Source organism: Corvus hawaiiensis, chromosome 3 (assembly GCF_020740725.1).
Source record: "Corvus hawaiiensis isolate bCorHaw1 chromosome 3, bCorHaw1.pri.cur, whole genome shotgun sequence".
NCBI lineage: Eukaryota > Metazoa > Chordata > Aves > Passeriformes > Corvidae > Corvus > Corvus hawaiiensis.
In genome coordinates, this window is record NC_063215.1 from 55,166,504 (window position 1) to 55,232,567 (window position 66,064).

General features: G+C 41.3%; 2 protein-coding genes and 1 long non-coding RNA gene across 14 annotated transcripts in view; 2 read left to right on the plus strand and 1 right to left on the minus strand.

The window, feature by feature from the left end:
- Positions 1-3,689, plus strand: part of RNF146 (ring finger protein 146) — an 11,078-nt gene extending 7,389 nt beyond the window's left edge. For all 3 annotated transcript variants that reach the window (XM_048296217.1, XM_048296219.1, XM_048296218.1), the window contains one exon: positions 1,917-3,689. In XM_048296217.1, the coding sequence (XP_048152174.1) occupies positions 1,918-2,976 (1,059 nt within the window). In that variant the 5' untranslated portion in view covers position 1,917 and the 3' untranslated portion in view covers positions 2,977-3,689. The remainder of the gene's footprint in view (positions 1-1,916) is intronic.
- Positions 3,690-8,292: 4,603 nt separating this feature from the next.
- Positions 8,293-50,667, minus strand: ECHDC1 (ethylmalonyl-CoA decarboxylase 1). Of its 10 annotated transcripts, none has more exons than XM_048296207.1 (6): positions 50,597-50,667; positions 41,460-41,681; positions 35,924-36,066; positions 31,081-31,133; positions 29,054-29,134; positions 8,293-8,966 (listed from the first exon to the last, which is right to left on the minus strand). In XM_048296207.1, the coding sequence occupies exons 2-6, from the start codon at positions 41,677-41,679 to the stop codon at positions 8,561-8,563; spliced, it is 903 nt and encodes a 300-aa protein (XP_048152164.1). In that variant the 5' UTR covers positions 41,680-41,681; positions 50,597-50,667; the 3' UTR covers positions 8,293-8,560. The 10 variants fall into 10 exon arrangements, with proteins under 10 accessions (XP_048152164.1, XP_048152166.1, XP_048152167.1 ...); XM_048296209.1 differs by lacking the exon at positions 50,597-50,667 and adding an exon at positions 49,802-50,015; XM_048296210.1 differs by lacking the exon at positions 50,597-50,667 and adding an exon at positions 49,395-49,487.
- Positions 50,625-53,528, plus strand: LOC125322479. The gene is made up of 3 exons (XR_007202018.1): positions 50,625-50,710; positions 50,819-50,881; positions 52,865-53,528. It is a non-coding gene; the product is annotated as an uncharacterized LOC125322479 (long non-coding RNA).
- The last annotated feature ends 12,536 nt before the right edge of the window (positions 53,529-66,064 follow it).

A 66,064-nucleotide genomic window follows, 5' to 3' on the forward strand; every position in this document is an offset into this window, starting at 1 on the left:
TAGTAAGTTTCTTGGTGTAAACTGTGACATTTGCTGTAAAAATCTGTTGCAAAATACAGCCTCAGAAGTATGAGGCTTCCAAAAAGCAACTTGTTCACAACATTGTTAGAATGGATCTCACAGATGTGTGCTGTGCAGTAAAAACACAGTTACCAGCTGGTAGGTAATGCTGTGTCTGTATCTGGCATGCTGATTTAAGAACTGTTAGCAGATTTGTCATTAATCTCAGGAAAAAGAAATTCAGATACAAAACTGAAACATAGGTGGATACAATTACATATTACTTCAGGAAAAAGCATTTGAGCTGTAGAGCTTTTAAAAGAATTACTTGATTAAAAAAAGGATTAAAGGGGAATTGGTCTTTCAAGAGGAAATTATAGTGATAGAAGGGAACAGACAGCATAGAGAAAAATATTTTAAGTAAACAGCACATGATCTTTTTTTGTAAAGATAAATACAGATACTGAACCTTTCCCCCCCCCCCCCCCCCAGCAGATATTTATAAGATTTTTAAAGCAGTGGAGGCTTTTACAGTAACACTAGGCATTTTCTCTTGAAAATTTTGTTAGAAATGTGTATAACACTAGAACAGGCTGTCCAGGCAGCCTGTGGTATCTCCATCCTTGCAGGTTTCAGAAAAACGCACCTAGACAGTGATCAGCCACAGCTGATCTAATCTAGTATTATTGTTGGTGCCATGTGGAGCAGGAAACTGGACTTAGGTGACCTTTAAAGGTCCCTTTTGACCCACGTGCTTGTGGTAGTTTTGCACGAAGTATTCCTAGCTGTCTGTACAACAAAGACTACTTTCACTGAAAGGCTGTTTTGTTGAATATCAGTCTTGAAGTTCCTTGGGGATTTTAATTGGAAAAAGACACCTTTTCAGGTCCCATTCCCCAAAGCCATTCTTCTCCCTCATTTGGTATCTGGTGTTTGGTTTTGATTGTTAATAAATAAAAGGAAAATTACCATGAAAGAGACCGTGAAAGATTGCCATGGCAAAAATGTAGTTGAGAAGGCATTTGCATATTTAGGCTAGAATTTTTCAACTACTTAAATCTTACACAATGCCAAAGTGATGCAGTTTTGCATTCCCCATTCCCTCACAGTTACAAAATCATCTTTAATAACAGAAATAAGATATGGCCAGAGAAAGTAAAGGCAATAACTTCACAAGCCAGTCAAGTCAGAGTTGTGTGTCTTCTGCAATACACTGCTGCTTCTGCTGGTCTGCAGTGATTCCTTTCGAGAGGCACTTGCATATATCAGGGGGTTCACTTAATGTTTAAGAAAAAGGAATCCAAGGTATCTTTTGAAAAGGCCACCTCCATTTTCAGATCTGGTTATTTCTGCAGCCCTGTGGTTGTTCTGAGCTCAGTTTGAGGGATAGTGTACATCCCTTAGTGCATGGGAACTAAGGAACAGAGTGGGGGAATTCTTCAGCTGGGTGCTGCTGTCAGGCATATTTTCTACTGTGTAAACCTAGTCTGAGATGCTGTTCAGGCAGTCCCTTAATCAAGCAGACAATCACCTGTAGTCTGAAGAGGGATTGTTTAAGTTCAATTCACAGCCACGTCACCTCTTGTGGAAAGAACCATCGTTTCTTTCAATTTCCTGAGGAGGCACCAAAATAACTGGTTGGCTGAAGGTTCATTAATCAACACTACTTCAGAGAATGAACAGAGGAAATAACAAAATTTATTTTCTAACTTGGGATGTTAACATGCTGAAAATTAAACAGGTAAAATATTGGTGATTAGCAAAAGAAATTTTCCCAGTTGATTTAGTCTGTCACCTCAGGAAACAGTAACTTACCTTGAGGTAAACATCTCATTCCATGGATGTTGAGGTGAAATGTAATGCGAGGTGCTAGTTTGACACAATAAACTGATTTAAATTTCTTTGATCCTCTGCAGGATGGCTGGCTGTGGTGAAATAGATCATTCAATCAACATGCTTCCCACAAATAGGAAGACAAATGAGTCATGTACCAATGCAGCACCTTCCCTGCAAGTCCCTGAATGTGCTATCTGTCTGCAAACATGTGTCCATCCCGTAAGTCTGCCCTGTAAACATGTTTTCTGCTATCTGTGTGTGAAGGGAGCTTCTTGGCTTGGGAAACGATGTGCGCTCTGCCGGCAAGAGATTCCCGAGGATTTTCTTGACAAGCCAACCTTATTGTCACCCGAAGAACTCAAAGCAGCAAGCAGAGGCAATGGAGAATATGCTTGGTACTATGAAGGTAGAAATGGCTGGTGGCAGTATGATGAACGTACCAGCAGAGAGCTGGAAGATGCCTTTTCCAAGGGTAAAAAGAGCACTGAAATGCTAATTGCTGGTTTTTTATACGTAGCAGACCTTGAAAATATGGTTCAGTATAGGAGAAATGAGCATGGACGTCGCAGAAAAATCAAACGGGACATAATAGATATACCAAAGAAGGGAGTGGCTGGGCTGAGGCTGGACTGTGACAGCAACACTGTCAACCTGGCACGAGAGAGCTCCGCTGACGGTGCGGACAGCACACTGACTCCAGGGGCTGCAGCTGTGCAGCCTCTAGCATCCATTTCCGTGAGGCCCCTGCCAGCACTAGATGGTCAGCTTGTGAGTCCTTCAACGCCATCACCCGATGCAAGCAACTCTTTAGAGAACTCTTTTGCCCACTTGCAAATAAATGGAGACAGTATGGCTGAAAGGAGTCACAGGGTAGAGGGAGAAGAAGACCATGAATCATCATCTTCTGGTAGGGTGCCAGCCCCCGACACCTCTGTTGAGGAGACCGAATCGGATGCCAGCAGCGACAGTGAGGATGTGTCTGCCCACCTTCAGCAACGCCCATCCTCTGGTCAGCAGAGACACTTGAATGCCAGTGCAAGCCAGCCAGGAGCAGATAGACCAGGGGCAGGGGGTGGGGTGGCAAACACAAGTGTAAGATCTAGAAGGCCAGATGGACAGTGCACAGTCACTGAAGTTTAAATCTAGAGCCATGTGAAAAAAAATACTCAGTTGTAATTTTCTGTAAATTTTCTGTCCACATTGGCATTGCACTCAAACCTAGCAGCGTGTTTGGTGGGAGGGTGGGGTGAAGGGGGGAAACAGATTTGGCCTGTTTTAACTTAAGTCTCTTAACATGTCTCAGCTGGAAGACTGTTTAGGAAACTGGGTTGTCCTGTTAATGGTTTGAAAGCTGTTTAGCAATGCCCAGTTTTCTTGAAAATGTCTTGTGTTTATTTTGTAGCATTTTCCCCTTGAAGATACTCTATCCTTTTTTGGCCAATGTATATCTGCTGTACAACTTGAATTGTCTTCATTCTCTTGACTGTTGCATTAAGTGTCTTACTACTTTCTGCATGGATTGATGTATGAAAAGAACACTAAAGCAATGTGGAATCAGGCAAGGTGTTGGGTGTGAGCAGGATGCTTAATTTAATGTGAGAAAATAGATGTGAGTTTGGAGTTAAAATGTGTTTTTATTAGACAAGAGCAATCATTTACCTTTTTTCAATGGTAATGTAAAAACGCTGTTAACTTGTGTTGCAAATCCTTACCTTTACACTCTCCATGGCTTTTTCACTGGCTTTGCCATCTAGTCCTTGTAGTTTTGTTTTTGGAGATCTTTCTTGATCTGTCTCGTTTTTGTTACAGAATTTATAATTTAATAAAACTACATTTTATCAGTAACAATCTCAGATATGTTTCCAGTTTAATTGAACTTCACTGAAGGAATTTCAAAGAAAATTCTCATAAAACAGCTTACGGTGTTTACCAAAAGGGAGGACTAGTTCTGAGTGGCATCCTGAAGTTCTTGCATCGCTGACTGGCTGTCTCTCAAATACAACACAGTAGGATTATCATCTTTTACTGAAAAATCATGAGTTGCAAGCTTTAGTACACAGACATCTGAAGAGCTGATTAACTCACTTCACTGTTGATGGCAGGCAGAAGTATCAGCCTTATTTTAACAGCAGAAATGTTGAAATAAAAGAGTGTAAGTTATCAAAGTTGACCCTATAACAAAGGACATGGACATTAAGGACTATAGTGCTATTTATCTCTTCATAGCAAAACTGGTGGCAGCACAGAAAGGGTACTGTTGTATTAGCAATGTAGGAGCTGCATTTCTACAGACTTCTGAATATTAGAAGCCAGATCTTAAGAAACACAGCTTGTCTTTTCTGTCCCTGGCAGGTATTTGACATTTTTTTCAGATTGAGAAATGGCATTAGTTGATTCTAGACTCAGTCTTCAAAATAAAGCTAATTAAACTCCAATGCTTAGTATATATATCCCAGAATAGAAAAGGACAGTAGCTGATACATAGGTACTACTGATCTTAAGACAGAAGTTGCTTTAGGCAAACAACCATTTGAAGGGAATTAAAAGGGCTGATTTTTAAAAAGGGTAGATTTAAACTTTTATAATGTTCTGACTGTAATGATGGATGACATGCCTGATCTTGGACAAAGCTGTGCCCCCTCCTCTGCCTGCAGGTGATATCAGTGGGTCAGGAAAGTGCAGACAAGATTAGGATGAAATAAGGAAGATTTCCTTCATTCTCAGCTAGGAAGAGATGCTCTTGATCACAGGTTTTCACTATCATCTTCCAGTCCCATAAGGAAATAAGCCAATTACATGGACTTCAGAAGGAAACTGGATGGAATGCTTTTTTCTGTTAGTTGCTAGCTGTCTTACTTCTCTGATTTGAGTTAGTATCCAGTGGCTCTAACCAAAGTCTGACTTACTGAAGGCTTTTGCAGCACAAAGAAAGAACACTTCAGCTATGTGCACACACTTTACTTTAAGTGAGAGTATAGGTTGAAAAAAAGCAAGAAACAAAATAGAGGAACATGACTCACTATATACTTAATTTAAGGATTTGCAGCCCAAACAACCCACAAATAATTCTATCAGTGGTTATCCTTGGGGTTTTTGACCCAAGTAGAGAGTTCAGCCCCACACCTGTGATGCTGCTTTTGGCTTCTGCTGGGTGACTGCAGCTGTGAAACACTAAAATTAGTTAAAGTGAGGCTGGTGAGAGCTTAATAGCCAGTCGTCAGAGTGGCAAATGCACTCCCCAGATCAAGCTAGGGAAAAGTAGTAACCGATAATTCCCATCTTATATTTAAACCATTACTTTCAGTAGGAAATGTGTTCTCTGCCTATTTTAGCAAAGCCACAGCCACACTGCATTATGTGGTTGGCTGTAATTACATGCACTATGTGATTTTTGACTTGTACAGCATAGCCAGAGAAATGCACAGTGGAGCAGAAGGGAAAATGAAAAAGGAAATTTAAATACTATAAAATCTACAGCATCTCATGATTTCCAGAACAGATAACCACAGATACAGGAATCCTATTTCATGGCTACAAAAGATATAAATCAGATAGTGAACCAAGCATTCTGCAAGAACACCTTGTTTATCTAGATTGATCATTTGGTAAATATATTTCTATCAGCAGCAAGTAAGATAGAAGCATCTGTATTGCTAAAAGTGATCTCCAGTATCCAACCTTTACAAGCTTGGTACAGAATCCACACCCCTATTAAACCCTTGGGTTGTCCCAGTACACAGGAAAAACAAGACAGACATTTCACAATGCAATAGGAAACTTAGTTTGCTGAGGAGGAAGCTGGCAAACTAGCCCCTAGGAAGTAAAAATGCTGGCATGCTATTTAATTAGGAGACTGGGACTATCACTTTGGATGTTTCTAATTTATTTTGCTCATTTAGTGCTTGTTTGTCTTTAAGCCATTTCAGAAGGGAAAAAAACCCCCTGAGATGAAGCTTGACATCTTTAATAACGTAAAGGAAATACAAACACTTATCAACTGCTGGTTAAAGGTATTTGTCACTTTCAGATGATAAGAAAGTATTTTGTGAAATAAAGCATTTAGTTTTCAACTGGGTAAAATGGGATTCCATTTCATCTCAGTCTGGAACTCTCATCCTAGCATTCATGGTAATTTAGTTGGGCTGGTTTCTGTATGAAGGACTCATCTTCCTTTTAGAAGAAAATAAACCAGAGAATATGGTATTAGACTACTAACCTGTAGTGATCTTCAGAATGTCCTGTACCTGTGTTTGGTATATTTATGATACCAACAAAATGGGTTTCCGTAACTGTTTGTAAAACTGTTCTGAATGTGTCTTGGTCTGTACTAGTTAATTACTTGTCCTGTTTTCTTAGAAGCAGACACTGGCCTTTGATACAAATCAGAGAGGGTGGCTGGGGAAATACATTTGCTGAAATGAGAAGCTCGTTGTCTAGAAATCAAAATGGGAAGAGATGCCCCATAGGTGTAGTTACCATTCACTTACTGCCAGCACAAATCTGGTTCAAAATGTGAAAGAAACCAGATTCTGCCTTTGTCCTACAATATCCTCCCTTTCAAATTTCTATTACCCAGTACACAGAATACACTTACAAGCCTAATACACTAAAGAAAAAAGATTCAAGGGTCTTGCTCAGGTTCTAAGCAGTTTTCACACCAATTTTAAAAACAGTAACAGTATTAGTAATAGCACATTAATTCTTGCTAAAAGCAAAGACATAACCAGCTGTCCTTTAAAACACATTTTTTTCACTTGTAACAACATGATGTGCTATTGCTTCAAAAAGCTGCATGAGTATGGACTGGAGTGTACCTTGAAGGTTCAGTGATGCTGCAGTCTGGAATCCCTCATGAGTCTTGAGAAACTTCATGAAAAGCAGAACAGCTTCACTACTAAACAGTCAAGTGCTGGCTGACTATACTAAAACATAGGCACTTGTGAAGTAACGGGTTTGAAGTTCTTTAGGGCATGGGAAATAATCTAGCTGCATGGGAGTGACAACTGAGCTACTGGATTAAAAGGAGCAGGGGGAGGAAAGGCACAAACCAAAACACTACTCTCTTCCTCATGTTCTCATTCCTGTCTCTTCTCTAACCTGAAAGTAAAAATTGAACTTTATTTTTTGGGGAAGAGAGATTTGAAATCTTCCTCCATTAGTGCTTCAGATATAAAGGCAAAGGTGCAGGATCAACAGGGTGGAGGCAAGTTCCTTCTCTGAAATGCCAACTCAAAACATCCCTTTCTTCAGCATTTCTTTTGGTTGCTCCAGGCTATATTCATTGCTGTGAAAACCATACAGTAAAACATCCCTAGCAGATCACAGAATCTGCTCGAAACCTACAGAATCTTAACAGGCAATCCAAGCCTAATTCCCAACATCGATTTGTCCCCAAATCCTCAAACACATGTAGTTACCTTGCTGTCTAAAACTCAGGAGTCCTGCCACACTTGTAGAAATCATAACATGGATTTCCATCCAAGATACTGCCTTCTTTTCTTAAGGGAGCTTGTTCCATGATCTAGAACTAGTTATGCCTTGTCAGAGCAAGAATGCACGACAGTGGCACACAGCCCAGAGCTTCCTTCTTTACATGCCCCCACAGGGTACTTAGGTCCTTGGCTCAGATCTCAGTTCCTGCTGGATTTAGAGACAAGTGCATCCTAACCAACAGTACAGGAAACTCTCAGTCACAGATATATCTGTATGGTTTTGCTCTCACAGATGCTTATTTTTAAAGCAGGCACTCTGTGTCAGTTTCTAATATCTAAAGGGAAAAATTTCCCCACTGAGTTATCCAATTACTTGCATAGTCACTGGCATGAAGTGGAGACTGAGTTCCAAATCTTCTAGTCAGCCCAAACACACCCTACCAGCAAAAATGCATTGAAGAAAGACATAGACATATCCACACACATCTTACCAGAATGCTGAAGTACTCACATCACCCAGTCACTTAAGGACAAGCCCTTTTGGGGCATGATACATCATGGCCTTCCAAGATTTCAGCTAGATTCTGTGTGAAGAACCAGGCCAGCAGCTTTGCACAGGTACAGGATATGGGAATGTGCAGATGCATGTGTAGGTAGTTGATTCCTTGAGCAGTGAGAAGACACCAAAATACATTTAAAAACCTGAATCAGTGTCAGTGAATGAGTGCTAGAAGCTTCTCACTAACTTAAGGCTTCTCCTGTAAAAGCACCATTAAAATTGAAGTATCCAAGGATATTTTCTCAGCAATTATATGAAGAACTAGAAATGAAAAAATAAAAGCTATCCTCTCACTAGTTATCATCTTTTCCAAGCTGCTTAAAGACACTGGTTGGGAAGCTCATATTTTGCAGCTTTAGATGCACCTGTTCTGCAAATGAATAAACCTCGTAACTTTCAAGTAATTAATATCCATACCAGTTAAAAAACCAAAATTAACACCAAATAAAATAATCTTCAGCCTCGTTTCAAATGAATTATAGTTCTATTTTCAGCATAGTATTTACCTTTACATACTAATTTCACTAATCTCCATTCAGTGGGTGATTAAGACAGTAGAGAATCTGCCCGGGATTTCTCTGTGGTTGCACACCAAATACGCCTGCCTGACCTAAATGGCAGGAATGTTAAGGCCATTTTAAATGGACAAGTCCTTAAATGATTCCGTTTAATGGCTTCTTTACTGAAAGCTTTGTTTGCAAAAAGGTCAAGCCCATTCCTCATGCATAAACCATCATTTTTGTTTTGGTCTTCTAACCAATGCCTGCAAATTGGCAGGCCCACCCCATACAGTTCCAAAAATGTCCTTCTCTGTTCTTAGGGCAGCTTCCAGTGGGAGCTCTCTTCCTGCTGTCACCACCTTTTTCACAGCCCGAATCACAGTGGTCGGACCCTCTGTGTACTGATTCAGCCAGGCCCGGGCTTCTCCCAACGCCGTGGTTTCGTCTGAGGACGGCAGCGTCTCCTCGGAGAGCCCCAGGCGCAGAGCTCTCCCGGGGTCCACCCGGGCAGCCCCGCCCAGCAGCTGCAGGGCTGCCCCGCTGCCCACGATCCGCACCAGCCGGGCAGCTCCTCCCCAGCCGGGCACCAGGCCCATGTGCTTGTGGACAAACCGAATTTCACTTCCAGGTGTCATCAACCTGTCAATGAAGAACAAACACAGAGGTCAATCCATGTATCGACTTTCGTTTTCAGCTCAACGGTCCTCGATTTTCTATTTTCTCCTCCCTTCTGCTTCCAAAGGCTGATACAACTTGACAGCATGCTCATTACAGCCAGAGCTGGAGTATCTTAATTTTTACATCACATGGTGCCATAACTGCAGCTTTTGGCCCTTCTCAAAATTAGATACATAGGCAGCTACAAGTAAAGATGCTTAGTGCCCATACTGATACCTGTAGTCAGTTCTAAAAGTGTTGAAAACAGAACTGCAGACAGAGGACATGTTACATTTATTCCCAGTGAGACACTGCCTTGCAAAGGGTGTTGGGTAAAACCCAAACAAACTAATGTGCAAAACATTTCTCAAGAGGATGGATTGTGGTCTTAGTACTGATGTGAAGTGGGGAGGTTCTGTCAGCACGGTGGTGATTACAGCACAGGTGGTGCTTTTTCATTCCGTATTTTAGAGATCCATGTGAGTTTGATTTCTAACTGCTCATTACAGCGAGGGAAATCGGGATGGATGCTCAACTTATGGCTCACAATGCACAATAGAATTGCTTTTTATTTATGCTTGCAGTGTGTAATAGAATTGCTCCCCTCTACAAGATAAGTAACATTCCTCTTTCCAAAGATTTCACATCTTTCTTTTCTATGCTTCTTTTCTACAGCTTCTCACCCCCTTTACTTAAGAACTCACCCTAGGACTCATTAAACTATCTCCTTGGAGGAGCTCTGCTGCTGCAGCAGATTATTCTGTCTTCACACAGTGGTCACACTGACACACGTTAGGTTAGTGGAAAAAGCCACTAGAAATAGAAACACATAGAAAAAATGTACAGAAACAGACCAGTACTTGCTCTTTCTCAAGGTGATGTTCTGCAGTGTGGTTGCTTGCTGCTGATTGTAAGGCAAAGGATGGAAATTACACTTGTGAAGCAGATTAACTTCTACTTCAAGCACTAATTGGCTTTTTGAAGACAAATCCTGGGATACTGAGGTCTACACACAAGTCTGTTTCCTAACAATGCAGTTTTCCATAGTGAAAATACCAAGGTGAACAGCTTTGAAAGGGGAAAGGAAAAATCTTTAAAAATGCAACTACTTCTAAGAACTCACTGTTCTCACATCTGCTTAGTTATTGTTAATTGTAAGTTTGCTTGGTTGCTTTATTCTTAACCAGAGCACCATCAGCATTCATGCCACACTGTACAGCATCAGAATTGAAGAGCTTACGCTTTATCCCAGATCCAGCACAATGCACAAAAGCAACAGCTGACGGACCAGATTGCATGAAAGCCTTTTTGTAGAGAGAGCAGAGGAAGGTTGTGTGACAAAAGGAAGAAAGCAGAGTATTGCAGGGGAGGAAAGGCTTTAAGCTAATATTATCAAGTGCTTCCCAGACCCAGCAAATCCCAGGGAGTTCAGGTCTCTTCTCTCAAAAGAATGACTCTGCAAGTATTCCAAAACTCCTTTACTGGCTCAGTTTACTCTGCAATTTGCTCACACCCAGTGTCCCACTGGAAAAACAATAATGAAAACATTATTACGGGTTTAATTCTAGCTGTACTGAGTGATGTGAGGCACTAGAAAAGAAAGGGTTATAGGCAGCTGTGCATCTGATGCTAGACAACCCGTAGGCAGTCTCACAGGACAGCCACCACAGGTCAGGGAGGCCATGTTGCCCTTGTATATTGAATCTGAGATTGTTTCAGACAATGTTTAGTATGTGGGAAGGGCTCTGTTTCCCTGCAATGTCTTTACCTCCCTCAGAGAAAATGGAACCAAATACAATTAAAGGAAAATAAACCACTGACCGCTTAACTCACAGAGAGACTGTGAGGCTGCAGCTTCCAGAACCTCACTGGGATTCACCTCTTCCCACAATGCTCCTTTGAACAAGCCTCACAGAAAATACTGAGCTAAGTGGCAGTCAGTGGAAGGTGTAACTGCAGTATTGGACTGCTTTCAGGCTTAAGAAAGGTATCTATGGTTTTTCAGACTTTTCAACTATGAAGTCACACCATTTCTTACAGAAACCACCCATCATACTCTCTGTTAGATTTATCATTCACTTGCAGTCCCTGTGCCCAGGAAGCAATGGAGACCTGAGCTCATGTCTGAAGAGGCAGAAGCAGCTGGCAAGCCAGCCTGGGATCAGCCTCTGAATGCTCCCAGCTGCAGCCTGGCATACATATTTCCCTTTTTATTGTATGAAAGGAATTGAGTCCACCTTCTGAGACATGACAGATCTGATCTCCCATTAAAAGAATTTTTGTAAGAAAAGCACATCAAGCATTACTTAACATAAAGAGGCAGACATCAAAAAGCTGGAAAGACCAAAGTACTATTCCTAAACTGTTTATACCTTATTCACCTAGTACTGGCCCTGCCTGAGAGAGAGTAGTAGATGAATACAAAATTAACCCTGATTTGAACAGTATGCCGGTCTTGTCTTTCACGTCAAAGGAATTAAAATCTGGGTCCCCTGTATCCCAGGGAAAGGTCATATACTAGACTCCTACATATATGCCTTCCCTGCCCTAATAAAGAAAATCTGTTGCATGACAATACTGAAAAAAAAAAATTATTCAATGTAATTAATGTACAAAGTGACAGAAGACCTTATAGTAAGCAGGGGAACATCCCTCAGAAATGTGAAGGGTAGCAAAATCCTCAAAATTTAAATTGGAAGTAAGAGGTTAAGGTAATATAAGCCTCAACGGGCAGCTGAAACCTTCTTTGAAACCATTTTATTTCCATGTTACAAACACTACAGCCCCCCCACGAAGAAAGCACAGCCACCATGGGCCACATCCAATTTTGTGTTAGTCATCTAAAGCAAACGAGCTACAGCAAATGTTCCTGCTGTACATTTTAAAATGTTCTCAGCTGCACTAAATGTTACAAATCCTCCCCCTTTGATCTGAGGATTCCTTCATTCTGTCACATCTCATTGTACCCACAAACAACTGACTGTCACATTGCATCTCATCACATCACTGGCAATGCACGTGAGAAGAAACCTTGTTACTAACATTGCAGCCTAGCAAATCCCAGCCTTGTAAAGGTACACTTGCTCCCCAAAGGCAGCACTTTCTGTGAGCTAACAGCTATGCTTTCCTTTGCTAAAGTATTTCCCAGCTACTTGAAGCCAGAGCATATACAATAAAAGCTGAAAATGCAAATAAAAATATACTTTCTCAATTTTTCATACCTGCTTATTATAAATACTAATGTTACTGAGCTGTTCCAACGGATGTAATCAGTTCCTTGATAGAACTAAGATTATATTAAGATCTGTGCTGGCCCTTACCTAATCATTTCCTGGACTTCAAGGTTTGAGTTATAGTCAGCATTCTGACAAGGCAAAGATACTAATCAAATTTACTAGGGAGGGACAGATACCACCCTCTATTTTATGCATTTTAAAAGATCCTACAACTATGCTTTTGAAACCCATTATAGGAAAAAAAGACACTTAAAACAATACATGTGTTGTCAGCAACCTGGATTTTGTTCCCATTCCCAGTGTCACATAAGGACACAGCTCCTGACTTCTGATCTTCCCCTTTTAGTTGGCGTGAGACTGGCACACCATGGAGGGAGGCAGCCAGCATCATGCAGTGCTGCAGCACCTGGTTCCCAGCTATGGCTGTACCAAGAGAGGGCAGCCAGAACTGCAGGAGATGACTTTTACCTCCCCCACAAATACTTTGGCATCCTGCTCTCAAACCATCAATATTAATATAAATAATAAACAGAGCTTACGTCTTTGGGTCACAGTAAGTTCCCTCACCGAATCTGCTACCTTCTTCTGTAAATTTCAGTAATACCTTATCTGCAAGGTGATTGAACCAACACAAAGCAGAAAATTCTCCATAAACGAGAGTCAAAGGCCTTGGGGTACATTTAAAAGACATCCATGTTTTTAGCATGCTGTAGAGCAAGAGCTACAGAAATAATAATAAATCTTCAAGTAGAACTACATATTTTGCAAAACATAGATGCAGGACACCCAGACAGATGAAAAGCAATGTCTATGGTCAGCCACACACCCACTTTGGTGCAGGGAGATGGGGAGTGGGGGTTATGGTCAGTTCATCACATGTTGTTTCTGCCACTGCTCAGGGAGAGGAGTCCTTCCTCTGCTCCGGTGTGGGGCCCCTCACACGGAGACAGTTCTCTGCAAACTTTTCCAGTGTGATTCACTCTTCCAAAGGGTGCCATCCTTCAAGAACAGCCTGCTCCAGCATGGGTTCACAAGTCCTACCAGGAAACCTGCTCCAGCATGGGCTCCTCTCTCCACAGGTCCCTACAGGACCCTGCTCCAGCACAGGCCTCCCAGCCCACTCTTGGGCATTCATCTCCTCTGGTGTGGGTCTTCTCCAGGGGCTGTAGGTGGATCTTTGCATCCCTGTGGTCCTCCCTGGGCTGCAGGGGCACAGCTGCCTCACCATGGTCCGCAGGGGAATCTCAGCTCTGGCACCTCAGGTACCTCCTTCCCTCCAACCCCTCCTTCTCCACTGACCCTGGTGTCTGCAGAGTTGTTCCTCTCACATATTCTCACCCTGCTCTTCTCTGGCCACAATTACAACTGTGCAGTAACTTTCTTCTCCTTTTAAAATATGTTATCACAGAGGTATTACTATCATTCCTGATTGGCTCAACCTGGGCCAGCAGTGCATCCACCTTGGAGCCAGCTGGCACTGGCTCTACCTGACACAGGGGAAGCTTCTGGCAACTTCTCACAGAAGCTGTACCTACTGCTACCTCTGTAGCCCCTCTGCTACCAAAACCTGGCCATACAAACCCAAAACACCATCCAAACCACACATGGAACTATTGCAGGTACAGGAAAAGAAAGATATTAAAGGAAAAAGGAAACCACCTGGAAAATGGTAACAGAAGGAAGGTTATCAAGAGCCAAACACTTGTTCAAAGAACAGAAGAACAAAGTTGATGTACAATGCTGCCATACAGTTTGCCCAACATGTATGCCTTTCTAACAAACCCATCAATACGGCATCAGCTTAATTAACTCTTTTAAAATTAAATAACAGCAGTGTTATGCTGACACATGGCCAAAAGAGCTTTTTAAAATACACACTGCTGGGGAGTGCAAGTTCCATAATTTGTTAAGAGGTCAGGTATGACATTATCTGCAGATGGTGTTTATCATGTAAATGAACTTCTTTGCCAGGTGGACACAAAAATTTAATGATCTTGCTGGCAAGTGGACAAAAGCTCACGTGTAACTAGTTTAGGATTTTGTAAGTTTGTTTGGTGAGTGCTACCAGGACAATTCACAACAACAGCAGCTCTCGCGTGCATGCTGGACCTTAAGTGAGCAAGAAAGCCAGTCCATTGTCCACTTCTTCCCTGTTTTCCAGCTGCACCTTCTCAACACCAGAAATACAATCCCTGTCCCATCACTTCCAAGAAAATTGCACCTCAATCTCACTCCATTGTCCTCAGCATCCCAGAGGACACAGCGGATCCCAGTATTGATGGTAGGCTCCTGAAGCGAGTGACAGGGACTCAGGCAGCAGAGTTACACAGGTACCATCTGTAATCTAATCTCACTTCTCTTGCTGAGGCACACAAAACCCAACAAAAATAAAGTGCTGCTCTTACACAAAGTGCTGCTGAACACATGAAGTGATGGGATGTTTTTAGTCAACTAAACTGTTACAATACGTTAAAACAAAGCAAGAGAGAGTTGTGATTGCTGAATTTGTAGCATCATAGCAAGAAACAAACTACCTGTTCCTTTATTTGTACAGCAAAAGCCTTGATTTCGGATTAAAAAGAAGTCCTTTATTTCAGGTTGGTTCAGTGCACCACATAAATCAAGTAATCTTTCCTAGGCTGCATTCTAAGCTTCTTAAATAGGAAAAAAAAAAGCAGCTTTAAAATGAATGGCTAAAATGCAATAACTGTTCAGATAAGGCAGAAGAGGGTAGTTGGAAGTGAAAGCAATTCCATAAGAGAAAAGTGTCACCTTTGCTGCAAATGCACCCAGATAATTCTGCAGCTTCAGTTCCTTGGCTCAGACAGGGATACTAAGGGATCATCCCACAGGCAAGTGGCAGCTCTGAAAGCTGGACCATAAGGAGCAATTAACTGGAACTGCAAATGCTGTTAGCCTGAGGTTTGGGCAAGGATCATCACTTAAGCAGTCAAGCACTGCGGAATTTCACACTATTTTGAACAGTTCATGTAGCACATACCAAGGGGTTTGGAATCCTCCAAGCTCACTGCCTTCTCCCCATTTTCTTTAGCATGGCATTTGGATCTGTAAGGTTTAACTTGTACCTATCACTCAATCCACCTCTGGTACCTGCATTCCAAATCTCAGAGTCGAAAAGATACACCAGATATCATGCATCTTCCCATTTAATATATCTTACATCTATTCTCCCCACCATGGAAAGACAGATATTAGAGCATGTGTAAGAAAATACAGAACTTCCTTAGCAATAAGACACAAATTCTTCAGGCACTATATATGAATGCTCCTTGGCAATTGCTGCAAAGCTAATCTCTACCTTCTCCAGAATGTCTAACAACAAAAGTAATTCCTGAGTACAACCTTGAAAACACAACCTGAATATGAACTACTGCCTTGATATTTTCACAAAGCCACAGAAAGCCTGAAAAGACTAAAGGTAAGGCTGCGGTTTGTGCCTGCAGAGACCTGACCTGGAAACCTAAACACTAATAAGTTAATTACCTGACAACATTGTGTTCCAGTAGTGACAACTTGTCTTGTGTAAGCCTTGTTCAATATTCCAATACACAAGCCTTCCATAGTTACTACAGAAACTCATCTTAAAACAACAAATGTATTAACCAGTCATTTTTGCGATAAAAATGAATTTTGAAGCAGCAAGGTACTGTGGGAAGAATATTCTGCAGAAGAAATATGCAGTACTATACTAAAATAATTTAGCCAGTCAGCAAAGTTGCTGATTAGCAGCTTCCAGTCCTTACTTCAATTTTCATGACAGATGTTTTTAGAATTAGACCCTTAAGAATAAGACAGTTTCCTCCAAAAAGCAAGCTGGGACTAATGAATCCCTCTCTGCCTATCTAGTGCAGTGTCTCGGCAGTCTATTTATCACTACACCATCAAATAATTACCTACATACTCTGTAAGGGGACTATCTAGACAAAATGGCTAAAGATTTTTTTGAAAGTCAGCTTACTATACCCTCTATCCCCAAAAAACCCCACCCTAGTTCTCTGAGAATGTTAACAAGTTCTGGGAATGTTAACAAGTGGAATTATCCTGAGAAGAATTAATCATAATTTCAATTATTTTTCAATCTCACTTGATTAATTGGATAGGTTTTAAAGGACCAAAAAGACCCAGATTAAACATTTAATCAATAACTCCTTGCTAATTCTATTTAGCAGGTTTTTGAACTGGAGCAATGCAGTGAATATTGGCAAGCCATGACTGTTACATGCTCTCCCAACACAGCTTGCTAGTATTAATTCCCTCTGCATCTCTCTCATATCTTCTTTCTCACTGAGAGCTTCTCATGTTTCTGCCCTAGGCAGAGAAATAATAAGGCAATTAGATATTGCAGCAATTACTACTTCAGACCCGCGACAGCACTAGTGAGACTTACAAAGCAAAACTACTGTAAAACTGATAAAAGTAAGGATTCGTGCTACATGCCTGTGGTGATGGCCTGTGCAGACCACCATGGCATCATAAAAGCAAACCCCCTAAATGTTTGCTCTTTCTGAAAATCCTTAAATCCAGATATTCACTTGACAGATGAATAAATGGTAACTACATAAATGCTAACTACTAAAGTACATAAAAATGAAGACAAAATAGTTTAAAGATAGTCTGGGGAAACTGCATGCCATGTGCTTATCTTAGATACAGTTGCTAAAAGATGCTCTGCAATCCCAAATTTCAATAGGCTAAAAGAAGACTGTGCACATTAATAATCTTTCCTGTTTTTTAGCTTTAATCCATAACCTTTTCTACAAGAAAGCAATGGAAAGAAGTAGGTTTTTTTATTTTAACAAGCCCATCAGAAAGTTACCTCTCTCAAATCCTTTCAGTGATTTAAAAACATTCCACCAATTAAAATCACAAAACAATAAACCTTCTTTATTTGAGGTTTAAATAAATTAAAATGATACCCAAGAAGCAAAATAAAAATAATCCTACCAAGCCTCCCAAGCACAGAGTGTTCTAGGCACACTCTAAATCACAGTGTCAAAGGAGTAGGCTTGATACCATCCTAGGAAATTTCACCAGCACAAAAGCTTGCTTTTCTCACAGCTCTTCTCAAATCACTTTACAGAGACTATGTGGATTTTTATTTATAGTTACTAAATTATTTTGAAACATTCTTAGTGCATCCATTTTCTCCCCACTCACCACAAAAGCTAAAAACCAAACTTTACATAAAGTAGCCCAGAAAAATCTCTTATGTCTCCCTAGCACATATCACCTTTACCCCCTACCTTTGCTGTCCTCCAGTCAGATTCTCCAATGCATTTTATGGTCAGGGTAAAAATCAGATCAAGTAAATAGACTCCTAATTACAGAAGTATTTTCTTAATAAGAGTTAACATTCTTCTGAGTTGGCTGGGAAACCTGAGGGCACTTTCTAGAGGGGAGCAAAGGGACCTAAACAATGAGAATTGCATTCTTCAAAGGAGGCCTTAAAATAGTAATTTATAATGTGACTCTATCACGCTTTCTCACATCACCCAGAGTGAAATAAAATGCAGAAGAAAGAATGACAAAGTCATACTTTCATCTAGAAGTACAAAACATTTGGTTGATGCTAAAATTCTGAAAAGTGGAGCCCTGAATCTAAAAAATGGAATATATAGCAATGACAAGGATTAGAGGAAGAGTTGGAACACTGGACACCAGTGCAGAAATTGCTAAACAGACATGAGCCATTTTCGGAGGAATGTGGTCTCCAGGAATAAACAGGAAATTAAAATATGGATAACCAACACCTATTGCCCAAATATTGGGATATTCAATGGAAGAGGAGCCTCCAAAATCAACAAAGTCAGCTCAAAGAGGCTGCAAGATTATCAAGTCCAAAGGAAGCCATTCCAGGGAAGAAGCACAAAAATAATATTGTTACTGGACAAAGATCCCTTGGATAACAGGAATTAAATTATAATAGACACAGAGAACTGCATGTCCCCCCAAAAAAGAGCATCTCATCACTAGCAAAGTCTGCACTGAAAAAAATCAAGAAAAGTTCTATCAGTAGCACGAAGGAGCTCAGTAAGGCAGCAGAGAAGACTGTCTGGGAGAGTCTTCTGGCAAGACCCAGATTAAAACTGGTCTAGACATGACTGCGTAAGAACAACCAGAGAAGTGAAAAAGGATTTATTTCTTAAACACTTCCATGACCAAAGAAAATGAGCTAAAAGAGGGCCAGAGATTGTTAGTTTGAGAGAGGGATAATAAAAGGAAAGAAACATGGGGAAAGAAGCTGGTAGCAATACCCTGCAAGGGGAGTAGTGCAGTCTCAATGAAGACAAGGTAGGTAAGGCCCCCCCAAAGTCTCCTGCAGGTGATGTCTGCTGTCATACTGGCTGCCATCCGCACAGACTTTCAATCTCATTCTGGACCAGAATCTCCCAGAAGTCAGGTACAGATGGAGGTTCACACAGCAGACCTTGATTAGGGGGTTTAAATCTAATTTTTTACCTCAGGCTTGACACTTTCTCACTCATGGCTTCACAGAAGCTGGAGAGAAAAAAACATGCTATAAAAAGCTACATTTCTTCTAAAAGGGATAAATGAAGCTGGATATTGGAAATTGCAGAAAGACATTTTCTGCAGCAGGAATGAAAAATTGAATTAGATGGCAGATCACAAGGTAAGAAATAAGGGCCCAAAAAAAGCATGACTGATTAAAACTCCACGAGCAGTATTAAAAGAAGTAAGATGAGCCTTTTTATTTTGCTTTCCCCTTCCCAGTCATTTTTCAATAAACTGACAGGAAAGAAAATAATTTGGCCAAATCACAAAGTGAATCTGTCCCGTTTTCCAGGATGATACTTCTTTAGGCTCACATGCAATGCCCACAGGGGGTTTCTAAGGCCCAAGGTTCCATCCCCACCATGGTGCTGGGGGTGGGCAGCACCACGCAGGAGGCCTTGGTGGAGATGGGGACAGGGCTGGCCAGAGGGCTCATGAAGCCCTTCACCACTGCCATGCCAGGTCATATGTGCTCACACACACATCAGGTGGCCCCTTCACAAGCTGCGATGTGACACACAAGCTGTGTGAGCCACACACTGCTCCCTTGTTCCATCTTGTGCCTAAGCATCCAAGTGAGCTGAGTAGTTTCAGAAAACAGCAGAAAAAGTAAATTAAAAGGTCTTTCCTATGTAGGAGAGAAAAACTTTTTACAACTACACAGACAGCAATAAAGACTGCCCTGTCCACGGGTGCTGCCTTGGACCTGTTTAACACCTACTGTGCACACACTGGTGAGGAGCAGCATGGTTTTACAAAGGGTTATTGAACACACCCAGGGCTCAGATCACAATTTAAGAACACATAGAACCAAGAGAATAAAGCAGATAGTTACACTGGGGAGCTCTAATTCCCCTGAAGTGTGCAATACAAACTCTGAAAATGGCATGAATCACCCAGAGCCATAAAGCTGGACTGATGCCCCATCATTCAAGATGCAGTGCCTGGATCCTCCTTACTACCTGCAGATGTACAACAGCAATCCATGGGCTACCACCCTATTTCTCCTCCCCAGCTAATGACCAATATCTTACTAACACTCTCTTCTTGTAATTCACAGTTATGACCATATTTGTATTACTCTGGTGTCAGTGGGTCCCAGGCACCTCGGTTACCATACAATTATTTTCAGAGCAGTTCTCATCTTGCCATAGCACTTGGGTCTTACCCATGAAGCAGGTTTTAGCTATTCTTTACAGGCTGCCAAAGCCTCAATACACAAGTGAGTGAATGCCAAAATAATGCTCACAAAAAAATTACTCATGCTGGAAATCTGAAATGTTACATGAGTCTTTCCTTCCCAAAAAAGAAACTAGAGCTATTTGGATTCTGTTCAAGCAAACATTTCCAACAACAGATATGCCTTTTAGATTAAAGTAAAAAATTCCATTAGGAAAGATCCAGTGATATTTTACTAGATTCTTTGATGGAAAAGACCACCTGGAGGTGAAGGTGCTTGATAATTAAATTTTTTTGTCAAATTTAAATGACAGTATTCATCTAGAAATAAAAAAAAAGTACAGTGGAGCTTGTTTTCAAAGAGGAAATATTGTATCTTTTAAATTATGTGCACACTTTCATGCAGCATATGCAAACCATGTCTATAACTTTGGCTTCCCACATCTTTATTTTCATTATGTATGTTTATCAAAACCATAGAAAACAGAACAAAATTCTCCCAGATCAAATTCAAGAGTCTCTTAAGGCAGGAACATTTCAATCACATTTTCTGCTCGTCTCTACTGATGATACACAAAGGGAAGGAGGGGCTTCCCAACAGTGGCTCAGAGCTTGGCATCTAAAATGTCAAAACCACAAAGATCACCTCACTCGCCTGAACTCAGCTGACTGGAAAGGAACAGCATTTCTTGACATCAGCCCTGAGAGATGCAAGGTTCAAGCTGTTCTAATACTTTATGATGGATTTGATGTATCAGGTTTCTGCAACTCACTGCACTAAAGAACTTAAAATACAACATAACGTCACACTAACAACCCTTCACAAGACACAGGGTAACAAGACACGCTTTGAAATTCAGCTGTCTCTGCACATGGAGCTACCAATGCTGCATTTGCACATCCTACACAGTTTCTGACTAAAGCAAAGAGAGATAATATACTTAGTTGAAATCACTGGTGATTCAATTATAATGGAATGTTGCCACTTTGTCAGGATACCATGTTAATTTCAAACAAAAAATACTGACAGTCGTGGTTTGGCTTTTTTTAAATCATCACAGTGGCTGTGACCTAAGTTTTCCAGATATGATATACGACTTCAGAGATTTTTGGGGGGGGGGAGGGGAAGAGCACAATGATATAACTCAAAAAGGTGTAAATGGGATAGATAATTTAACATTAAAACTCTACATTGAAGCAGTAACCTGCTGCTTCTCCTCTTTACTTTTTAATATAGAATATTATATACTGATGGGAATTTCAAACCAACTTCAGATCACTGATGTCATGTTCAGTCTACCTGGACAAGAAGCAGGCACATTTTCAGCCAACTGTAACAGATGCCCCATAAATATCCCTAGGAGTGTGACCAATTATCACCAAAAGTATAATTTCCCCTGCTATCTTTTTATTTACAATCTTTGTCTCTTTCACACACACACAAATCCATGCTAATTTAAATTATAGGGTTTTTCTCAGTCTATATATTTGCTTTTTGTTTACGAATATGAATCATCAGCACACAAAATAGGACTGGAAGATAACACCTAGTAACAGACCATGGATACAGCAGAAGTCCTTATACACAAAACAGTTTAAGCACAATAGGAATCTAACATAAGAATTTACAATTTGATTTATTCTTGCTGAGACTGCTGAGTCACAGCATAGTAATTAATTTCTTACTGACTACAGAATCCAGGAAGTAGGAAGCTGAAGCCACCAAGGTTAACAAGATTAAACAGTTTGCTATCTTGTTTCACACAATTTTGCATAAATCTGGAAGGAAGAGGAACACAGAGGTTCAGCCTGCTGGGCTCCAAATCTTCACTAAGACCTTGGACTGCTTTGGATCAAAGACAAAAATAAAATTGGGGGCTGAAGAGGAAGACTGGAAGTTGCAATTTTGAAGGCAATGCTTACAGTGGAAGTAGGCTGAGATCCACACAGTGCTTGCTTACAGCCAGGGAAATTGAGTCATTTTGGGAACATCTAGTCATTTCAACGAACAGTAAACCTGATACGGACGATTACCCTTCAGACACCTACAATGTTAACTATATTGCTACTTGGAGTGATAAAGAGAGGAAGAGCTCTTTTCATAGTCCTTCAATAGCACACGACAGGGCTGAAAAATGAAACAGCTAACAGGGACTCAGGAAGACATTCTCTGGAAGCTGATCCAGTGAAAAGTAAAGCAGTTGAAAGCTGTGGCTTCAGGGGAAACCAAGGGTATGTAACATCTCCCTAGAGCCAAAAGGAGTAGATTGTATTCTCACCCCTTACAGTTCTTTGCCATCTCCTAGAGACTTAGCTCCTCCTTTACCCTGGCTATAGACAATATTATATTCCCTTACAATCCACTCTAGTTAACTGTAAAAACAGGAAAAACCCAGGTTTTCTGTTGCTTTTTAGTGAGATAATTGACTCATACAGGCATTTTCATTGCTGCTTGGCAAATCAGAGGTAAGAAGCGAGCTGGGATTATGCAACAGGGACACCCTCCTCCCATAGTCAAGGAAGCTATTCACCAGTCTGTCCTCACAAAGCCACAGCTCAGTGTAACCTCACCTCAAAATCAGCAGACTGGAATATATAAGTGTTTCTCACACTTCATATTAACCAATTTGTGGAGCTATCTGATAATAAATACATACATATATTAAAAAAAATTAGTAGTGAAGATCAGCAATGATGCATCAAACTCAAATACCTCAAATATCAGTTTATGTAAACTTGCAATTAGTCACTTCACAGATGCCAGCATAGTGGACAATTCCAGTGCATTTGTACTCTTTTCTCATATTCTCTTTGAATCTTAAATGCTTCTCTACACTGGACCAACAGCTCAGTGTATCAGCAAGTATCAGAATGGGCCCAGACCTGCATCCTCTAAAATCTGCCTTATCTAAGTTTTCTATTATCTGGACTATCTCTGTTCATTATTATCACGCAGCACATTTTATCAGCTGCAGACAGGATTGTTCAACAGAAAGGATGTACAATTGCATGGTACAAGTGGTCTAAAATGTAGACACATGCTGATAAGAAAAATTTCATTTACCCAGGATAAGATGGTTTGGCCTCCCAAAGGGAAAAAAAGAAAACCAAAACAAATTAAACAACCTAGAATGAAGTAAATCCCTGCAAGAAGACAACTTCGGAAAGAAAACATCTACTCAAATTAATGCTTTGTTGATATTGTTTAAATTTCTACTACAATCAAACAGTGGTAATTTGAATTGTAGACTACATCTAAAAATGCTCTGCCTGAAAGACTGTAAACACACAAAATTCAATCCCAAATGAAAACTGGTAAAAAACCCTCAACACCAGTCCATAAATAAAAGGCAAATAACAGAAGCTCTTGAGCCCATTTCTAGCAGTGCTTACTTAACCAGATGTCAAATGTACCACATCAAAAATAAGAACAGCCTTTTTAAAGGCAGGCAATGTGAGATTTTTAAAATCATAACCAGAAACCTGTAGTAACAAACCCCCCAGGGCTCTAAAAATGCCAAGTGATGTAGGATTGCATTGGAATTCTAAAACTGCCAACTGATTTGCAGATTTTAAATACGCACACATACACACACACATATATGTAAGAGATTAAAATTCTATATAGCTTTAAAAAGTGATCTACGCCACATAGCAAGCACTTGAAGCTGTGAGAACGTGGTGTCCCACCCTTAAGGAGAAGGGAGAACCCAAGACCCGTAGATGCTCGTGGTCAAAAGGAATGGCAAAAGTCAGAGGATCCACAAAAGCTTATAGAGTTTTATTACTAATTTACACACTTGGCATGGACATTGTTATTCTAGTCCCTGACCCCCCAGTATAAGCACACAGCAGTGGGTTTTGGATAAGTGGTAGGGTGAAAGGGAAGAGAGAGAGAGAGAGATGAATTAAAGAGAGACAAAGAAAGGAAGAAAGAGAATAGAAGGGAGATCAGTCCTGGCTGAAGCATTGATCCAGCTGGAGTATCCAGGGTCCCGGGGTGCACGCACGCCCAGCCTTTGTGGGGATACTTTTTTATACATATGTTTATCCTGTCCTGGAGGTAAGCTTCTCACTTTCTATGAAAATTAGTTATCATGCACAGTCCTTTCTTCTAGACCTTTCTGGAAGTGGGTTGGAGGCTTCAGAGGTCTTTGATGGTCTTAATTCCCCTCTAAAGTGCATGCCCGCTTCTCAAATTCATTCCTGCACTTGCCCTGTACTGTGTTGTGCTTACCTCCAGGCAGCAGAACAAGGACATTTGTCCCAGAAAAGTGCTGCTCCACCTCCATATGGCCCTCTTCTCCACCCACATCCTGTTCTTTCTCACAGTGTGTTATTACCAACAATCCTTGGCTGGCTCCATGGCTATCCAGCTATCAGTGTTTGAAACATACACATTTTAGTCCTTTATCTTTTAGGCTTCTACAGAGAACCCACTCTCAGATTTGGCTACTGATTCTTCTGCGATGATGTGTAACAGTTTTACAGTCACATGAATGAAAAGTGCTTTCTGAGCCTGGACTCTGCAAGAACTCATGAGAATGTGAACCCCATCCTGCTACATTCACATCAGGCTCTGTCCAATGAAAAATGCTACTATGTACTGAGGCACCCTTATTTCAAACAGTTGTATCTTGTGCACCTAAATGCTCCTCCTGATAAAATTAAAAGCCCAAATCCTTGTTTAGAGTGAAATATTTCCAAAGAAGCTCATGTGCTGATGTTCTGAAATCTATTTTCGAAAAAGTTTACTGTAGAATACTAAAGTCTTTATGGCTTCCTCCACTTCTCCTTTTTGAAAGGTGAAACAACTGAAAAGTTGGTCATAGTGGACCTACATCTATGCAGTGGTTAGATTATCTTCTGCTCCTTTGATTTCCTATAAACTGCTAAATACATCTTGTAAAAGGAAATAAACATAAATTATCATAGGAACACAAACACCCAAAGTTATTAAATAGCATTTCATTTCATTGTATCTCTTATTAAGTGTTTTGTGGAACACGTTTAACACCTTAAAATGTAATACTAAGCATGCCTACACATTTCACAAAAATATAGAAAACACACTGCTAAAATGAAGGAAGGCCAATTTGATAAATGCAGTATTATTAGCATAAGCTAATAGTTAGCTCAGCACTTACAACAGTAATGAAACTGGTCCTTTGCAATTTAACTGTGCAACATCAACTACAGCTGAAGAAATTATAGTTCATTAATTTATTTTCTAAAGAAGAAAAGGAAATTACTGCTGTCTCTACCTACGAGCCCATTCTGAGATTAATGGTATGAGAAATAGGCAGTTTTATATCTCAGCACTCTTGTCCTCTGCCTCAAAACACTACCTTTTAAATTTGATTGACACAGCAGGGACACACCTCTACTTGGACTGCAGAATCATTAGAGAGGAAAAACAGGGTAGCAGGAAAGAGACTCTGTGTCTCAGAAGCACTCAAATACAATGGAAGTAATTTTGCCAAGTGATGTAGGACCAAATTTTCAAAGTTGTAGATGCATGTAAAAGATCTACGCAGACATTGCCCCAGAGAGATTTCTCAAAGGCATCAACATGAAATAGAAGACAAAACAGCTCAGAATTCAAAGTTAGTTATTCTGGCTATTTGTTGGTAGTGCACTGCAGTGACTGCATTCAGAGATTATTGTGACATGCTAATTGCACAAATGGATTCATTACCAACTGTCTTTTCCCCATATCTGTCAGCTTATTGCCCAACAATCCACTACCATTACTGTTTTCCTGTCCAAATTCCTCAACCAATCCTGCCAAATCTGTTCTCCTTACCTTCACACATTGTGTAAGCACAAGACACACTTCAAGTTTCTGCATATAGGAACCCAATGCAGGTACTTCAATTATTTGTAAAACTGCATCACTAAATCCAACATCACATTCACTTCTGCACCTCACTGAAATGGCTGCAGTGTCATGCAGAGCTGTAAAATACATTAACATTTGGCAGCAGACACCACAAGCCACCTTCACAGGCTCACCTGTGGCACACTGAAAAAAGTCAGCATTTCTTGAAAATGGTACTAAAATGCTCAGCTGTCTAAACGAGTTTCATACTTGCACACTTCTACATTACTCAGTTTTGCAGTAATAATTGAGTAAATAATTATAGTGTCAGAAGCTTTATCTTTCCAATTTTCAAATCAGAAAAAGTCTGAAAGGAAATTAATTACCTTGCTCTTGTCTGGACTGACTTTTTTTTCCCCCTCGTAACATGTTTATGATCTTTATAAGGATGCTGCTCTTCTGGAGAGTCATACTCCAACAAGACATAAATCAGCTAAGATTGAAGAAGGTGTTTTGAGAAGACCTCTTCCTCCAGATTAAAGGTGGACTGACCTAAGATGCTTTCACTTTTCATCACTGTCCTTATGTCAGCAATAAGTGTGTAAAAGTTCACAAAAGCCCTCCCTAATCCAATTTAAAATGAGCCAGCTTAAAACAGAGTGAGACAATTAGCCACAAGAACTGCTACAGGAAGAATGTATCAGTAATATCTTAAACCACCTCAGCTATTTTAAAATTGGATTTGTCCACACCTCTACTTTAGTAGAGATGTGCATCATGCTGCCAGAGCACATTTCAGAGGAGGTACCTGGGTCATTTTGGTTCAAGTGAGTTGCTTCAACAATATCAGTATAGTTAATGTAGTACACAGTGGCAGAGATAAAAATATGAAAATATTTCAGGCCATGTCTTGGTTTGAGACAAATTTGGAGGAAAATGTCTGAAATGAACGTCCCTCTGTTAGAAGGCAGATTTCAGCAGCCCCGCCCCCAGCAGGTTCAGAAAGAAATTCCTCGGAGGAAAGTGAAAAAAACCCCTATTTATTTAACAAGCGGAGTGCACGCAGGCACAGAAAAGGGAATGAATAATGTTAAATAATAAAACCTCTTGCTTTGGAGAAGAAACCTGGGGAGATTTCAGAGTCCTTTCTGTGGGTGTGGCTCTGCCCTCTCCAGAGCTGGGGTTCAGCATGGGCACCTCCGGGCCATGGTGTGGGGCCTTCTGGTGATGTTGTTCCGGACCGGAGCAGAACAGTCCCAAGAAAAGTTCTTGCCTCAGCTAGCAGGCTAGCTAAAAAGCAAAGAGTTTTAACTCTCTGTCTCTCCCGAGAAAAGGAGCCGAGAGCTGGGAAAAAGCAGGAAGGTGCTTTCCTTGGCTCTGCAGCAGCAGCAATGCAGGGGGGTGTGTGTGCCTTGAGCACAAACTGCTCTGAAAAATTCGCCTGGCTTTTCTCCCCCCTCTCCTGAGAAACAGCTTAAAGATGCAGGAAGGCACAGGATTCATGTTTGGCACAGGGCAGATGATAGTCATACAGTCATCCCAGGACAGGCCAAAACCAAGCAGTTTGGTAGTTTAAACAGAGACTGTGAAAAACAGAACTCTATTTGAAAATCTAGAATTAAAAGCAGCCACAACAAACTCATTTTGTTTTAAAAAATAAAATGCCCAAACAGTTTATTCGAGGAAGAAAACAAATCTCTGATTTCTGTCTCAAGCTCATCTTTTGTCATCTAGTGACTGAGGACAAAATACCTGTTCCACTAATACCTATTTATAGTTCTCAAAAAACCCCCAGGATTTTGTCCAACAGTACTAAAATTCTCAAATTCAAGAGCAATAACAGCACAGAGTATGTTTCTCTGTCTTGTTGCTGTTATTAATTAAGTCCCATTTGCTGCTCCTGAATTGCTGTTATTTAGTTGCACTGGATGGGTGTGTAGAAAGTAATGGAAGATGGATCAACAGCTGTTGTTATTATGAAAATTATGGCAATGCATAAGAGGAACTGCAGCTGCTCAATTCATGCAAATAAGAGTTACTTGACAATGCCTATAATTACACAGCATGTCAAAACAGCATAGCTGGAGTGTAAGTAGAGACTACATATTTTAGAAAGCCAAAAGATTTCCATTTCATTACATTCCCATTCCCTAAACTCCTATTTAGAGATAACAAGAAACACTTTCTGCCGACAGGCTCACAGATAGAAAAAGGTCTGCTGAGTCTCCCAGGTGCATTCTCCTGCCAGCACTGCAGCTGTCAAACACTGAGCCTCTCTGCTGTTTCCCAGGCATTTGTAACACAGCCTGGACTCACATCACAGCTGGGGTTTCAGCTCACTGTGTGCTGAGCAGATATAAAGAAAGATCCAACCACATCTACCTTCAAAGCAAAGAAAGATTGCTTCCAAGTGGCTTAGACAATGCAGATACCATCTCCTCTAGCCAAAGCCTGTTCCTGATACCTGGAACACCACTGTAATATTCTAGTTTTTTTACTTTTGAGTGTACCTTCCTTCAGCTTGGGCGGGGCAATTCCTTTCCCACTTCAGGCATTAAGGCCTCTTCAAGAGCACATTTCCTTTTCTTAGATAAAAACTTCACTAAAAGCTCCTCATTTTCAGAGATGCTGCCCACTGTGCTTATCCTGTTACATCTGTAGGCTGTTTGCACATTAGTAGTGGTTTATATAAAGTGACATTTTATTACTTTCGTTTCTTCCCATTCCTGTTCTGCCAGTTTAATTAAAGCCCTTTTTTTTTTTGCCAGTTGTTTCATGCTAGCAAATCCATGCACCTGAATGGAAAAAAAAAAACCAACAGGGACAAAACCTCATTTGTTTTCCTCTGCACCTCAAACTCTTGTTTCAACAACTGTGCAGCACAAAATGATGTTACAAATAAGAAACTCAGAACAAGAAATACCAGAGTAATGAAGATATTTATTTATTTATTTTTACTTGTGACATTCACATAAAGAGACACAGGGAGATATACAATTTTACAGCCCTCCTACCTCTCACTCGGGTGAGTTGAACCCGCTTGGTGTGTAACACAGTCAGTTGCTAAAGTTCCTTACTGCTCTTGGTTCACACGGTGATCCAAACCACACAACCTGGCAGAAACCACAACTTTTTTTTTCCCTGTGAAGTCTGATGACAAAATCTAGTTGCAATCTAGTTCCTTGGAACCCAGGAACATGACTCCTGGTAGAAGTGGTACCTCAAGCTTCTCACATTTCACTTGGACAATCATTAAATCGCTGACTCAACATAACAGCTACACAACTTGTTAGCCTTACCTGAAATCACAGGCTGTGGTAAATTCTGCTCCTCCTCCAAAAGCTTTTCCTTGAACTAGTGCAACACTGATCAAAGGCAACCTACACAAGAGACTTTAGTAAGCAAAATTCATGCTTTTAGCCTTTCAGAAATTACAAAACAATTCAACCAAACCATCTCTACAGTAAAAGTTGAGAAAAATGTACTGTTCCAATTTATTCAAATAACTACATCTTTGTGGGCAAGCAGCACAATACCAATTCCACTTATTTCAAAATTACTATTGCATAAATTGATACAGAATCCCAAATGAAACAGCAAGACAGATATATCAAATAAAATCAAAATAAATATCATGTACTGAAAAACACATGCTATGAAAAATACCTGCTATAGATTATGCCTAAAAAGACTACCTGCAAGGAGTGACAGGATAGCAACACAAGATTCTACTCTAAGCCAGCACACCCCAGAAAGAGACACAAAGAACTGAAGGGCCGGCTTATCTAAAATTAATGAGATTTACCATGACAGCTTCAGCAGCTTCTTCAAACAGAGTGCTACTATCTCAGTCATCAACAAAACTTTTTTTTGCAGACAAAACCTTTTGAGGAAAGCAGCAATCTGTTACCTTTGTTGGTGTTGTATTTAATCATGTTCAAGGTATTTAATCATGTTCAAGGTAATTCAAAGGACAGAGGGAAGGAAGAGTATGTTTCCCCACTGCTGATGTGAAATGAATACTAACGAACAGTGACTTAGGATAAGGCAAGTTCCCTAAGAGATGAAGACAGCTGGTTAGTCACAGAATTTGCACACTAATACAGCTGTTCCATCTTTTACAATGAAGAGACATTTAGCTTTTTGAGCAGTTTACAAACCTCATTCAGAAATCAGCTTCCTAATCATAACCACACGTCTGGTTTTAGTTCTATTTTAACAGAAGCACCAACACTTTCTTATGGCCCAGGTTCACTTACAAGCTGCAGCACAGTTCATACAATACTTAGCACAAGTGAACCCACTGGAAGAGGGCAATCTCATTTTTCCTGTTGTTTATAAGAAACCAGAAGATAGGGGTCCAAGATGGCTACATCCACACTCTAATCCATTTGAGGTACCTCTTTCAGGAGCACAGTCAGCCTCAGCTCTAAGGGAGACTAATCCCATCTACAGCAGATGTCCCCAGACAGCAGTTCAGTGCTCCCCCTGAACCACGGCTTAAAGACACACTAAGTCAACACACCTGAGGTTGGGGACTTAATCTTCACACATCTTCCCCCTCTTAGCTTTACCCCATCAATTTTTATCATATGATTATATGGAGGCCAGCTTATGCAAACGGCTTCCAATCCTGAGGATTCCTTACAGTACTACTACTATGTTTCCAATCTCCTGGGTAATTTTACAGAAAAAATTTAATTCATACACTTTCTCATATAGATTATTTGAAAACAAAGAATATTTGAAAACAAAGAGTATTCATCTTCAAAGAGCTCTGAGCAGAAAAAGACAGACTCTACCACAAATGGATTTAATAGAAACATGATTTCTTAAGGGAAGCAAAGTCTAAAGGAAAGGGTGTCTTTTTCAGAAGTCCCAGATGGTAGAACTGACTACACTCCTCTTGTGAAGTGGGAAGATTAAATAAATATATCAAATAAATGTTACCTACATAGGCTGCATAACCTGTTGCTGCTTGTTATTTAAGAGCTACCGATTTCCACTGAGTTAGAGAGGTCAAGTTTCAGACAATTTGAAGGCCAAGATTTCCTTAACTCTGGGTATCTCCTAGCTCTACACATATAAGCCTAGGGGTTTTTTTCCTGTTCCAATCTCTGGAAAGTCTAAGAGTTGCAAAATGTTCAGGTCTCATTTAAATCCATAAATACCTACCTGATGAACAAGTGTGAATACAAAGTCCGGGATTCAAAATTACATACTTAAAACTATGTATTTAACTTTAAACATCTCATTAAAAAGTTAGCCAAAATACATTCGGATACTTATAATTACTTCATAAAAAAGGGTAAATAAAATATATTACCTCATAAGTCTGGTTAAGGTGTTTTGCATAAACATGCACATATTCATCCCATCCTACAAAGAATAGGAAATTAAAAAACGTTAAGTGATCCTGATGTGAAGCAATTAAACACATAGATGGAGTAGACAGGAATAAATATAATTTATATTTACTTCAGCTGTTTTTTTTTCTATTTGGTTCATGTTGCCCAAATTCTAGCCCAACCCTACTATGCACTAATAGAAAATCTAGCACAAATCGGGTTAAAATAAATAAAAGCAGAACTCAATTGATTTATATAAATTTCAGTTATAATTAAGCCACTGCTAAAGTAATTGCAATACTGAATTTCTATGTTGTGAAATTTTAGCCTTTCTTCTTAATTTCCTCTTCTCACTTCAAGTTGAACACCCATAAATCTGAGTTTTTAAACTCTGTACAAAGTCATAGTGTGCTGCATACTTTTTACTGTTCCAAATCCATAAAGTTTTAGACAAGATACAATTTACCACTTTAATCTTTTATTGTTTGGGCCAAAAGCATTTCAGCTAAAAAAATCAACAAACCAAACCACAAAACACCAAAATAAATAAAAAACCAAACCAGAAATAAGATCCTTCTTATCTCTCTCATCCTGTTTTACATCCCTTTGCAATCAATAGTGAAAAAGACACAATCATTTCCTTCTAATCCAGTACAAGAACTAAAGGGTTCCAAATAAAGTATGTTCAAAACAAATATTTCTTCCTACAACATGTAGTTAAAATGTGGAACACTTGGCAGCAGGGCATTACACCCTCTACACAAATCCAAGAAAAACTACATAAAATCACAACAGGAACAGCAACAAAAAGTTATTACATAGAAGGCAACACCTCTAGCTCTAGAAGTCTTAGTCACAAGTTGCTGGGGGCTAAGAAAATATTTTGAGGCAAAATCATTATCTATCTGCCTTCCCTGATATTATACTCTTTCTCAGACATCTAGCATTAATCAGGAACTTGTCAAACAACTGGTCTAAATGATCCAGAATCACCACGTTCATATGCATACTGAACTGAACCACACATACTATTTATCCCAGATTAAATAAAAAAATTATGTTTGGACACTGTAGAAATAAAAAACCAGTAGGTAACAATTTCAACACATCTTTCAAATAATAAATTAAGAAAAAAAAAATCCAAGCAGACCAAACCCAACATCTCTTTACTGGAATTTACTAATTTCTAAAGCACAACTTTACAGAGCTTGGCAAGTTAGAGAATCTGCCTGAATTAAAAGCCTCTGACTCATACCTCAGGGAAAGAAAAGATATGTATTAAGTCTACAGTACATCTTTGGAATAGGACCTTGAAATAATAGTAGACCAATTTCAGGTGACTTATTGTCCATTTAGTCATGTATTCCTAAGAGCTACTCTGCCCAAAGCCAAGCAGCATTATGATGTTTAGGCACAGATCTCTGGCAGATGCAAATGCCATGACAATTGCTACACTAGAACCAGTGTATTTAGTTTTACTACACTAAAGGCCTGCTTGAAAATTTTAGCACATGTTGATTTATAAAAAGGCTTTGAGTTATCACTGTAGCCATCTCCTACATCCCCTAAGAATAGTAGCAATATTCCCATTCCAAATTAAAGACCATTCAAATCCTTCATGATAGCTGCCTTAGTAGCTAAGTTCAAAACCCACACAAACATACAAGGTACCAGTTCTCAGACACAGACTTGCACAATTCCCATATTACAACTTTCAGGATGAAGCTGCACAAAAGTTCTTCAAAGAACATAACTTTTCACTTCCTCACAGCAGAATCCTTGCATTCAAACTGGCCTTCTCAATGCATGACAAAATCCAAAATGGTAATTAAAGATTCATTCCAGAACAGACCAATTGGAAAAACACATTTATGTCTGAGCAGACAAAAAGAAAAGTCTTCCTTCTCTCAGGTGGTAGAGAGATTACTGTGTATCCCAGGGAAAAAATGCCTGCACAGAAAACAAACAAACAAAAAATCACAATTGCTTGGGTTCTGGCAAATAAACCCTTCAAAACCTCCTGATAAGAAAAATATGGCTACTATTCAGATAAAATACTCTAAGAGGTGTTCACTGCAGTCTAGTGGAATAATTGTATTTTCAGCTCTAATACTGTTCTTGACGTAAGAAGACATCTCAAAAGCAGAAAGGGAGGTAAAATGCAGTTGAAAGCACTACATATGGAAAAAAAGGATTAATAGCTTGCAGTGGGCCTAGGAGAGGCAGGGAAGAAGAAAGTCACCTTCATAAAGTAGAAAACTGTAACACTGGCTCTTATTGCTGCAAGAGTTTCAAATCCATTTTCACTACAGATAGAACAATATTTCCAGATCATCTCTAACTGCTCCAAAGTCCTCCCTTCAAAGTTTATGCTTGGGAACCTCTGTCCTAGCTAGACAGGGACCAAGGGAAGCAAAATTCTCCTTTATGCTTCTTCCTCTGAGCTGTTGTTTCAAGAGCCATTCCTGCTTTTCAGCTAGCCAGCTTTTCAAGTCTTACTCCAGAATGAAGTTCTTGCTCTGGGAACCAGGCTTACAAAGATAGAAAGAAAACAATTTTTTTTTTACTTAAATTGCACCATTCATTTGCCTTCTGTGATTTGGGTATGTAATGTTAGCACTCAGAAAAGAAAAACAGGCAGGGGACCTAGGTTTCCTTCAGAGTTAGGAACAACTGAACATGGGAGAAGGAAGACAAAGAAAGAAGAAAAGAATGAAGTGGAAGAGGAGGACAAAGAGCCACTAGGGGGCACGAAAATCCTTCAGCATTCTTGGCCATTATTCTGCCTATTCTGCACCACAGGGAAAAGCAAACTGTACTGAAAATTATGAAAAATACAGTCTTCCCTCGACCAACTGGTTGGATAAAATAAAAGTGTTTCCTGCAATTACTAAAAGCTATGGGCTAAATCAGCCTTAAAAAAATAATATAAAGGAAAGCTCAGTTGTTTGAGCATGGTGCTAATGATGACAAGGTTATGGGTTCAATCTATTCACTTAAAAGTTGGACTCGATCATCCCTGTGGGTCCCTTCCAACTCAGAATATTCTCTGATACTGTGAAAGACATACCAGGTCAGGCATATTCACTTTTTTTGGTTTGTTTTTTTTTTGGCCTTAGAGATGCCTGTGGACAGAAAACTTAACCTGAAACCAGACAAAACTCTCCCATCTGCATCAAGTTAGAGAGAAGAGTTCTGTAAGACTAAAGAACAGCAAATACTATTCCACATTCTATTAAAGCTTTATTTAATAAGGACTATTAAATCCCACCAAACAGATGGTTTAGGAGCTATTACAAAGAAACTCTCAGTAAAAGATAAATAGCTTGAACTCCCCAAAGGAAATAGAAAAGCAACTATGTTGAACTATGCTTGGAGCACTACTGGTGACTCTTAGGCTTTCATTTCAATACTAGCATGAGAACTAGATTCAGTGCAGAGAATTCTCAAAAAGGTATAACTAACACATATACATTTCATTTTGCCCAGTATATTGAACCTAATCCTTGCAAGAGCCCTCTCTGCCACTGCAGTGGCTCCAAGTAACTTGTATAAGCATAGAGAGAGAATACTAAATGTATGGAAGCAGAATCACTGAGATTTACTGAATGCAGAACTCTGAAGGAAAGCCTAGACTGCAGATAAGAAAAGAACTGGCCTTTCTTGGTTTCAGCTCCTTTTTTGTTGGTATAATGCTCAAAGAAGTTGAGAATTGCAGATTAAATTTTTTTAGAAATCAATTTAGAAAAAATCACATATGCATCTGTATTTTTAAAATTACCAGTGCTTATAAAATATCCAAATGAAAGCTTCCTCCAAATCCATTTATATCTATAAAGCATGACATTTCTCTATTAAGAAAAGCATCTCTCTCATGGTGTTCCAGAATGGAAACAAAGCGTCCTATACCCTTTGAAAACTGGACTGTTCTATTTACTTTATCAGGCCAGAAATAAAACCTTTGTGGGGTTTATGATATTTAGTATCATCAACAGAAAAAAAAATCATCACTACAGACAAATATCAGATCAACCAGTTTTTGTGTTGATGTTCATACTGGAAGGGCCAATTAAATGGTTCGCTTGTGTGGTTAAACCCTGAAATTTGCAGTGGCCACAAAAAAGCACCAGGATGTCACTCACCGCAACTGCAAACCAGGTGTAAGAGCAGCACAGGAAGACCCTCTTCCCTGGCAGCTAAGTCCTATTTCAGACATTGCCAAGTCCACATATTAATCCACAGAAAGAACTGTAGCACATGTGAAAGTTGTCCAAATGGGTAGCACGAGCAAAAAATTGCCATCAAACGCCAACCTCTTCAACTTCATAGTTACACACAAGACTCACCTGACTCAAGTACAGCACAAGAATTGCATCTGTTCTTCCATTTTTGCAGGCCCAAGCACAGTTTTGATAAAACAGAAACCCTTCTGTAGTAGCAGCCATGTTACTTAAATTTCTTTTTTTTAGTTTAGAATATGAGAAATTATTACTTGTATCTGCTTCTAAAGGTCAAACTATAGAAGCACAGCTTATTTGATGTGCAAATTCACCATATACCGCTGTGAGAAACTGAAATGACATTTTTAAAAGAAAAGGCTAAAAAGAACATGTAGTGTAGGAATTTAGAGTTATGAATCACTTACAATAACACTTAAATCATGGCTTAAAGGGGCTGACAGCATTTTTTTTTTTGACCATTAAAGCTCCATTCTGTGACTTGAATGTGAAAGTGCAGCAGAAGTGTGGTGCAACACCTCCTTCAAAAAGAATCTCAGAAAACTAATTTTTCTCCAAAACCTTCATGTGTATTAACACTTGCCTGGGAGTTGGACATTTCTTTGACAGCATTCAAATCAGATCCTGAGCAAAAGGTGTTTCCTGCACCATGGATAATAAGGCCTTTGCCATCCTTCCAGTTTTCCAGTTCAGTTACCCTCTCCTGGAGTTCTACCATCATAGTACCTGCCACAAGAGGGTGGAAACAAAATTTTTAACAGGAAATTATTATCACCATCATGGTTTTTGTTACATTTTCCACCAGCAAAACCAAGTTAGAGTTAATAAGTGATGGGCTTAAAATCACAAGGGAAAGTATCATCTTAAATCCTGCACATAATCACTGACATACATTTGTTCTTCAAGGGTGCACTTCCCAAAATTCTGAAGGATACTCTGTATGAAGGATATTTGTGTTACACTCAAAAAACTCCCAAAATAAAACAAAGAAACAAACACAAAAAAATCTAACCAATTTATTTCTGCTTGCAACTGCATACATTCAGGACACATGAATTTATACGTACCCATCCACATCTGTCCAACTAGTCATTTTGAAGTTACTGAGATTTTTCCCTACCTAAACAACTGGCAGAGAACAGAAAAGAATCACGTCCAAGGCAGGCTCAAGGCACAACCAGTCAACTTCAACAAAGGTTCCTTGCTAAAAAGACTCTCTTTACGTATATCATCATACAGTACTAGCTTTTTATTTCTTGTTTAAATATCATATTCATTATAAAACATAATGAACAGAACATCATATTTGCTTACGTATCCTTCCTGACATGGAATACTGTCCTGGGTTGCAGTGTATTCTATTACCATCCCCATCAGCTGTTGAAATCAGGTGGGGCAGTGTTTCCTTGCCTCCTCCCCCCAGACTATCTTTCTGTTAATGGCCCATCATTGTCCTGCCGCCTGACTCAGAGATAACTCCCTCCGGACTATCTTCTGTTAATGAGCCTAATCAACACTTGGCCTCATGACTCGTTACCCCATTGTGAGATGCTCCACCCAGAGGGAGGAACCAAGCATCCCATCGTGGATATAAGCTGAGGCTGAACACCAGAGACACCAGGCTTCCCACTGGATTTCTAGAGGACAGGAGCTACACAGCCACCATTGGACTTCCTGAGGAAGAGCAGACTGTTTTACTACAGGATCACTGCTTCAGAGGACTGCAGCCACCATTCTACCAGACTGCTACCACCACCCTGCCTAACAGGGTGTCAGGTTGTACCTTGACTCTGTCAGTTTGACAGTGTTTTCTTTTACCTTTTTTCCCCTTTTCTTTAATTTCCATTAAATTGTTATTCTGACTTGGTACCTCCCACTGGTTTGTTTTCAAACTAGTACAAATACAAACTCTTGTTTCTAGGGCTCATCCTAGACAGCAGCATCTTCCGCAGCAATGGAGTGTACCTCGTGCATTAATTTAAAGCTCTTCCTCTCTGAATACCTATGACTCTCTCCAATTATATACTTAAGAGAAAACAATTACAGAAACTAATTTCAGAAAGCATATACAGTTTGATGACACTCTCAGCTTTACCCTTTGACAAGAATTTAGATGGACAGGCCTACATTCTGCAGATAGAAATGTGCTTTAGGTTAATACTCTCAAGGGCTCTCCTCTGCCAACAGTGTTGCTTTTCTAACTCTACGCCTCCATGCACAGGACTCATCCTCTTCTGAAATTTCCCATTAGCTGCCAGTCCATGGGAGATTTATGTTTTCTTCCTTTTTTTTCTTCTTACAGTTCGTTATAAAGTAAGCTTCCTAGTAGCACATCAAGAGTGAACACTAAGTCCCCCTTAGGCTTGGTCTCAGTCACTGAAATAGCACATTTTGACAACATTTCTGAGGAGGCCAATTATTAAGTGGACATTACATATTATATACCAGAATAACATTGGGTTGGGGGTTTTTTTACCCACTGTCAAGTCCATACTGTGATCCTCTCAAAAATCCCAGCAGTTTTGCCAGTTGCTTTCCCTTCCATATTTATAATTTGGTTATGCTTTTTATATGCGGCACATTACATTTGCTTTCACTGAATTCCACCCTGTTGATCTTGAGCTCTTTGTAGCAGCTAATCAAGATCACCTTGAATGCCTCTCCTCTACTCCAAAAAACAATCTTGCAAGCTCTCCTAATACGGGGTCATCTGACAATTTCAGCAGTTCACCTTCTATTTCATCATCCAAGCTAGGAATGAGAATACTGAGCAGAACTAGGCCTGCATGAGATTTTTGTGGGTCTTCACTTGAAATGCTTTTCCAGCCTGATGGCACACTCAACAACTTTTCTGCAAGTGCTGCTGTTCAAACAGGTGTGCATTAACCCTGTGGATTTCACTTATTGCGTATTTGCCTTCTTAAGTCTTCTTAACAGAAAGGTATTTGGGCTGGCATCCAAGCTATGCTAGAGTCAAATGTGGCACAACCACTGTTTGTGGTTCTTTCAATAAGCAAAGCACTGAGGTATTGAAGAGTCTTTCCACAGAGTATTCCAAGCCAAAAATCCAGCTAACTGAAAAAATGCAGGATCCATATGAGCCTGTTACATGCAATAGCAGGGGACAAGAGACACTGGCCAGAGCCTGTCCTATCCTCCTGCAAGAGGATCTTTTCCATTCCTGACAGCACTGAACTATTATTTTACCAACAGATATAGCTCCTAATGTTTGATATAATGATGAGGGCACAACACTAAAGCAAATCTTCATTCTGCCAGTCTTGGTCTTTCAGTATTTGGTACCACTGAGCTCATGCTCTTTACCAAATTAAATCTGCTTGGAATAATAATTTGTTTGCATCTTAATTATAATCTGAGAATAAATGCTTTCAAGTAAATTCTAGAAAATAAAAATTATTATCAAGATTTTCTAATTCCTACAGGCTGGCTTTCTTTTCTTTCAAATTACATTTAAGTTTAGTTCAGTGAAAGGTTGGGCTGCTGAAATTGGTTCTACCAGGCTTAAACTGACATTATTAGCATTTGTGTCCAAAGAGACCATTTCAAACAGGTGGCTATCAGATTCCAATTAAGAGTAGAAGAAAAGGCATAACGATCTCCATATATCCCCTTAGCAATTTGCCAACAATTTTGTTCTGTTTTTGGTTTCATGAGTTGCTCAAGCTTAGAACAAACACAATTCCTTTGAGATAAAAAACTGCTATGTAAAGTAAATGCCTGGAAAATAGAATTCCCCTCAACAGTTTAATGATTTTTTGCAGCTTTCTAGACGGAGCATGCATGGATATATAAATTCACATCTGCCCCTGTTCAGAAGCTCTGAGACACAGAATCAACAGAATTTGATGGGGAGGTGGCTGTATCTATAGGCTCTGGCTGATGAAATTAACCAGGTTCTGCTGAGGCAATTCAGGGGTAAAGCATCCCATCCTGCCCCTTGAAGAGCATTATTTAATACACAACTGAAGGCAAAGGATTAAGTTCCTGGTAGTTTCTCAGCAACTGCATTTTACAGAAGTAATGCTAAAAATTAAATTAAGATCAGTATAAATTAAGATGCCATAACATTCACTGCAGTGGCAAAGGGGCCAGCTTGACTTTGCTTCTACTCTTCCTCCCAAAAAAACAAAAGTCTCTGGCAGAGGTGTACAGCACAAAGAAGCAGTATCTCTTGAACTGACAGAGTAGGATTTTCCAGAGCAATTTTTTGTGGCTATTGCCTAGCAAAATGGAGTACAGCTCTCTACAGGGCTCTATACACTGCTGTAAAAACAGAACTGTCTGATCCCATGGCTCATTTGTTATATGCTAATGAAGATCTGCAACAAAGACAGAGCTATTAATTTCCTCTGTGGTTTTTGTAGCCCCTCTTTTCTACTAGAGCATCTAATTCACATACACTAATAAGTTATTTTCATAGCAGTCCTGTAAGGCAAGAAGAGATTATTTTACAGACAACTAACTGAGCCAGAGGGAAAATGCCTGCTAATTTTGGGTGCTCAACTTGAGATGTGTGATATGATTGCAGCACATTAACATTATATAGAACATTGTATAGGCAAAGAACAGCTATCAGTTGCCTAAATGGCAGCTGCACCTGCTCAGCACTGCCACCAATCACTTCTGAGCCCCTCCTGCCAAGCACATAGAAAACAGAAAACATACTTGCAAGTTTCTATGAAAGTTCGATTTAAGCAATTTAACTTTTATTACTCCTGATCTCCATAGAGCAGAAAACCCCAGTCTGCTCTCTCCTTTTGCTGTTACATCTCCTTTCTCATGCCCCTTTCAACTTTCACAACAAATAAGCCAAGAGTATGCAGTCTACAAGGTGTACATTGCACAGCTCTGTTTTGAGCCAAAAACAGAAACTAATCTGTAGAAAAAGGAGAAACAACAATGTAATTATGATTGTATAACAGCAAGTACACTGACAGGGAGGCATGCAGAAGGACAACCTCTATCCTAACATCTTTTAGCTACAACTTCCTAAGTTAGGTAATGATTTTATACCTGAGTTTTTTAAGGGAAACAAGAGAATGCAGACACATCTAGGTGCATTACCACCAGTTCTGCTGCTCTCTTAGGTTCCTTTCAGCTAACAATCACTAGTGGGAAGAGTAGATTGACATTCTTCATGCAAAGGGCACACTTTGCTAGTGTGTTGCAAAATGTTTGCTCACAGCAAAGGAACAGTGAGAACTGGGCAGGAAGACAGAACAGCAACAAAGAAATTAGCAAGATGACACAAATGTATCCATTTCAAAATGTTAACAGATAAAGACATTCTTACAGGAAAGGCTTATGCACAGCTCCAGCTCAGGCAGATTCACACCCTGAACCTGTGCCACTCACATCTGAAGAGAATGACATAAATTGAAATAATCTAGAAAATTAAAAGACAGCAAATATACTCAACTTGAAGAACAAAAACCTCTCATAATACAAGATTAATGAAATAGGGCACTTGGTTTTGATAGCTAAGTATTCTCCAGTGTAAAAGCACATTAAATAGATCACTGACCTGCAACAGCTGAGAATACCCAGCTCATCTGATCTTTAGTTAACCAATCACTGATATTTAAGACATAAGGCAAATGAAGAAGAAATGGACGCCACAGTTTGAGTGAGTGGAAAAGACCAAACTACAGAAGTTTAAGGCACAGGGAAGGCTTTATCTAAAGAACCAAGAAGTAAACTCAGTCTTTCTTTCTACATCACCTATGAAAGAGAGGTGGCATCTTCTCATCCCCACAAAAATGCCATCCATGTTTCCAGACGACAAAATGAGAGGAGATGCAAGAAAGAGCACAGTGACAGAATTGTGCTAACACTTAAACAACACGGGGAGAAGCACATTCTGCAAGACAGTCCCTGAGTCATTGAGAATTTCATGGATTCTTACAACATTTATAGCAAAGTTACTACACAGAACAGTGGACATTTGCTGCATATCTGAATAAAACTTACACATTTATTCTTTTAACTAAGGCATGGAAAGGCAGAGTGTTATACTTTCTTTAGGCAAAATGTCAAAATGGGTAACTGAACAAGAGAAAAAACAAAACCAACCAGCAATCCCATCGACTAATTAATACCTGTAAAGGCATTCATTAGCTTTGGGTTATTCAAAGTAAGTATTCCAACGCCATTGTCTTCTTTGGAAAGGTTGACGGATCCACCAGAAAACTGTTGAAGTTTCTTCTTTACCAATTCTTCCTCATAGCCATGAGCACCATTATACAGTGACAACCATCTCTGTTGTAGTATCCTTTTCTTTGTAGTCTGAAGTAAGTTCTTCCACAGAAGAATGGCCATTTCTGGAAATGCAGGGGGTGAGGGGAAAAAAAATCAGGAAATTTCCTTTGTAATCCAGTCCTCTGAGAAAGAGGGAAGTATGACAGCAGAAACTAATATAAAGGGGATACAATCATAACTGTTGACAAAAATCACTCCAAACTATATTTGCAAAAATCTCAGTTTCAATCTACCCCCACAAAGTTAACAGGAGTTTTATGAAGTGATTTTAGTAGATAAGCCAGATATGAGCACCTTTTAAAATATTTCCTTGTAAAATTTACCAAAGAAGTATTTGTGTGCAGAACACAGAAGGCTCAAGAACTATAGGAAGACACTTATGTATTCCACTAGACCAATTTACTCTGTATTAACCTTCCAAACCCTCCTTCTCCCTTCCCTCTAAAAAAATACCAAGACCCCCAAACACCACACTTGTAACAGAGAAAAAATCCTATCAAATCCCACAGCCTTCAGTATCCAGATATCCTGCTTTTCTGTAAGCAGGTATTAGAGCAAGACCTTCCCACGAGAAATACTTAAGAAACATAAAAATTAGGAACTGAAGATCATTCTTACATTGAAGTCTGTTCCCCATCATCTAATTCCATTAACACAGTTGTCACACTCCATCTTAAAACTAATTAGTCTGCCTAGCCCCTGATTGCTATCTGCTTTTCCCAGTCATCCCAGTAGCACTTTGAGTTGATCTGTTTTGGGCACAGAATCTGTGTAGTACTCCAAAGAATGAGAAGTCTGAAACAGTATTATGCATTAAGCACCATACTTGCCTTTTATACAGGTAATAATACTTGTAAATTATTTCTGTGTACCAGTATACCCATGGCTTATTCCTCTGCTATTTCCACTCTGCAGCGTATGACTGTAGATCAGGAAATAACAAGAAAGTACTTATCATATATTACTCTTCATCTGCATCTCTGCCTTAATTTATTGACTTTGGAAAAGGGTCTGCAGGAGAAAGTGGTTTACAAGTGACTTAAAAGAAACTGGGTAAAGCCTGAACTGGAAACAGCTGATCCAGAAATAAAGTCATCTTAGAAACCAATCAGAGTGGGAATAAAAAGAACCCCCACAAGACATGGAAAAAGGCTTGTTATTTTGCAATTTGATACAGTAGTCCTACCTTTGCCCCAACCTCCTTTTTAATGGGCTTGGCCATTCAGAAGACAAGGTATATGATCATTTTTTTGGTAACTGGGAAAAGACCTTCTTTGTTTCTGAATCATATTTGGCAGAAACAAGATACCTTCAAAATTGGCAAGCAGCTGTTGGAAAGTTTTTCCAAGGTGAACTCAGAACACAAACACATTCACTGAGACAGAATTTGGTGACAGCTATATTGTATGCTCTGTTCAGGGCATCTTACAGTTTACAGACTCAACATTTTTGAAAACATTTATTATATACACATGATCAAGTAAATGCATATTAAAAACCACACACCATTAGCTCCTAATGAAAAAAGTGAGCAGCCCTGTCAGGTGAACACTTATTTTGTCACTGGCTGTACCATCCTACACTAAACTTGAAAATGCCTCTGTTGGTGCAGGTATAGTCTTCATTCAAAGGGAGGAGGAGTTTGCGGAGCAACCACACTATGGGATGTGAAGGAATATGCAGCAATACCAGGCAACTGTGAAGAGCCATCTATGCCAGTAGATTCATACCCGTCCTGCCAAATTGCACCCACCAATACAACAGGATCTCATCACAAGCTCAACACAAAGAAACTAGTAAGGCCTACACAAATCTATGCATTATAAGGTCATCTACACTGGAAAACATAGAGAGATGATTTTTTAATATCTATTGACATACAAGGCTTTGATCTGTCACGATGAACTTTTCCGAAGTGCAAAACTAATAAAACTAATTACAAAATTTAATCAAGTTTAAAATCTCATTGAACACAAGATTCATTACTACATAAAAAACATTCCCCAACTGCTGCTGCACCCAAACACTCCATCTATGCACATTCTAATATTCTGCAACACTTCAACCACCACCTTTCAGAGCTTTAAAGTTTTATTTAAAGAGTGAAAATGGGTTTCTAAAGCTCATTTCTCCACTAATTGATTCTTTTTATATTCAGGTTCTCAAAAGAGAGACAGCCTTCCCTTTTCTCTGAAACCTCAGTAGTCATTCCTCAGCATATATTAATGCAATAAAACTTTCCATCCAACTACTAGTTTTTGCTCAGAAGAGAACAAACATTAAATACATGGACAGTGCAGGCTTTCCTTGCAAAGTGCACCTTGAACAATCAGCTCCCAATTTTTAATTAATACAAAGTGTCCCCAATTCTCATAAGAAAACAGACAAGCTGGAATTCTCTAGGAAGCCCTGACAACTGGCTTGAAAGCAAAGAGGAGGGGGAAAAAAAGGCTGTTCTGCTAACTTAAACCCCTTGCTGACTTAAACTTTTTTCATGACTTTTATAACTACTGAATTTCTCACAACAAGAAATATACTGAGCAAAACAAACTTAAAGATATGGAAATTTTATTCCAATGAAAAAGGAGTCTGTCATTTTCAACTGCGTGGTTATATGCATTAACAGCTCTTTAATATTATCACTATGGTAATAAAGAACAGCAGCAAGTGCGGGATTAGAAAACAAATTGGACACCACTGCCTGCTGATCATGACTCATGATTAATGACTCATGCAAGGTATAATCTTTGAATTATTTTCTTTATAACCATCTCCTACAGTACCAGTCAGTGCCCAGTACTTTTTTTAAATAAAAATAAGATTATTTTAACAGCTCAGTCTGACTGAGCTAACCACTGAGGAAAAGCATGATATTTAAGCTAGAGTTCTCTCAGTCTAAAGGGATTTCTGCTGACATCTGACAAACAACATCCGAAATTTCAATCTGTACAGAACACCCACAATCCATTGCATGACTGAGATTGATTATTTTTGCATTTTGCGTGAAAGCAGTCAGAAAGAGATGTTGCAGTAATACTTACAATGTTGTAGGACCAGCCAAGAGGTATTTATTAACACTAAAATTTTCAGATTTTCAGTTTAACATAATCACATCTATTTATACATACTTACAGAAATGGAGTCTTAGTCTAATTTTAAAAAGGCAACATGCTATACCCATTAACATCTGAGCAAATATAGTTTATGCACAGTTCCTACAATGAAAAAAAAGAAAAACCTGACAGTACAGGAATAACAGTGGTCAATTAGCATCTTTTAAATGTTTTAAGTGCTATAGCTTTACATATCACTGGTGTCACCTAAGAGAGAAGCCAACAGTGTGGACATCAATAGTTGTTCATTCCACAATTATTGCACCTCTTATATCAAACAACAGTTTAAATCCCATTTGGCACTCAAGTGGTTTTGTAACACCCTTGCCTGTGGGGTAGCCGACTGGGTTAATATGAACACATCTAATGCTAGCATTTCAGTACAAAGGATTTAATGACACACCTTATGCAAGAGCAGTACATGTATCTACATGCAGACACTCACAATCTATGTATTTTTATGCATGCAGATGTATCAGAGGCCTTCCGACAGCCTCTGGTAACTGCCTAGTTAAAATTCAGACCTCACAATGTTAATAAAACATAGTAATAATAGGGATAATACCAACATCAGTACTCCCTAACTGAGCAGATTCATTGGGAAATTGCTGAATCTTGAACAAGGGTATTTGCCCTGGCCATTTACCACCACTCTGTTGCAACCCAAATTTTTCTCGTAACACATGATGCATCAAACAGCAACCTCCAGCAATGCTTCCAGTTGCAATTGTCACAGAACATAAAGATATCTTGCCAAAGCAAAGGGTAAGGGCTGTAGATAGCAACTTTCTAGATGGGTAGAAGAACTGAGACAAACCAGAGAACTGAATCTTGGGAGCTGTACGCTCAAACAAGAAGCACTGTACTACACAGCAAGTTAAAACAGCAAGTTAAAATACATGAACAGGGAAAATTCCAGTTCAAAAATGGTGTCTGAATTATTGACACAAGTCAGGGAAAAAGAAAATGGGGAAAAAAGATGCAGAGATGTGTTTTCAATACATCAGGGAAATAAGCATGCCCTTTCATCTGGGGCAGGATGTGACAGGTGTGATGTGCAGATATAGATACTGGAAAAAAACCCCATCAGCTGAATTTCTGGGTTTGGATGAAGGCATATTGAGATTAAGCATAACAGAAATAAAGGCATTCAACAGACAAAATCCACAAAAGAAATCTCAGGGATGAGAAAATATTTAAATGGCATTAAAAAAACTATTAGAAAGGCACTTTTGTGACACTGCCAAAGGCATCAAGGTCACTTGGTCTTGGAAGAACAAGAAAACCTGACTTGATGAAGACCTTTGGCAGCTGCAATTTCAGCGACAAGCACCGAAGTGCAAAGACAGGGAAGCAGGGTTAGAAGATGTGAACTGATGATAATGATATGATTCACAAGACAACCCTGTGTGGGTGTCTTACCAGTCACTTTAGAAGGCATTCACGTGTACTAGGGAGCAGTGACCATGACTAGCAGATGTTCCTGCAGCGGCCAATGAATGGAAAGCAAGTGGTGCCCTGCTACTGAGGGCTGGCACAACTGACCCTATAGCATGAAAGCAGATGAAAAAGCACAGTGATGGAGAAACAAAGCACAAAAATAGTCCATCTGTATAAAAAACAACAAAAAAAAAGTAGGTTGAAAATAAGTGAAAATAACAGCAACTGACTGTAACTGGGGACAGTGGGCTGGTGGTGATTATGGGGGGGGGGGGGGGAAAAATTCTAGTGTTGGACGAAGAGAAGAGATTCAAAAACAAAAAGAGGCCAGCTTGGTCTCACAGTGAAGAGTAGTCACTAGACCCTGTCTTCAGACACAAGAAACGTGTAGTAGGGAGGACTCACACACAGGATTACTCTGTTGCTTGTCACCACCCCTCACCTGAAGGTTACAGAGCCCTCCATCTACCTCACCCACTTATCTATCTCTCTCTACTTTCCTTCCACGATGCGTGGGTTAGGTTAACTTAAACACCTTGTCCAACAGGTTCTCCCACTCATAATTACCAGATGAAGCAAGCTGAGGGCAATCACCTCTCTAGCTGGCTTTCCCACTGCTGAAAGCAAACAGTGAGCAGATCTTAAGCATGCTAAGGGATCAGCAGCAGAAAACCTACTGACAAAACATGATTTACAAATACAGAAACTAAACAAAGCTGAGAAGGTGAGGAAATTCTGCCTCCCCAACTAGGGGACTGATCCCTTATGCCTTTCTCAAAATGTCGTGGCTCTCAAACTTGCTGAGCCTTGTTCAAATTGTTAGTATATTGTCACTGGTACTTGCACTGTAGACAAATTAGATGGGATCAACAGTCCCTCCAGTTCAGCAAGAATTTACTTTAAAAGCCCTCTGACTCCTTTAAAAACAGGCTTTAAAAGTAGCTGGTATTATAAAAGACAAGTTTTTAGTATCTGTATTACTGTTGAGAGAGCAAATTATTTGGGCCTCCTAGTTTCTAGATGTTAGCACTAGAAACAATGTTTATCCATCCAGAAGCAGAGAGAACAAGAAGTGAGAACATGTCCAAATTAACTAACTGAGATGGATCAAATAATGTATCTGTGAAATAGAAATAAACGAAGAGAAAGAAAAATCTTTTAACACTGTAAGTAAAAGCCCCTCTTGTCTGTGGTTTCAGTTTTAAGCTGGCTGAGCATTTACACCTCATTTCTGCTTTTATCACTCTTTTTTTTCTTGTTATTTTCATTGTTTCTGAGCAGCCAAATTCTGGGGATAGCAAGCTATGGTTTTCCAAATTACTTGTTCTTTGTTTAGTTTTGTATTTTTTAATGATCCCTGCAGGCTAGAGTTTAGATGTGAATTGTCTCTCTGTCCCTAAACAATTACATTCTCTTTTAATCACATTTTAATTATTTTGAAGAACAGTAAACAAATCGTAAAGAAATGTACTGAAGTCCACAGAAAAATAATGGCATTTAAGGATGCAAAACAGCTGACAAAGGAAGCTTTTCCATAAATACAGATGACACTACCTAGAAACATTTGATTTTGGTCCCAGGTGAGTAAAAGATCTTGAGTTTCACAGCAGAGGGCAAGAATACATTATCTTCTGCAAAACGCACTCAGGCCCTTTATTTTTCAATGCTTTGATCTGAAGAGGTTCTCTTCACACCTGTCATCAAAGGACCTTTTACAGCAGTGACAGAAAACTCTTTTAAGTACATTGCCCACTAGGTATGTTTTAGAGACCTATAAGACGAGCAGATGCACAACTTCACAGGAACGGAAACAACTACAACCAACCCACCATTTGCCTTTTGGTCACCAAATCCTAAATCATAAAAGCATGAATTCAATTCTAGCTGTAACCACAAATACTGATGCTTTCCCAATGATTGCCTTGAAAAGGGTAAGTTTTGTAATCAAGAAGTGTTCTGAATTCAACTTAATACACTGTTCTTTGCTACTGCTCTCCTTACCACCACCACCATCACCCACAAACGCTCCTGCCGACATCAGCAAAACCATATCCTGAATTGTCCACGATTCTCCTGTCCCCCTGTAACAGCACTGGGAACTAGCAGCACTACACCAGGACTGCCTGTCACCTGCTTCCTTGGCTCCACACACTGAATTTCGGAAAGCAGTGGCAACCTCCCTGCACGGTATCACCCTGGGAAAAATGTGAAGACTCAAGGGACCGAGGGGTGGGAGCTACTTCCCCATCCCCAGCATACACTTCTTGCTGCTGACCTTGTGCGATGCCAAAATCCCGACCAGTGCGCTGTTGCACCTGGTCTGACCTAAGGAAGCTTTTCTAACACTTTTTTTTTTTAAATTAAACAAAATGACTTATGTTAGCTCAACCGTCGAGGCATGGCTCAGCGCCGAGCAGGGCAGAAGTGGGCAGTGACCGGCTGTTCCCAAAGCGAGACCCGAGGTGTCAGGGCTAAGCAGAAGCACCGGCGACCTCTCCAGCACCATCTGGACGAAACCACCTCGCCTCTGCCCCGGGCACCCCGAGGCCTGGCGGGGACCAGGGCGCCCCGCCGCCGGACCCCTCGTCAGCCCCGTTCCCCCGCAGAGGCCCCCTTTTCCCCAGAGAGCCGCGGGCGGCCGGGCGCTGACCTGGCCCGGGCACTGACCTGGCCCGGGCACTGACCTGGCCCCGGCACTGACTGGGCCCCGGCACTGACCTGGCCCGGGCACTGACCGGGCCCCGGCACTGACCGGGCCCCGGCACTGACCTGGCCCCGGCACTGACCGGGCCCCGGCACTGACCTGGCCCCGGCACTGACCTGGCCCCGGCACTGACCTGGCCCCGGCACTGACCGGGCCCCGGCACTGACCGGGCCCCGGCACTGACCTGGCCCCGGCACTGACCGGGCCCCGGCACTGACCTGGCCCGGGCACTGACCGGGCCCCGGCACTGACCTGGCCCCGGCACTGACCGGGCCCCGGCACTGACCTGGCCCCGGCACTGACTGGGCCCCGGCGCCGGCGGAGCAGCGGAGGCGGGCGGTGCGGCGGGGAAAGGGCCCCGCCGGGAACCGCTGCTGCGGCCTCCGGGCCGGGCCCGCAGCCGCCTGCCCGCGCCCTGGGCTCAGCGGTATCGGAGCAGTCCCGGGCCGAGCTAAGGGAATTTAAAGCTTATTGAGCCCTGGGAGCTGACTTGGGGCTGGCAGAAAAGGTCTCCATACCACATCCATAGAGGGGGGACCCCAAGCACCGAGAGCTCTGCCTAAATTTGCGTCGTTTGCCGCAGACGATGATTGTTATCTCCTAGGTTGCTAAACACTACGTAAGCAGGTCGTCATTATTGTTGTTTCCTGCACCGATCGCCTCCATCTCTGAAAACCAAGCCCTGTGTTTCTATCCAAGTCAGTGTAATTAAAGATCCTTGTTTCTCGGGTGTCTCAGGACACGGTCCCGCCTCAGGTCGCTCAGCTGGGACCCGAATCGCTGCCGGGAGGATCCAGCCTGCAGCGGCGGGGCCCCCGCTTGCTCTGGCTGGTGTTGCGCAGCAGGCAGAAGAGATGTTAGCTCCCTGTCCACGTCCCCACAAGTAGAGACTTGGGCTCCCCATTTTCACATCCATCTATTTTACCTGTCAGCCTAAGTGGGAACTCTTTCCCGCTGTCCTGTTCCTGGCCGCTGTGCCTCCCCGGCTCCAGGTGCCGCTCACCTGTACCCAGCTCTGGCAGCTGGGCCAAAGTGCTGAGCGAACTACCCTTGCATCAAACTGTAATTGTGTAAACTTGAGGCTGGCATAACGTGGCATTGTCACACACAGCCCTGCCCTCGGTTTCCTTCCTTGGAAAAACAAATGCCAGCATCCAGATCAAGGGAAATAAATGGTTTCAATGAAGATTGCTCAGTGCTTTGCATATTCAAAGCGATATGCTATGAGCCAGTCTTTCTCTCTGTGTCCTTGTTAGTACACATACATAAGATGAGTCTGTTTTAAGTATTTGTACCATGGCTGAAAAATGTATCTGGAAATACATCTTCTCCACCTCTATTAAAGCTGTTTTTCAACCCACCTATCAATACAGATGTTCAAAAGTTGGCTTAGTTGATTAAAAATTATGATTGAATATGTAGAGGATTTCAATTAATCATATATTTGGAAAAACGAAAGTTTTGCAAGCTGAACAGATACTTTCAACTTTGTGTTGTTCAGAAAATCGAGAATATGAAATATTCAGGTCCCAGGCAGTGCTATCTTTATACAATAGAAGGATACATTTCCTTATTACAGCACTTCCAGTGTAAGCAGAAATATTGCAGCAGGCAGGCTTGCCTCTTATTTTCCTCTTGGGTTCACAAAGAATTTTTCCAGTAGGATTCAGCCCTGCATTTGTGTCCGGAAAACCTCAGTAACGAGTGAAGCAGCTCTCACCAGGTCCTGCTGCAAGGCCTTGTCCTCTTTCGGAGCGGAGCGATGCCCAGGCACGTCCCAGTTCGGTCAGAAGCAGAGGAGGGGGACGGCGGCTGGAAGCTCGTGGTTTTCCAGGTAACATATTGCCACCTAGCAGCGCTTGGTGGAAGTAGCACAAACCGGACCGGCAGATCCGTAAACCAGTTTGCCTCATTTTTGGTTTCATTGCCTTGTGCCATATAGGACATGATGATAAGACTAGGATGCACTCAGAGTGAAGAATGAGGACTGTAGGAAAATGAACAGGTGAGTGGGATCATCATCGAAAACAGACACTAAAGACCAGACAGGCTGTAACTTTCAGCAGGACGGTGACTTGTCCCTGCATATTTGACTAAACAATAAGAGAGAAAAAGAAAGAAGAGAGAAAAAATGTACAATCCTGAAAAGTTGCTTATTCTTATTCTTGCAAATAATTCCACTGATTTCAACAACACTTTCTCCTTGCATTGCTGAAGCAGTACTGACCTAGGAGAGTCAGGTCACCACCTGAATTATAGAGAATGTGCCCCTTCCCTGTCGCTGACCCAGAAGCTGGCAACAATGTACTGGCTAAAAGAGCAATGCTTCACTTTCAAATTCAAGGCTGCCAGACTGAAATATTGAATTCCAATAGATACAGAGCTTCTGGGTGCTATTTTTACAAATTCCTTTCAGAGCAATGGAACAAATAGATGACAGATCTGGGCTTAGATCTCAGGAATTATTGGATACTAACCAACACATAACTCCATAGTCAGTTCATAAAGGGTATGTAATTGACTGTAATTTTTAGGAGGCAAATATCATCAACTCTGTATGGAAATGTGGCAGGCTAAAGGATGGTGTAACATATACTCCAAAGACTAGACCCACAGAAAAATGCAGACACATGCATTCTATTCCTAAATTCCTGAAATCTTTCTAAAATTTAGATTTCTGGATCCAAAATCAGTGGTATTCAGTTTCTCCTTACAACCTAACCCTAGAGGCTCCCAAATCCCATGGGTGCCTGACAGCTGTGATTCATGGGAAGAGACAATTTATATCAGGTTAGCTAACAAGACCACCACCCCAGCTGTCTCTCCTGTCCTCACTGCAGATATCTGAAATACCCCAGAGCTGCCGCAGCTTTCTAAATGCAGCCCCGCATGCCACGTTACATTTGGTTTGAATTTGTTAGGCAGGGGCTGGCTGGAGACAGGGCAGTCACCGTGAGTATCTCAGAACTGCAGCCTTATCAGTACTTGTATGTCAGCTCGTCCTCCACTTCATGCACCAAAGCCAGTGTGCGAGACTGGGGTTATTTCTCACACGATATTCGATCACTGGATGTGTCTGCAAAGGGCTCAGCTCTTCCCAGGTAGCTCCATACCCATCCTATCGCCATGTGTGATTTTATGTTCTCTGTCCATGTTATTTAAGAATCTCCTCCTGCAGAGCTGAATCCGAGCTCCAGCAAGGTATGTCTGGAAGATGAGGTAAAAGAAACACCTGCCTCTGTAGCACAGCATGGGAAGTGTCACCCATGCCCTCTTCTGCCAAAGCAAACCAGCTCATTTCTCTGGGGGAGGTGCTCTGATCAGGAGGCTGTGGTGTATTCTTGGGAAGCTGAGGGAAAGGAGCCCTGGCCCCTGTGCCAAAAGCTGTTTCTCTTGATAAAGCATAATGAAATATTCATCAGGCCAGAGAGCAGGAGAGAGGTTCAGCATGGCCACAGCTTGGTGCTTGCTCACACTCTCAGTGACTCAGCAAATACTGAGGTATTTAAACATTAATAGCTACTTAAGTTAGTGTATGACTCTATGGTCTCGAAGGTCTTTTCAAACCTAAACTGTTCCATGTTTCCGTGCCATATAGGGCAACTTGAACAGGTAGGATGAAGTGTGTTCTTGCTCTGCAAAGTCCTGTCTGGTTGCAGCTCACCATGGGAAGAGTGGGCTCGGTGGAACCAAAAAGGGCCATCAGGCCCCTGCCACGTGCTCTCACCTTTCACTTCACCAACACTGTAATTTGATTAGATACTAATTTTCTGATAGAAAATATGTACAGTACAAAAATATGCTTGTGTGTGGTGTACCATCCTACACAGGATAAGGTCTGGTTTCACAAGACAAAATACCAGCCCACTTCCACTGGGAGGTGGTGGTCCCACACTTCTTCCTTCTCCTTCCTGGGTGTGAGAACCAAGGGTGAGCCAGCGGAGCTCACAAACTGGCAGGAGACTTTTAGTTTCTCTTTTGATTCCAGGGCTAAGGACCAGCTTGGCTTGCTGCTGGTGGAGCCTGAGGGACACAAAGCAGGGGAAAGAAGATGGAGGAAACTAAAGGAGGAAGACTATCCTGTTTTAGCAGCACTGAGTTATCAAATGGGCTCAGTTGTATTATTAGTTCTGACTCTCCCAATGGCTCTCAGGGCTTTGCCGATTTGAGGGGAGGAAGTGGGTTAGAAATACATGGCCCAGGGCAAAGCTGAGAGGTGCATGACTGGGTCCCCCTGTTTTGAGGGGACAGCCAGCCACTGGGACAGGCTAATTGTACTGGAAAACTCCACCCTAAATCTCTTTGAAGATCTGCCTTTCTTTCCTTCACTTCCTTAGGCCTCTTTTGCTACTCTGTTCCATAAAACTTTCAGGAAAAAAATGCATCCTTTTCTCCAAGAGCATTTGAATCACACCAAAGTAGGCCAGGTGATAATTGCGCACCACATTGTAGTGCTGCTTAAATGTCAGATGTTAATTAAAGCCTTTCCTGAAAATGGGTCATTAATTAGGGCAAATGCAGCCATTCTTTATGGATTCTAACTAATCTGTGAGTAAAAGCATTATTTCAACACCGGTATTGAAATTGTTAATTTTTATTTGTCTGAGGTGTGTTTGTTATTGAAAGAAAAACAAGTGAAAAAAATTATAACTCCTTGAACTTATTGTTCTTTCTTTTAAAGACAGTTTTACATAAATATTTTGGCACAAGAATATTCACGCATACACACATTGCAATAGGAACATTTCAGTATTAGGTCCAGATGTCTCTAGCAGTTGTATAACCTTGGTAGGAATGCTTAAATGCTGTAGATATTAAATACAGCTCTGACCTGCAAAAACAGCCTGTTGTGGCACTTCACTTGTGTCTTTCTGTTCTTAAGAAAATGGCACCATCTGCATGAATAATGGTACACCAAAATGTTTGCTAACTCAGGGCCAAAAAGTATGGCATGTGTTTCCTTTGAAACTTTTCTGAACAACTGGGAATTATTGAGGAGAATCATAGTATTGATAAAGGATCTAAGTGTTCAAGAGTTAAGATATATATCCAAGCCTTGCAGCTTAACCATCTTGCTTTTTGTCACTTTGGCCTGGATTCAGCAAAGCAATTAAGCCCCTAAATAGCACCATTGATTTCTGTGACACATAAGCAGTTGGTTGAATCAGGCCCACTCTGCCTGCCAAAGCGCATTCCTTCTTGCCTCCCAGTGTATTAGAGATTTTGGAAGAGCAGTTCCAGTTATTATCAGTAGCTGTAACATGAAATCATGGTCTACACTGGCATTTCTGTGCCTAGATACCTCTGCAGGAGGTCCATGTATGAGAAACTGTGCAGAGATCTGGCTGAAGATTTTAGTCTTTCGTGGCAGCACTGCCACACTTCCACAAAACATGTGGTTGAGCACACTGCTGCAGACACCATCCATTGAAAGATCTTCATCATCACAGCAGCTACATCTCTGCAGCTATAGCAGAGTGGCTGGTGGAGCCTGAGGGACACAAAGCAGGGGAAAGAAGATGGAGGAAACTAGAGGAGGAAGACCATCCTGTTTTAGCAGCACCGAGTTATCAAATGGGCTCAGTTGTATTATTAGTTCTGGCTCTCCCAATGGCACTCAGGGCTTTGCCAATTTGGGGAGAGGAAGTGGGTTAGTAATACATGGCCCAGGGCAAAGCTGAGAGGTGCATGACTGGGTCCCCCTGTTTTGAGGGGACAGCCAGCCAGGAGACAAACCCTTGATACAGGAGTGACCTCTTGAAGTCTGGCCATTGCAAAGAAACCCCTGTATCTGCCATGCCAGAGAAGCGACTGTTGTACATGGAGACCATGAGGCGGTGGGGGCACAAGTCCTGCAGCCATTTTGGGCACTGGGACATGGGTGAGTGACACACTGACCACCAGATTCCCAGCTCCAGTTCCTATGGTTGCTGGTCACAGAAACACTAAATTGACGTTGTTTTTGTTTAACACATTGTTCTAGTTCCCCTTTTCACGTGAAGAGAGTGGTTCCAGGTAAAATGGAAAATGCTGTGCTGTGATGATTGTTGCTAAATGAGAAGAACTGGAATATTTTCAGGTACCTCCTTTTTAAGGTAGAACTATCCCCTGCTCTCATCTGTCATTTTGTTCCTATTTGATCTTTCCTGGTCATCACTACTTTTCACTCATGATATTTTTCTAGTTCGCACTTTATAGAGAAAGAAGAAATTGTGAGAATTAAGTGGTGGAAGGAGGTGCAGATCATTCCTTTTTAAAAGCAGAGATGGTTTTATTTTTCTCAAGTACATGTTACATATGTGTATCACTTGCACAGCTGAAATATTTCAGAAGATGGATAATGAGGTTGTCAGCTGGGTCGGGGAGAGCTGCCTGCTGAATCCTGTGACTCCAGGTTCACCACAGCTACTGGACTTTATATGGGAAAGTTGACCAGCTTAGAGCTTATCGTGTAGTAGCCAACATTAAATAGAAGCATAAAGCACGTGAAAATAGTGTAATGGTAAAAGGGGTAATTAAAAAGAGAAGCTTCTGACTGTCACTGGAGATTTCGTGGTATTAAATCTGGATATTTTAATAATATTAAAGAAGGTTTGATGGCTCTGATAATGTCTCTGAAATAGTTAATTTAGACTAAATTAATTTATAGCTACATGTTAGTGTTTTTTAACTATTGCAAAAAGCTGGGTTTGTATATTTCTTTGTTTTTACAGAAAAAAAAAAATCTACTATTCTTAAGACCTTTAAACATTAATGAGGCCCTGCGCTTCTCCTCATTGAAAACATAATCCTGTACAGATGTAATGTTCTAACTCACTTCTCTTTTTAACAGTTTCAAAATTTACTGCTTTTGTGGTTTAGTTCAAAGCTAAAAGCAAATGCAGAGAAGTTTGGAAGCAAAATAAACCTCTAGGGATTTTTGTTATGTACTGATGCTTCCTGTCCTGCCCCATTTACCTCTGTCAACAGAAGGCAACAGGACAAACAGCATACAAAACCCCTCAGTTAAGTGTTTGGGGTTTTTTAAAATAAATAAATCCAACCTGAAGTAACACCTAACATAAATAACACTGGACTATTGATGTCTCTGAGTTACCTTATTGGTCACGCTATGTTTTCATTAGCAGTGCAGTCAAATCTTATTTTATTTAACTTGATCTAGATAGGTGTATGTTGCCAGCTGGCCTGAAGAAACAGGGGTGCAAAATCCCTGGACTATCAAAGGTAACCAGGGGACGGCAGTCTGGAGTCAGCATAAGTGTAAATTTATAGGATTTGTGTCCCTGAAGCAGGGCTGCTCCTGCTTGCATTGGCTGTGCATAATCTGGTTGTACAGTCAGACAGCTTTATTTCAGGACTGCTGCGGAGCACATCTGAAAATATGGCCAGCCTACCCTGACAAGGAGGAGCATAAAGAAATGAACACTTTGCCAGTTTTATCATATCTCTTACCACCTCTCAGATACATGTGAATAAAATAGAATTTGGAATATTAAAAAAGCCTGAATCTCTACAGAATTCCTGCAGAATTCCTTTCTGCTTTCTGGTGCTTCAACATGTACTTCCCAGCAATACACAAGAAAACAAAGGGTACAAGCTTTTAACTGCTGAATCAAGTGAATGAATCACAGTTAATAATTTATTTAATGCACACAAATTTATTTTTCTATTCCTATAAAGCTGGTGATGAGGTACCATGTCATCATTTCCAGAGGTGCTTAGGATTTCTGTTGGTCTTCTCTTTACACTTGTTAGCCAGGATGCACCAATCAGCTCAGAGGGCAGCTGGCCCGTGTGTGTGTGTGTGTTAAAGGGGAGTCTCCTGCCTTTCCCTTTACCTGCCCTTCCCCTTTGCAGAATGAGGGATGGATGACTAGACAGACATTCTCTATAGTGTGTTTTCTAACAGTAGGTACTGGTATTATTGTTCGTCAAAAGTCATCAGACATTTGTGGCCATATGGTGTGCTGTGTAGTATTCCATTTGCTGTTTCTCATCCAAGCAGGAAGAGATCAGTAGCAGCATGATCACATATTAAAAAAGAACAGCAACAAACCAACAAACAAACAAACAAAACCCAAAACAAACAAAAAAAAGCACTGCAAGCAAAAATAGAAGAAATTAATCTTTCTACAGACTTGACACAAAGGTGTTGCATGGTGTATTAGCCTCACTTCAAGCCCTAGGTGGTTAAAATCCTGCCTGGGGCCCTGGCACCCAATCTGTCTGCAACTGTTTGGGAGTCTCAGAACAGCTACCATGCTGCAAGTGTCATTAAGGAAGGATTAGGCAACTAGAGAAAAGGTGAACCTGTTGCATACAGGTAGAACTTTATAAAATGAAGGCCCTGTTGCCTTTGTAAAATCATGGCTCAGGCCTGTTACTTCTGCTAGAGAAGGACCATGGGAAAGAGGCATAGCTGAATTAGAGGTAGAAAAACATGCTGCGTGATTATCGTGCGTTCACCCAGTGGTGTTTGGTTGAATTAAGCTTGTTGTGCTTTAAAACTGTGTAAACAGCTAAGAAACTATAAAAGACACTGTGTGGTGTTAAAGATAAGTTTTCTGCCTTCTGAACGGAGTTGGTGTGTGTGATTCGTGAGTGTTGCGTCCGTCTCAACTGCAACGTGAACCAAGAGATTTGTCTGAACACAGTGCACAAGACACGCTCTGTCTGTCACCTGCTGGATCACAGCAAGGTCAGAGTACCCCATAAGTAGCATTAGCACTCATGTATTTATGCCACTCCACTCTCTTTCTGTATTGCTCTCTTGGTGCACCTCAGCTGTTTGTCAAACAGCTACAACAACAAATCCTTACCAAGTAGAAGAGAGGCTGAAATACCACGGAAATGCATGTGGTACAGGTCTTGGAGAGGAAGGTGGAAAAAAAAATTCCACCAAAAATGCAGGGGTGGCTGGCTGATCTCATCTCTTGGTGGACTCCAGTGCAGCTGACTCGTGGGTCCCTGCAGTAGCCCCTGGCTCCAGCTACTGCCCTTACTCAGTCAGAACCAGGACTAACTTCTGGCTGAGCCACTGCTTCTCACAAAGGTTTCTCAGAAAAGATAAAGGCTTTTTCCATGCTGTGACTAAAAATCTGTCCTGTTGTAACTCGTAAAGCCTTCGTCAATACAAGGTAATGTGAATAAGCTCCTCCACACTAGAAAATAGAATAGCCTCGGAACATTTATTTCAAGAGACTTTTTTCAGGACTCTTCTTTTGTCAAACATGAAAAATAAGAAGTAGAAAACACTAGAAGTGATTCTCCAAAATTTTTTCTGTATTAGCTGCCATGTGAGCTTATTCCTCTTCCTACTGTGCCCTGCCAACACATAACAACCTTGGACTTTTCAGGTCCCTGACATACTACCGTGCCTCATATTGCATTTGGAGTGGAATCAATACTAGTTCAAAGAGCACAAAAAATTCCATTATTTACTAAATCATAGTGTATATTTAGAGCTGTATGGAGGGAGAGGATGATGGACTAGAGCAAGACCAACATTCATTACCCCCTCCAAGCCCAGGAGACTCGCTGCTGGGACTAACTGGACATTTTTTCCTGTGAGCAAGAAAAGCAAGGAGAAGTAATTTCCTCTGGATTTGTGCCTGCCTGGTGGCTCATCTAACTCCTTTGTAACAACACAACATTCCCCATAGGGCACCCCAAGGCAGAGGCAGTAAACCCCAACATACATGCTGGCTGGCTCCTGGTGCAGTGGGTGACCACTTCTGGAAAGAGAGAACAGTAGTTATTTTGCTTAAATTTCCCTGGGGCATTCATTTGAGTCGACTCAGCTGATTTATCTGAAACTATCAGGAATCTGAATACCTTTGAGACCTGCACACCCCTGTCAGACTTGGCTGACATAAAACAAAAGTTTCAGAAACTGTCAGGGAAGTGACTGACGTGCAGACAGCATAATTTTCAGGATAAAAATCATAGTAAAAAATGGGATGTTCACACATACGTTGTACTTCTTTATTTGGATTCTTCAAATCCAAAGAATTTGGATCACATTTTTAAGAGTGCTGAAGAAGTAAACTGAACTTTAAAATTAAAAATGGATAATCTCACACAATTATTTGACTCACGTTTGGAAATTTAAACTGACAAAGTTTCTGGTATATAAAAAAATTTCCTGCTTTCACTGTTCTCCAGTGTATCAAAGTCTTTTTGACATTTTATTTGCACTGTGTGCTCTGAGATCCCTTTCCAGGTGCACTCAGTCTGATACATGGAGACTTGTAGCTCACAGCAGTTCACATCAGGGAAAGCCTCCACTTTTTCCTACACAGGCAGCATTTGTGATAAATATAGCTGTCCTCTGACACCATACTTACACACATAAGGCCTGTGCTGCATCAAAGGACTGCACGCATCCCTGTCACCTTGCAAGCAGGATGAGCTCACAAAAGAAATTTATGCTGAAACAGGTTCATCTGACCAAGATATTCAGGACTCCTTGGCACACTTTCCAGGATATTATAGCTTATGTGATATGGGTAGTTTAAGGACTTTACCTGCCTTTTCTGGCTCTCTCAGAAACACAATGTGGTAGCCTACAACCCAGGAACCGTGTAGTTTTCATCCCCTTGTAGTAATAATATTTATTTCTTTCATGGGGGCTGCTCCTCTCTTCTTGCCTTATTAAGTCAAAGCAGGAAGGAACAAGGAGCAAGGCATTAATAACAATGGCAAGTTTATACAGTAAAGGCAGAAGGGAAGTGTCAGGAGAGAAACAAAAAAAAAAAAAGATGAGGGGAAGAGGATGGGTGAGGTGTTGTGCACAGATTGCTTCCTTGGTCTCACCAAGACTGGAGATAATCACATCTATTTGCAAAGATGATATTGTCTGGTCAACACTTTTGGCACAAAACAGAAGGATCCCTTGCTGCAGCCATGCTTTTTGTGCTCTCAGCTACAGGACTTGTGCTGATAGGTAAACACTGTCTGTGTCATATATCAATGCCCAAGTGTCATTCTGTCTGTGACAGCTGTATGACAGAGGTCGTAATCCATTTACTGAGGCTTGGGTGAGAAAACCAAGATTAATTTCTCTAGCATGTAACACTTCATGGTGACCCAGCTGGAGAAGAAACATAGATAGATAAATAGATATAGAGAGAGAGAGAGAATGTGTGTGCCAACAAATTATATTGGCCCAGTTTGACCTCACCATAGTTTGAAATGTTGGCATATTTCATAACCTTGAGGTATCTACTCTACATAGCCTTGCCTCAGCATAAAACAAGAATGATATCTTTAGCAGCAGGACCACCTTAGCTTGAGACTCTCTTGAGGGTGGGTGCTGAGAGTAGACACAGAATTACTGTTCGGGCACATCCTTTAGCCTCACATTCAGGTGCCGCACTGATTTTCTACAAGAAATGCAATGAGGGGCTGTTCTTAGTCCCGGGAATTTGAAAGTCTTAGAAACAATGTGATTGGCAGGAACGTGTACCATGTAGCTCATCCTACATTTGCCCCAGCACATTTATTTGCCCCAGCACATGTAGCTCATCCTACATTTGCCCCATTTCTTTCCCAGCAGGAGCCACTGCAACCATGGCAGACGGGGTGTGAGCTTCCAGCCTGACTACCCACAGCTCATGAGGGCCAGAAACAGAAGCTGCAAGCTCTGGTGCTCCTGCTGTTATCTAGGACTACCATGACATAGGTCTGGGACAATTTTTTGCTTTCAAAGAAATAATGGAGGAACTTCTGGTCATCTCAGCATTTCTTTCAGATTAAATAAAGTTATTAGTCATTAGTAGTAGTTCTATACAGTTGCAAGGTAACTGAGCAATAAATACATCAGAAAAACATAGTGTAAAAACAGTGTTTTTACTAATAATAAGCCAATTCAAATTCCCTGTAGAGTCAGATGAATGGGGAAAGCAAATTTTTGCAGTAGGGCAGAGGAACAGACGATGCAGGAACTCATGCCTTCTGATCAGCAAATCAATATGATTACACAGAGGCTTCTTATTGTTTAAAATACACTCCACTCACACATCTCACAACTTTGACATACTCTACTTGTTGCAGTGGGGATCCTGCAACACGCATATATCAAACCAGGAGTCCCGTGGAAAGGAAATATATATGGACAGACAGATTCTTGATAGCTGTTTCAGAGAGATGTTTATTTCTCCAGCCGCATGGCCGGAGCTCTGCTGAGGAACTGTTCCAGTCACGGGACCAAGGGTCCTTCTGCCCGCGCAGGGAACACAAACCAACCAATGGGAACGAGGCTGAGCAGGGGCAGGGAAGCCCCGTGTCTGTGCCCTCAGGGCCCCTCTCCCAGGGCTACACGGCGGGGGAGGGACCCCAACACCTCACCCGTTTTATTTTAATAAAAGGAGAATGAAAACAACTGGATAAACATTACAAGAACAGTTTCAAAACAAAACAAGCCACCCTCCTGAGTCTTTAAATGTCCAAACAGATTCTGTGGAACATCTTAAGGCTGACAGAAGGGAGACAGAACTCTCTGAGCATGCTTTGTGGGGAAACTGAGGCAGGAGAGGGTTTGACTTCTTCCCTCCCCTTTTTCATCCTCCACTCGGCATTGGAAAGGGATTTTTGGGGAAACAATTGGCAAAAGCATGGTTTTGTGAGGGAAACCATGGGTGAAAAAACGGATTGGGAATACACTGGGGGTAATAGGACATAGGGTAAAAGGGAAAGGTGGGATTAGGAAAGGGAAACTGTAAGGAGGGCTTACAATGGAGATATTGTCTAACATGACTACGATTTTTTGCATATATACTGCCTTTTACAGAAACACCATCAGGCCCAGTGACCTGCGATGCTTGTAACCCTTTTCTCCCTAGTACAATATTAAATTCCACCACCTCTCCATCTCCCAAGCTTGGGATCCATTTTTCAGGGTTATTCTTTTTAATAGCAGTTCTATGCACAAATATGTCTTGCTGGTTGTCACATCTTGTTATAAAACCATAATTTTGCTTAACATTATACCATTTTACTATCCCTAAGGTCTTAGTTACTATGATTTTTTCCTTTTTCCGAGTGGCTGCTGTTTTCTGTCTCGCTGCGTCTTTGCTCTCTCTTTCGGTCGCTCCCGTGTTGGAATTGTCGGAGCTGCTCATGCCTGCGCGCTCTTCCCGGGGTCGCGTTCGGGGCTGCGCGGGCCGGGCCGGGCCGCGCCGCTCAGTTCTCCGTGCGTCGCCTCCTCTGGTCGCAGCTTCGCTGCCGCTGCCGGGCGCTGCACCCACGTCTCGGCCGGGCCCCCGAGCGACGACCCCCCCGCGCCCTGCTCCAGCGCGCGTCTCGGCTGGGTGCGGCTCCGCTCCACCGCCACCGCCGCCAGCCGCCGCCCGCGCGCCGCCCCTCTTGGTCGGGCGTTCATGGGGCTCGCTCCATGACGCGCTGCGCGGGGCTGGGCGGGCACCGCCGGGTCCCGCCGCTCCCGCCGCGCCTCACTCCGCCACCGACACTGCGGCTTGCGTGGCTCCGCCCGCGCGCGGGAACTGCCTCGCTGCTGCTCGCAGAGCGCTCGGTGCACGTGGCCTGGGCCGCACGGTCCCTGCGCCAGGCTTCCCTTCGCCAGGACACAGCTGACATTGCTCAACAGTCTCGGTAACCAAATAATATTCACGAAAATATTCTTCCATCGGCATATATTTTGACTCCAGTATTAACTGTGTCCAAACGGTTTTCCAAAAGCCCTTGGTAAGAATTAAATCCCAAGAAACATAGAAAAAGTTCTTAAACAACCATGCCAGGAAGTGTTTCAGTTCTTTTTGAGCTTGAATCAAGCTAAAATTTACAAATCGTTGTTCAAGAATCATTTTAAGTTTAAGATAAATGTCCATATGCGGCTCTGAGAGCCAAGAGTCTTCCCACGGTTCCTCCATAGTTTAGATATGGAATAGCAAAGCAAAACCAAGAAGAGGAATCCAAAGTTTCCAGGGTTTACTCACACAAATCAGTCGCTTAGGGATCGGGGATCGTTCTGCTCTCAATTCTCCACCATTTGTTGCAGTGGGGATCCTGCAACACGCATATATCAAACCAGGAGTCCCGTGGAAAGGAAATATATATGGACAGACAGATTCTTGATAGCTGTTTCAGAGAGATGTTTATTTCTCCAGCCGCATGGCCGGAGCTCTGCCGAGGAACTGTTCCAGTCACGGGACCAAGGGTCCTTCTGCCCGCGCAGGGAACACAAACCAACCCATGGGAACGAGGCTGAGCAGGGGCAGGGAAGCCCCGTGTCTGTGCCCTCAGGGCCCCTCTCCCAGGGCTACACAGCAGGGGAGGGACCCCAACACTACTCATACACAACTTACACAGTTCACTTACTCATACATTTTATAACTTACAACTTCCACATACCACACTACTTATACATCTTACTTACACATGTTACTCTACCAATACATTTTACAACTTATCCATAATACAGTACATATACATTTTGCAACTGCTGTGCAGGAGATCACACATTGCTTGATTGGTCTCTCTATTTTGTCCATGAGCTCCACACACACTTTTCTGATAATATGATTGGTTTTAATCTAGTACAGCACAGTCCTTTTCCATCTATTCCTTGCTGTCTTGGTATTTAGGTTTTCAGCTTCTTCTTTCCCAATTCAGCACAGTTTACCTTTCAGTCCTTGATGAACTCCTGAGGGCTCTAACAGGTGGGGCTCCTGATCCAAGCAAGCAGCATCGAGATGATGACAGCAACAAAACCCATCCAGTGATCAGCAGCCAAGTTAGTCCAGGAAATCCAAACAACAAGACAGCAAAGGACAGAGAACAGATATAAGCCTATCCCACCCCTTCTCCCCCCTCAAACCTTCAGCCTGGAGCTTAAAAACCCTCTTGGGGCTGATGTGCTGTAGCTGAAGGTGGAAAGGCCAGGTGAAGCTGGTGGGGGTAATTCCAGCCTGGTCCAAGTTTGAGGGGTCTGGTAAAAATAACTAAAAATGGTTTGGCTGGGGCACACTATCAAGGTTCAAATACTTTACAACAATAGAACATCATAGCTGCCACTGTGTTGATGTTTGTGGTACAGCTTCAGGGAAGACAACACATCAATCAATATAGATTTTAGTTTGGCTTGGTATTCCCAGGACAGGCTTTACTTCAAGAAGCAAATAACATGAAGCCTTGTACCCGAGGTTTGCCTCAGAGTGGAAATTCTGGAGTTGCAGCTTCTTGATAGGAAGAGACCTCAGCTCCTCATTTACTGCTACCTTCACCTCTCTGTGAGGGGCAGCTATCCTTTCTGCAACAGAGGTGCCGGAGCAGTTGCACTGACAGGCAGGTCCCGAGAGAGAGGTGATGCTGAACAGGTGAGGCAGGCAGCCCATGCCAGTAGCAGTTGTCTGCACCAGGGGAGTCACACAGAAGCCAGGCTGAGGCTTGTGCATCACCTATGCCTTGGCTCAGTTCCGTCATCCTCCTGCCTGCACCAGGAGGAGGTACCAGCTTCTACATGGCCCTTTGTACCAGCAGAGAAAAAGTCATGATGTGAGCTAATATGAACCAGTTAATACCGTGTGAGAAATCCTTCATGTTTTTAGGTGAGAATATAGACACCTGTTTTTTAAGCACAGGGGTGGAGTGGGGAATAAACCATGGGAATAAATGCCAAGAGAACCAGTGGGGCTTTTATCTCTTCACGTACATTCAACTCAAACATCTTCCAATCAAGTTCTCAAATAACTACACAGTGTAGGGATAAGTGAGTGAAATACAATGCCCTGTTTTTTCAGGTGATCAGATGAGGTAGTTCCCTCTATCCTGAGCTCAGAGTTTATAAATCAGTATCCAATACCAAGTACCTTCTTTAGTATGCTGTGTTAGAGAAGGATAAAACCAAGCATTTTAAAGCATATCACTGTGGGCAAGGGATGTGTGATTTTATATCCTAAACTTCAGTTAATGCTGTCCCAAACTGCAAGCTGTGACTGCCCTACAAAGCCTATGTAGACATGTAGCTGCCAGAACAGGACTTGACAGCTGTATCTCTGTAATCCAATAATCCAGTATCACCCCTACGACTGGCCTGCCTCCGCTCACACCATCACAGACAAGCAACAGAAGCTATATCACCATAATTGTGAAAAGGCCTGGATACAGTCATCAGACAAAAGCAGGTATGTGTCCATCTTACTGGAGATATTCCAACACATGTTCCAGAAAGTGTGTTTTCAGCTGTCTCACAGGAGACTGTTTCCCAGTCTAGTTGTGGGAAGAAATCAGCTGTCTGCTGTCCATGAACTGCTTTTGCAAGGTAAGATGTAGACAAGGTGACCGACTTTAATCAATAGCACAGGGAAACTGGTGGTGTATAAACCTGACAAAGTTGACTTTTATGAAGGATCTCCAAAATGACCATGGTTTGAGCAGCTGCTTCCACCACCCTGAACTGCACTACCTCAGCCCAGCCTCGGCTCTCCCCTTAGTGACCCACCTCCTCATTTTGTCTCAGTGATTCAACCAGAGAAAACCAATTTTCTAACATTTTTGTGCAGAACACATGTATCTGCCATTTTAAGATGCAATGCTGGGGCTAGTTCCCAGTTCCTTTGTGTCCTCAGCTGTATTCAGTTGATGACCTGAGACTTCCACCAACTCACAGCAGCTACAAAATGCATTTCAGGGTTATGGACACTGTGTATCTGTGATGCTGCAGAACAGCAGACTGATGGATCTGACCAATGTGGTAATCAAGTACATGGGAACCTGTGTGGGAACAAACAGGGTAGTGTAAAAAGAGTTGATTATGGGCAGGTTTTTTGGGAGAATTAAGAAAAAAAATATCCTGCAGGGGCCTAGACACAGGATATTTTGAAATTGTTCATCATGAAATTCAGTTATTGCTCTGCAGATCTATGCCAGTGAATACTCTACTCTCTTCCATACAGTTACCAGGGAAATTAAATAGGAGGTTGTTGCTATTTCAAGACTCAGAATGAAAAATAAAAGTGCTGGTTTACTGCAGCACAAATTTGTAGGGTCTCTCCAGGCCAGGCTTTTGAAACAGACTGAAAAGTGTGGTTTGTTTTTTGTTTTTTTTTTTTTATTTTTCATGTCAAAAGTAGACTTAGGCTCTGATTTTCCGAGGAGGAAAAATTGTAGTGGAAATGTGTGCCCCCCTACCTTGTCTGCAGTACGTAGTAAAAGAAAAAAATGTGCAGAT

Coding starts and splice junctions, on each gene's coding strand:
- ECHDC1 (XM_048296208.1), bottom strand. Junction 36,067..41,459: donor GCTAATGAATGCCTTTACAG/GTATTAATTAGT, acceptor CTCTTGTGGCAG/GTACTATGATGGTAGAACTC. Junction 29,135..31,080: donor ACCTTAACCAGACTTATGAG/GTAATATATTTT, acceptor TCTCTTGTGTAG/GTTGCCTTTGATCAGTGTTG.